The sequence below is a fragment of the Camellia sinensis genome, chromosome 2 (genome assembly GCF_055761805.1).
Source record: "Camellia sinensis isolate YWXY chromosome 2, ASM5576180v1, whole genome shotgun sequence".
Classification (NCBI taxonomy): Eukaryota; Viridiplantae; Streptophyta; class Magnoliopsida; order Ericales; family Theaceae; genus Camellia; species Camellia sinensis.
The window spans coordinates 54,861,969-54,934,057 of record NC_138962.1 but is presented as its reverse complement, the minus strand read 5'-3'; the positions used below and the strand labels follow the sequence as shown (position 1 = coordinate 54,934,057).

General features: G+C 35.3%; 3 protein-coding genes across 3 annotated transcripts; 1 reads left to right on the top strand and 2 right to left on the bottom strand.

The window, feature by feature from the left end:
- The first annotated feature begins 32,359 nt into the window (after positions 1 to 32,359).
- MLO4 (Seven transmembrane MLO family protein) lies at positions 32,360 to 48,459 on the top strand. The gene is made up of 15 exons (XM_028267737.2): positions 32,360 to 32,832; positions 32,925 to 32,982; positions 33,690 to 33,913; positions 33,997 to 34,113; positions 38,298 to 38,358; positions 39,387 to 39,478; positions 39,950 to 40,024; positions 44,360 to 44,445; positions 45,592 to 45,641; positions 45,731 to 45,771; positions 45,919 to 46,089; positions 46,179 to 46,214; positions 46,407 to 46,474; positions 47,277 to 47,337; positions 47,683 to 48,459. The coding sequence occupies exons 1-15, from the start codon at positions 32,707 to 32,709 to the stop codon at positions 48,103 to 48,105; spliced, it is 1,689 nt and encodes a 562-aa protein (XP_028123538.2). The 5' UTR covers positions 32,360 to 32,706; the 3' UTR covers positions 48,106 to 48,459.
- A 468-nt stretch (positions 48,460 to 48,927) lies between these two features.
- Positions 48,928 to 49,658, bottom strand: LOC114320676 (ferredoxin). Its single transcript, XM_028267738.2, has one exon. The coding sequence runs from the start codon at positions 49,576 to 49,578 to the stop codon at positions 49,138 to 49,140; it is 441 nt and encodes a 146-aa protein (XP_028123539.1). The 5' UTR covers positions 49,579 to 49,658; the 3' UTR covers positions 48,928 to 49,137.
- A 1,731-nt stretch (positions 49,659 to 51,389) lies between these two features.
- LOC114320673 (transmembrane 9 superfamily member 1) lies at positions 51,390 to 63,657 on the bottom strand. The gene is made up of 12 exons (XM_028267736.2): positions 63,208 to 63,657; positions 59,418 to 59,610; positions 59,228 to 59,332; positions 57,104 to 57,121; positions 56,869 to 56,966; positions 56,632 to 56,784; positions 56,165 to 56,299; positions 55,861 to 56,027; positions 54,490 to 54,584; positions 53,980 to 54,353; positions 52,235 to 52,508; positions 51,390 to 51,838 (listed from the first exon to the last, which is right to left on the bottom strand). Exons 1-12 carry the CDS (start codon positions 63,295 to 63,297, stop codon positions 51,771 to 51,773), a joined length of 1,770 nt encoding a protein of 589 aa, XP_028123537.1. The 5' UTR covers positions 63,298 to 63,657; the 3' UTR covers positions 51,390 to 51,770.
- Positions 63,658 to 72,089: the final 8,432 nt, after the last annotated feature.

Here is a 72,089-nt window from a genome sequence, read left to right as displayed (position 1 = left end):
TTCTTCTTCATCCCTTTTCTCATTGTTTTCTTTTTGCTCTTTAGATTCAGTGCCTTCATCTTCTTCTTCTTTCTGTTCATTTTCTTCTTTGTTTTATACTTCTTCATTTTCTTCTTTAGCTTCCACTTCTACACTACTTGTTTGATCTTCTTCTCCATTGCTTGCTTTTTGTTCTTCTGTGTTGCCTTCTCCTTCTTCATTCCCTCATTCTTTTTCAGATGAATCTTCTAATGTCTCCTTGAATTTGACCAATACCTTTTTTGATTCGTTCTTCTTCTTTTTACCAAGACAAAACTCCTCTGATGGGTTTTAACTAGCTTCTTGTTATCTATCTGTAACATAAGGCTCTTTTATTAGGGAATTGTTAAAAATTCACTGAGAGAGAAATTCAAATAAGGCAGATAAAACTCATCTAAATCATACTAATGCAAAACAAACTTCTGAGAAAATTGTATGGGCCAGAGAAAATTACACACAAGGAGACATAATTTTATGGGTCAGATAAAATTATGAAACAAGCAATATAATTTAGATATCAGAAAAAATCAATCAGGGCATCTAAATTAATGTTACTATAATTGTGGTCAGAGAAATTTGGATTCTAGAGAAAATTCATTACAAGGTCTGAAATAACAGTGGTAATCAAAGAAGCAACATAAATTGAAATTTCAGAGAAAATTGATCTCAATCAGTCAAGGCACATAAGTTATGGGCCAGATAAAATTCATCTAAATCATATTAATGAGATACAAACTTCAGAGAAAATTTTAATTACACATAAGGAGAAATAGTTTTATGGGCCAAAGAAAATTAGGAAACAAGCAACATAATTTAGCTATCAATGAAAATCAATCAAGGCAGATAAGTTAATGTCACTATAATTGTGGTTAGAGAAATTTGGATTCCAGAGAAAATTCATTACGAGGGTAGAAATAAACAATGTTAATCAAAGAAACCACATAAATTGAAATTTCAAAGAAAATTGATCTCTATCAGTCAAGGCACATAAGTTATGGGCCAAAGAAAATTACACACAAGGAGAAATAATTTTATGGGCCAGAGAAAATTATGAAATAACCAACATAATTCAGATATTAGAGAAAATCAATCAGGGCATATAAGTTAATGTGTTACAATTGTGGTCAGGGAAATTTGGATTCCAGAGAAAATTCATTACAAGGGCATAAATAAACCAGTGGTAATCAAAGAATAAACATAAATTGAAAGTTAAGAAAAAAAAAAATTGATGTTAATCAGTCAAGGCACATAAGTTATTCTATATAAGATATTGCATCGTAGAGAAAATTGATCTCAATCAATTAAGGTACAAGGAGGGAAACAAACCAGTGGTCAGAGAAATTTTGGAATTTCACTAAGACTTCAGTGGCGATAGAAATCTAACCTGTTGTAACAACCCCAACCTATGATTAGCTGATAAACCATGATTAATTATGTCTAATGAGTAATTAAGACCAAATTCTGAATTATTTGTGCATGTGTTGCATTATTTGTGTTTCTATCTGTTTATCGTAGGAATATTTGTTTGAGATTCTGTTAAATGTTGCGAATTGAAGGCTTTATCGACATCCGATCCCGAAATTGACTTGATTTTTGAGTTATTGGAAATATTTAGAAAATTGTGGTAGGTTTAATTGAAATTTAATTCAGAACGAATTAATTAGAATTAATGATACCCATTTGTTTTGTTTAAGCCAAATGTAATTAATCCTTCTTAATTGAGCCTATATAAGGCATACGAGACTTCAAGACTACACTTTACATTTTCATTTTCTTCCTTCTTGAGCTTCCAATGTGAGAGAGAGAGAGAGACTGTAGACACCCTATTTTTGACCACCCGCAAGGCTTGAGCGCTTAGTCCGGTACGCTCGATGATAAAAGTTGTGTTGTGCATGGTTCGAGGCCTCAACTAAGGGGCTATGTTTAAGCTCTGAAACAATCCCAAATATGCCATATTTCCACTGTTTGTACCCCAAAAATCCATTTTTACACATTGTGTCACCCTGTGCTGAGTCTGAAGCAAGGAGATAGTGGGTCATATTGAGGCTCGGTTCTGCCTCATTAGGAGCCGGCCGTGGCTATTTATGGTTGGTCATACCTTGGTAGCGAGAAATACTATTCTCGGTGGGAGCCAACCAGCTGTCCATTTTTGAAAATATTTATGACCTCTTTTGCTCAAATTCTATAAAAACGAAGTTGTATCTCCGTTTTGAGGGTTGAAGAATTTCTAAAAAACTTATACACCTTCTTAAGAGCTCCTTCTTCTTGTGTAAGCAACCTTTGAGCAAGCTGACCACCTTTTAACCTATATCCATACACCATATACATCTTCACACCTTAGCCTTGAAATCTTGGTTAAGCCTTAAGCGTCACAATTCAAGCTTGAGAGTGGGTTTGGACTTAGTTTGATTCACAAACAAAGAGCTTACCTTTTTCAAGAGGTATAAGCTTACTATTTTCTCTCTTGCTTTCATTTCTATCATTTACTATCAAGTTCTTGTATTTTTTTTTTTTTTTGTACTGTTTTGATCTTCTTTCAAGTGTCTAAGCTTGGGTTTGGATAACTACCAAAGGGTAGAGAGAGTTAACACTCTTTCTTACACCTTCACCTATAGCTCAAACTCTTGTTTTACATCCTTTTTCTTTGCTTTCCAAATTGATTTTTAGAGTTTAAAAGAGGCTAAAAATCATGCTTTGAGGTTTTAAAAGTGGAAGGGTTAGCCACCCCTCCTTGTTCTTGCTTACTAATCTTATTTTCTTTGTTTATTGTTTAGTTTTTTGGGCTCTTTTCGTGCACTTTGAGCCACTATCTTTTTTACCTATTAGGGGCTGTTTTAGGGCTGTCTTAGGTTGCTTCATTGGTTCAAGCTTTGATTAGTTCATTTATTATATCACTAGTCCTTATACATAGCTTGTTGCATGTTGTTCTAGCTTTTCTTTAATTAACTTTCATGTTAAGATGCCTCATTTTAGCAAGCAATCTATCATCCTTTCTTTTCATTGGAGAGTTATTTCAACCGGTTGATGGTTATTCAAAACATGAACTAGAGATCTATACTTAATGGCTTAATCTCTACGGAGGTTCATTGTCAACGGCATAGTTTTTTTTTTCATGTTGAGAATCACTTCCTGTTTAACATGTTTCTCACTTAGTGGATGTAATCATCACCTTGGACTAATGGATTAAAGAATGGCAAAGACTAATGAATTTGAATTAAAATGAACCAACCAACATAAAGAACATGGATTAGATTACTTGGGCTCGGCCGGACGTTATGCTAAGTCTATTGTGTCAAGAGTTGTCACACGTCAATTCATGGTGTTTTGATGACCCTTGAAGCGTCTTTACTTCCCCCTTTGAGCTTACTCCATGATAAATGGAAGGAATGGTTGTTATTCATTGCATTTATCGAATTTTGTCCCAACTGTATCAAACAAGCAAATTGCTCATTGATGGTTTTGGAAACGATTCCAACATTCTCTAGAGGCTTTCCCATGACAGAGAAGTGTGAGAGGGACAAATAGAGCTCAGAAAACTCTGTCTGTACTGTTTTCACCTCAGAGCACAAAAATAGGATTTTACGTAAAATTAAGGCACAGCCGGCCTTATTTGGGCTCGGTCGGGCTTCATTGGGGGGCGGTCGGCCATCAATGTTTGGTAAGGCAGCGTGCTTTGCAGAAGCAGAGGACAGTGACTGGGATGGAACAGAGTAACGTGGGCAGACAGAGGAACTTCTAGGCATCGCACATGCAATCGTCGTGCCTCATGGTTGTTTGAATTAGTATTATAATTAATTATTGATTGTCATAATTAATATTGTTGTAGCAATGTTTCATTAGATGGTTAGTTTATTTTGTTGTAATAGATTAGCTAGTTAGTTAATTATAGCTTAGCTGGTTAATTATTTATTCATTCATTTGGTTTTGTAATAGTCAGTTTAATTTGGACTCACAGACATGGATTCGCACCCTCCTGCTCGAGAGCAAAAATGTAATAATGTGTATGTCTTCCAACTCCACATCTTTCTCCATTTTATTGATCTGCTTATAATGGATAGAATAGAGCATCATGCTTCATTTAGCATATTCCATGATTTGCATCCATTTGTCTTGCATGCATCGAGGCTCAATTCATCATTCTAACAAGCATTGTTGTTTATTATTTCGTTGAATACGTGTTTAAACCGCATGCTATTAAATTGATCCACATATCATAATTAGTAGTTGAGCCTATTAAATTGTATCATTGCATGTGTTGCATTAGTCATTTGCATAATTAGACTATGCATTTTTTCTCTAACTCTTTTGTTCCTTTTGGTTTGCCTTGAAGTACGAGGTGAGCATTTTTGTGCTTTAGCATATCGCACGCATGTGAATGTTGCCATGTCAAGCATGCATTCCATGAGGCTAAGTGCTTAATTGATATATCTGCTTGAATGCTTGAGGATGAAGATTAATTGCGAAAATTGGGATAAATTGATTAATGTGCATACAAACTCACCTTTTTAAGTGACGCGTATTAAAACAAATTTTCAAATAAAACATGAAATCAAAGTGTTCCAACTTTTTCAAATTAGTCTATACTTGTGTGCAACACATGGTAAGAATAGCTAATAATCGGAACAAAAGCATATAATGTAAATAAGAATCACATCATGATTAGTAAAAACTGATCTTTGATTGGGTGAGTGGGGTGCTCAATTCATGACATTTCCCTCTCGTACCTAAGTTCCCAAGCTGAGACACTTTGGTGATGACGGATAAGTGGCCTTTGGCACGAGTCTCGGGTTTTCTAAATTTTTCAAAAATATTTAGGTGGCGACTCTGTAATCTGGCAAAACAGTCCATTTTTGGTATTTGATTCAAACATCGATTTTCCAAAAAGAATTGTCAAATTTGGACTCTTTTGAGTTTTCACTGTTTCACATTACACTTGTGAAATCAGATTCAGAACCACAGGAGTCCGAACTGTAGGGCTAGTCATATCTGAAGAGAGCACGAAAAGCAAGCTACGGAGATTTAGGAAATTAAGTTCAAACACTTGAATGTTGTAGAGACTTGGAAGTTTTGGCTTGGAGACTCAACAATTAGCCAACTAGAGCTCCACTAGACATCTAAGGTATGGAATCAAGCCTCTAAATTTGAAATTTAGTTGGTTAAGGCATGGAATCAACTGAGATAGGGAAATTAACTTGAGAATTGAGCTAGAAATGGAAAGATTGAGGCCATACCATGCGTGCATGCACATTATCTTGCATTTTGAGTTTAATTGCTAAGAATTCTCATATGCATGTCTCAATTCTCCCTTAGTTTTGAGAGTTTATCATGTTTTCCATCAATTGACCTCTTTAATCATGTTTGAAAAGCTTTGAAGTCAAGAATTGTATGCATGTCATGGTTTGAATATTTCAAGTTTGAGTTTGAGCAATTCACATGCTTTTGCGGCTTTGATTTTGTGAAATTGTTTTCAATTCATGAAGTTTTATGAGTTTATAAATGTTTTCTCAAGTTTTGGGCCCAAAAAGATGTGAATTGTAGCTTTGAATTTGAGTTTTTGGACTTGGGAGTGCAATCTGAAAATTTCATAATTCAACATATCTGCTCGAGCGACGGATCCTGCGCTCAAGCGACCACCTTTGTTTTTGCATCCCCGCTCGAGCGATCAAAAGTTGGCTCGAGCGTAAATTTCATGCTGCCAGAAGTTTACACATTTTGCAGACTGCTCGAGCGACAAGAGTTACGCTTAAGCGAGGACCTCAGTCTTATGCTCGAGCGACCGTTGAGTGAAAAAATTAAGCAACCAGTACTTTACAGAGTTTACAGACTGCTCGAGCGACTGAAGTTAGCTCGAACAGCCTCTTACATTTTGAACGTCCGCTCGAGCGAATGAAGTTGCGCTTAAGCAATACCCTTGTTTTCAACAAGTTTTATTAAGTGTTTTCAAGTGCATTTTAGCATCTTCATTGCATCCTAGGCATTCCTAGGCCAAGGTTAAGATATAAGAATGAGGACAAAGGCTAGAAAACACTAAGAAAAACGTGAAATAAGTTAAGCATTATCCGGGTGTGTTTCAAGTATGTATCTGTTATGTTTGTGTAGGTCACGCATCGTAAGCTATTTCATTGCCTGCTTTGTCTGACAACTCTGGAGCCATCTATGAGTAATAACGTAGTAAAGCTATGTTCAATTCTATTTATTTCTATATATGGAATAAGATCTGTTTTATAACATGTTATATATTATACAATAAATGATTGTCCAATTTCTAACAAGTATTCGTGGCAACAATTCTGTGGCTCAAGTAAGTTATCTGTTCCCGGTCCGGAGGTTTCGTTATGGAAATGACAAATTATTTGTACCCGACCAGAGGTTCCTGTAACAACCCCGACCCATGATTAACATTAATCCATGCTTAAGTATGCTTAACAAGTAATTAAGAAGAAATTCAGAGTTAATTACACGTACATTGCATTATTTTGTGTTTATATCTGTTTAACATAGAAAGATCTGTTCATGCTTTTATTTCAGTCTGCGAATTGAAGGCCTTATCGGCATCCAATCACGAAATTGACTTGATTTATGTGTTAATTAGAATTTTTAGAATTTTATGGTAGGTTCAATTGAAATTCGATTTAGAACAATTTAAATAGATTAATTTGATGCCCATGTGATTAGCCTTAATTATCTATCAATGGGCAAGCCTATATAAGGAACTTATTGCCTCCATCCATCCTTCTTTCCTTCATTCAACACACTCTTGAGCCTATACACACACAACCGTGAAAGAATGAGAGAAGGGAGCGATTGGAGTCAATTTGAAGCCAAGCTAGCAAGAATTAGAGGAATTGAAGAAAATTGAAGAAGTTACAACTTCAACACTTGCGAACTCAAGCCCCTAGGTAAGAATTTCATCCTTAAACCTTGAAATCTAGACTATAATGCATGAACTTAAGAGAATTATGTTGATTTATACAAGAACTGAGTTAGAACTTGGGAATTGTAAGTCATTTCATGCATGCATGTCCATATCATGAAGTTTTAAAGTTCTTTTCATGAGAAATCTCACATGCATGTTCATATTTTGATTGTAATCTAAGAATTCACCATGTTTTTGAGTTGAATATTTCGTTTGATCATGTTTTGAAACTATGAACTCAAATTATGCATGCATGTCATATTCATAGCATATTCCTACATTTCAAGTTGAATTTTGAACAATTAGCAAGCTATTGGGCCATGATTTCTTGAAATGATCTTTAATTCATGTTGTTTTAAGAGTGTTCATGTATTGTCTCAAGTTTTGGCCCAGAAAAATCAAGTTTTGGTGCTTAAAGATTAAGTTTTGAACTTGGAGATCAAATCTGGAAATTCTAGAATTTGCATCTACGCTCGAGCATAGGAATTCACGCTCGAGCAACCACTCTGACTACGTGCACTTCCGCTCGAGCAACCTGAAGTACGCTCGAGCGTGAAATGCAAGCCCTTGGAAGTTTTTGCGTTTTGCAGCACGCTCGAGCGAGGGTCTGAGTCTCAGGCTTGAGCGGGGATCAAGCGTCCGTCGGGCGTAAAAAATAAGCAACCAGTACTTTTTCAAAATTTACAGACCGCTCGAGCGAAGGAAGTTACGCTCGAGTGGGCCCTCACATTTTGCATGCCCGCTCGAGTAAGGAAAGCCACGCTCGAGCGTGGACCCTATTTTTAGCAAGTTTTAGAAAACGTTTCCAAGTGCAATTCTGCATCTTCATTTCATCCTAGGCATTCCTAGGCTGTGATTAAGACACCATAATGAGGTTAATGAAGTAGAAACACACCAAAACAAGAAGGGACTAAGTTACCTTTTCCGGGGGTGTAATTCAGTATACGTTCGTTCTGTAATTGTGTAGGTCACGCGCCACAAGGAAGTTGAATTGTCTATTTACAACATCTGTTATCTGTGAGTAATAACTTAGTAAAGCTATGTTCAAGTTAAATTATTTTTGGTATATGAAATAAGATCTATTGAATGGAATGTCATGTTTTATACTATGAATGATTGTCCAACAATAACAAGCATTTATGACATTATGCTATGATTCAAGTATGTTACAAGTAACATTATGATATGATTCAAGTATGTTACAAGTTCCCAGTATCGGAGGTTCCTTACGGAACTGACAAGCTATCTGTACCAAGCTGGAGGTTCCTAAGTGGAACTGACAAGTTTACAGGTTCCCAGTCCGGAGATTTCTTTATGGAACTGTCAAGTTATCCTTACCCGGCCGGAGGTTTTTCTATAGAACTGACAAGTATGATTTCAGATATTCTATATGTGATCTGTCAGCGCTAACGACTGCACTATGTACAATTAAGTATGAACTCTGATTTCTATATATGCTCAGAATGAGAATACGAATATGAACTTTGGTTTCAGAAATGGTTATGGGACATCATTCATTTACCCCTTTACTTTGTTATTATTCACTGGGCTCCAGCTCACTATTTATGTTATGTATGTAGGTGAACAGGCACGTGACCAGGCCTGGAGTTGACGGCCTATGTTTCTGTTTTGTCAGCCAACTACCATGCCTCCTAAGGAAGTTCCTTTTGAGAGGGTTACGCCAAGGCTTTAGTTGAGCTTGTTTTGTATATCTATACTTGGGCTAGGTACCCTTTAACCCTATCTATGTAAATGGGGTGACGTAAGTGTAACGCCCTTAAAATAATACATAAAATCCATCACTTTAGACATGCATTGATATAAAAGAAACTAACCATCTTCCCATTAATCAGAGTAGTTCTTACAAAAGTATTACATGTTAACAACGAAAACAAATGCCCTACGGGCTTACAGCTTTCCAAGTTAACACTTGGTTACAAAAAGAAGAGTGCTAACTCAATACATATTAAGCCCTTGGCTTGAATTTACATGTAATACATCAAAAGAAAGCAAACATCAAAAGCAGTCTGTCTGCCTCTAGCCTCCCAAGCTATGTCCTTGGAGGTGGCATGCTACCTGTACCTGAAAATGATGTCCCATAAAGGGTGAGCCAATGCCCAGTAGAGATATGCTAAACACAGTATGAGCAATAACTAAGACATTAGCAATTAATAAATGTTCAATTTTCATAAATCAATTCATAACCCATTTCCATTTCATGACCACTATGTTCATATTTCATTTCAGTTTCCATTTCTTAGCAATTTCACAATTTACGTCAACGGCTTAGAACCTGGCCAACCACTTATATGAGACAATGACTCATATTAAACGTTTCCCATTTCACAATAGATAAACATACTAGTTGTATCAACATCTCAACAGATAAGCATACAAGTTGTATCCACATTTCAACAGATATGCATATTAGCTATATCAACACTTCCAAAGATAAGCATATGGGTTGTATCAACACTTCCATAGATAAGCATATAAGTTGTATCAACACGTTAACTGACAAGCATATGAGCTGTATCAGTGGAGTCCATCCCCTATCTCCTCCCAAACAACATCCGGTTTAGAGGTCCATCCCCTATCTTCCCCTAAACCGTGGAGTACATCCCCTATCTCCTCTCACACACACAACGTATATACACATAGGTCATATACACAATCAATCAATACATAACGTTAATGTATTCTAACAACCGTCATACTCTATGACATATCCAATTGATTAGTTTTAGTTTGCCTAATCATCATGCATTGTCTACAACAATCAAAACTACCCTCCACCGGCAGCCCAAGCAATTATTTCTAAACAGATAATAAAAGCTCCAACAGATAAAATATCAATGTTTTCAAAAGTGAGCGATTAATAAATCCAACTCCACTATTCTACTATATAATGAGCCAATTTTATTATTTCCAACTCAATTCCATATAACCACAATTTTCCCAAATTAATCATACTAATTAATTTATACAACCAATTAGGGTTTTCTACCCCATTTCCCAATATTGACCCAATGGTCTATATATCAACAACCAACATCAATAACACCATTTTGAAACCCAAAATACATATTTAAGAATCAAAATGACAAAACCCTCATTTATACTTTTTGAAACCCTAAGTCCCAAAATCAACCATTTAACAAAATGCCCAAAAATCTAGGTTAAAACCCATAGTAGTGAGTAGGAATCCCTATCTCAAATTCGGAGCCCAAGAGAAGAGGATGAAGAAAACCAAAATGCTCCAAACCACAAGTTTCTCGGATCAAAATGTAGCCCTCGATGATCAACACAACTTTTACAAAGGCCAAAGGGGAGGGGAACACTCTAACTAGATCAAACCCTAGAGAGAAGAGAGTTTCTAGAAAGAGAAACTCTCAAATGGCGTTTTGGAAAAGTAAGAGAGAGAGAGGAAGTGTAGAAAATGATTCAAAAATGCCCAGCTGCCCTCTGTTATACGACATTCCCGCTCGAGCGGAAAACACAACGCTCGAGCATCAAGAACAAAAAACTAGGTCCGTTCGAGCGCAAGAAGGCCCGATTGAGCGCCAAGACACAAGAATAAAGTACATCCGCTCAAGCGCGAAAACCAGTCCGCTCGAGCATAGATTTTCATCTCCCAGAACTTTCACCAACGAGGTACTACCCGCTCGAGCGTAACCCGCTCGAGCGCAAGAAACCCGCTAGAGCGTAGAAAACACACCTGCAGAAGTTTTGCAGGGACTCGAAATGCTGGAAGGGTGTAAATCCTGCTCAAGCATAAAATGACTCGCTCGAGTGGACCACTCAAAAACTGGGCAACAGCAATGGGAGCCAAAGCTCTACCAACCTGTAACAACCAAGCCCAACACATCCTAAAACTCAAACAAATGGAATTAAAGGACGACAACAAGATAGACACAACTACCAATTCCACAGAACCGAGTCCGGAATGCAACAGAACAGTAAAGGGAATACCAGAATCGATATAGTAAGACTAATGTATTTTTGACGTCACATCTGTATGTATATAAGTTTGTTTTGAAAAGTTTTGTCCTATGTATGTCTGCATAGCTCTATGGACTATGTTAATTTTGTATGTTTGCTTTCGCAACCCCTAATTACAAGTCTAAATGTTAAGAGGACTTCGATAATCTAAGGATTACTGGTCGGTTACGATGCTAAACCTATAGAGGCGGGTTTGGGTCGTGACAGCTCCTATATGAAACTAACAAGTATGACCCTTGATGCTCTGTATGTGATCTGTTAGTGCTAACGGATGTACTATGTAAGGTTAAGCATGAACTCTGATTTCTGTTTATGACTCAAACAAGAACATGCATATGAATCTGTTTCTGTTTTACTGAATTAGTTAAGTGACATCATTTATTTCACCCTTTACTCTGTTACTATTGACTGGGCTTCCGCTCACTATTTATATTATGTATGTAGGTGAGCAGGCGCGTGGCTAGGCCTAAGCTGTTGCTTGGAAAGTTAGGTCAGCCAGCCACTATGCCTCCCGGGGAGGTTCCCTTTGAGATTTCAAGTTTTTGTGGTCCAAGCTTTTAAGACCTGTTTTCTTTTTGGTAGAATACATTGGGCTAAGTCCCACTTTTGTTTCATCTGTCTATGGGAATGATGTATGACTAATGTCTTTTTATGACTTCATAAGTGTGTTTATAAAGTTTAAAATTATCTGTCCCATGTATGTCTGCACAACTCGATGGACCATGTAAGTTTTATATATTTGCTTCCACAGCCCCTTATATTTTGTAATTCTGTTCGAAAGCCTTTGGTAATCCAAGGATTACTGGCCGGTTACGACGCTAAAACTTTAGGGACGGGTTTGGGTCGTGACACTTGTCGAGGTGCAAGAAAGTAGATTGGTGTCTTCTGCAATTGTTCAGTCAAGCTTTGCAAGTTCTACTTCGCATATCTTGGGAATTCAGTTGTGTTACTGTCTTTCGAGTCAATGATAGTCGCATGTTCGCATAGCCAATACTGTGATGGAAATTGATGTAATTAAATTTTTCTAAACACACAAATTTTTAAGTATCATAACTGTAAATTCTATTTACTGTAAATTTTACTTACCAACAATGCAATGACACACCCCGTAACTTTTTTTGGAGTTTTGTGCAATGCTGTAATAAAATCGATCAATGTTGTTGTGATTGCTTATGGCCAATCATATTGCTTCATTGATTCAAGAGGTTCCACGTACTTGATAAAAATCCACCCATTGAATTCCCACTTGTTGCAAAAAATAGGGTGAGACACAAGCACAAGGTAACAATGATTGCTATATCTTTGAAGTCAGTTGGTTGCTTGCCTTTTATTGCTTTGACCAAGGCATTCTTAAGAACAGGGCCAGTGAGCTTTATGTCCTTTAGGAAACTTCGCCTTAGGAATGCAGTGTTTAGCTTTTTTGAGTATCTTAATGACATGGCTTCTTTACTGCCTTGCAAACCAAAAATCAAGGTGTCATTGGTTGTAAAGGTCAAGTCCTTTTTACCAACTGTGAATGCTTTCATTTTTTCATTGTAGCGTTGGATTATTGCAACTATATCATCATCAGATTTCTTAGACTTCCTTGGATCCATCCTTCTAGTGGTTAGAGCTTGGATCAAATACCAGAATAGAGTCTTTTGAAGCTCTTTAAGTTGCTTTGAATTGAATTTAAGTTTTTGAAAAAAGGAGACAACAGATGAGAGGTTGGATCGGTATTGAATGCTGTTATGAGCTCCCTTTCTTTGGAGTTTAACAGGTTTTTTCCCTGTTGAGCTTGAATCTTTTGAAGTTAGGGTATTCATCTTAATGCTTGTTGCTTCATCACCTAGGACTTCTGTTTTTTGGCGAGGAGTTTATGGTGTTTTGTTGCTTTTTGATCTAAGATCATAAGAAGACTGAGAGAGTTTCTGTTTCTTTCTTGGTGTTTCTGGTATTTTGCTGCTTTTAGGTTTCTTCATTTCTAGACAACGAAAACATAAAGATGTCAACATTAAATCCTAGAGAAAATTGAACATGCTAGAGAAAATTACACATAAGAGAGAAAATTAAGGTGGCCAGAGAAAATTAGACACTAAAAATTAAATGACATAGTACTAATAAACATGGCAAGCCAGAGAAAATTCTCATTCCACAATTAGCAAGATAAAATAAACAAATCAACGTAAATATGCCATAGAAACTTAGAGAAAAGAGAAACCAAAAATTGAACAAAATAAACATGCTAGAGAAAATGAAACATGCCAGAGAAATTAAACATGGCAAGCCAAAGAAAATTTTCATTCCATAATATGAAAATACTAGAGAAATTTACAGACAACCAGAGAAAATTAAACATGACAGACACACACAAGGGAGAAAAGTGAAATGGCCAGAGAAAATTATAAATGCCAGAGAAACATAGACACAGACAAGAGAGTAAAATTACATATAGACGTAAAATATAGCCAGAGAAAATTCAAGAAAGAAACATAAATCTAGCAAGCACAAAAAATGAAAATAACATATAGCAGAGAAAATTAAACATGGAAAGCCAGAAAAAATTTCCATTCCATAATATGAAAATGCTAGAGAAATTTACAGACAACCAAAGAAAATTAAACATGACAGACAAACACAAGGGAGAAAAGTGATGTGGTCAAAGAAAATTATAAATACCAAAAAAACATAGACACAAACAAGAGAGTAAAATATAGCCAGCGAAAATTCAAGAATGAAACATAAATCTAGCAAGCACAGAAAATGAAAATGACACATGCGAGAGAAAATTAAACATGGGAAGCCAGAGAAATTTGTAGAGCAGAGAAATTTGAATGAATTGTATTTGAAAATTACATAGAGAAATACAGAGAAATTAACCATGCCAGAGAAAATTGGGGAATAAACAGAAACAAATGGGGAAATAAACATGCCAAAGAAAATTCAAAGAAGAAACATAGATCAAGCTAATACCAGAGAAATTCAAATGACAGAGAAATTTACAGACAAAATCACACAAACATCTTCAAGAATAAGTTCAAAACTTAGAGAAATAACATTTTTCAAATTCATGTAGTTTTTTATTACAAAATTGAAATCCTAATTAATGGAAGGCTAATATAATATGCAATTAACTGTGTTTCTAGAGAAAAACTCGTTGAATTGTAGAAAACTTACCAGAATGATGATGAGACCCTGATTACAAACTGATATGCCATGAGATGAAGATCCAATAAGATGAAGATGAACTGAGATGACGATGAACAGTGAAACAGGTCAGAGAAATTCATGAGGAAGGAATGGAAAAGATTTTGGTAGAAGATAATGAAATTGTAATGTCGATAGTGAAGATAATTGTGAAACCCTAATTCTCCTATTCTCTTGCCCGTGAAGATGGTTGGATGTTTGAAATGGAACTAAGTCGTCGGAATCCAGTGGAGTGTTCTCAGTTGATTTGTGAAGGGTATTTTGATCCAAGAAAGAATTAAAAATACTCGCGTTCTAGTTAAGAGAGCTAATGCATCATCCCCTTTTTTTGGTGTCCTTTATCCTCTAAATTACTATTATTAGGGACCTTAAAAAAAATTTCTCCAAATTTTACTACTGATTTGAAATTATTTTTTATAATTTACACTGAATAGTGTTCCTTCTTTAATTATTTTTTTTTATGATAATTTATTCTAGTCTCTTAAGTTTTGAACAAAATATAATAAATTTTATAATTTTAACATAATTATATTGATTTTCCTTACTACAAAGATTTAAATTAATGTAAATTGTATAGAGTATAAAAATAAACGAAGAAAAATATAAGTTTTAATGTAAAAGATATGATAATATTATTTTTTCAGTATTGTTACATCTATCAAAATTTCCTCTACCTGAATGATGTGGCGTCCCATTTGCCCCAAAAGTGGGTTTGTTTCACGCGTAAGCCAAAAGCGCAAGTTCTTTTTCTCACTTTGCCCTATTCTCTCTCATTTCTCATATGCTCCTCTCTCTCTCTCTCTCTCTCTCTCTTTCTTAGAGAGCATCATCGACACAAAACACAACCAAGATCACCATTTTTTTTGGCATTTCTCCACTTCTTTATCTTCTTCATATATACTCTCTTCATCATTTTCTTGTTTTTGTATTTCAAGAGCACAACCCATTGGCCTTGTTTGCACAAAGACTCATTCTTTTTCGCAATCTAAAGACCCAAGAGTGGGAGATTATTGAATCTTAGGTCTTCACAGTGGTGAAGAGTGGGAAGAAAAAGAAGATGAAGAAGTGGTAGGCATGGATTTCATATTTGGTTTTTTTTTGTTTTTGTTTTTTTTGTACAGGAGTGTAGAGAAAGGTTGCTAGAGTTGGTTCTTCCTCACTTTTCAACTTTGAAGAAATCGAGAGGTCGTGTCCATCATTGTTGTTATAAATCTCATTGTCACAGTGGTCGGTGGGTTTGAGTGAGAGAAGCGAAGAGGATAATAAGAGAGAGAGCAAAGGGTTTCAATAAAAATAAGGGCGTGATGAGAGATACAGAGAGAGAAAAAAGAAAGAGAGAAAAGGTTCAGCAAAATAGATAGAGATGAGAGTTTGAGGAGAGAGAAAGTATTTTGTAGCTTTCTATTTCTTCTACGTGTGGGCAGAATTTTACTTGGACTACTCCACGTGATTCAGGGGAAGTCGAGTGGCTGTTTTTGTGTGGATTAAACATTATTCTTATTTTTTTATGGCAAACTTCACTTTATTTCCTGTGGTTTTGGTCGCGTGCAATTTACCTCCTAATGTTTGGAAATCACCTCATAATCCCCCTGTGGTTACTGGATTGAATTGCACAGTTAACACCGTTAACATCAGAAGTAAAAAGACTATTTTGCCCTTATATATATAACCTTTGTTTAGAATTTCTCATTCAACAGTTGTGCATTTGAGAAGAGCAAGGGAGAGAACTTAGGGTTTCGATATATGAAATTAGGGTTTTGATTTAACAAATTAATTTAAACAACATAATTTCTATCAAAAAATAATTTAATTAATGTTCAATTTGCCTTCAAGTTTAAAGTTCAAACCAATTATTCACTTTTTTTCTTGGTTGGAATTTAGTGAGCATTACACAATAAATTGTGAAGATTATTTCTGCCAATATATATATATATATATATATATGTAGTGGTGTAATTTGAAACAAACCAATTAATTAATCAATTAATCAATCAAACAAACCAATTAAATCAACACACAAATATTACATACAAATCTGTGAACATTGCGATCGATTCAGATACAAATTCATCGATAAATCGATTCAGATTCGGATACCTGTAATTGAAATCACAGATGGATCTATGGAGTACCTTTTGTGCTCGCAACTCCTGCTGGAAGCGTGAACGACATTGTTGGAAGCATAGTCGGCGGTGACATCGGGATTGGAGTCCTGAGGTTGCTCATACTAAGCTAGATTGTTCATGCTAGTGCTTTCTTCCACCACATCTTTCATCTTCTTCTCAAACCCTAATTGCCTATACATATTATATTTTATATGTATATATATGTGAGAAACAAAGAATGAAGATCAAACCATATTCGTTGTCGTTGCAAGCTGTGACCTTAAACCCTAGCCATCTCCATCGTCGTCGCAACCTAAGATCTCAACCCTAGCCGCCGTCGCGATCTGTGACCTCAAACCCTAGCTGCCATCGCGATCTATGGCGTCAAACCCTAGTCGCCTCCATTGCCGTCACGATTTGAGTTGGGATGAGCAGCGACCGACGATGGTGGCTGGGTGATGGTAGCGAGGGAGAGAGAGAGAGAGAGAGAGAGATAGGGGCTTGCGATGGTGGCTTACGGCGGTGGCTCTGGATTGGGGTTCTCCGAAATTGCTGGAGGTGGTTGACTGTGGAGGTCATTGTGGAGTTGACTGGAGAGTGGCTCTAGACTGGGATTGACCGGAGAGTGGCACCAGCGGTGGAGGTTGTGACCGAAGTTGGCAATGGTTATAGTGTGTGTATATATATATATATATACTAGGGACAACCCGTGACTGAAAGCATTACGAACAATTTTTTTTTGATACAACTCGTGCTACGAAATTCAATTATAATAAATCAATTCAAAATGATAATATCACTCTAATTTAAAACTTCACATAGAAAGAGAAACAAAATATATAATGAAAACTAAAATAAATAACTAATAAATTTCAAATCTTTTATTTCCTAACGAATTTATCATGAATGTAAGCTTCCCACCTCATTCACATAATGGGGGTGGTGCTTGCAAGAGTTCCCACCTCATTCTTTAACATATTTCCAAAATCAGCCATGTTTAAGGAATAGTTCAAATTAGTTTACTAAAACATCAAATATCAAAAGGAATAGTTCAAATCCTCCTAACTTTTTCACAGTTTCAACTAACTACTTATAAATAAATAAAATAAAACTAACCCAAGTTGCTTTGAAGACTAACCTTATTGTTGATACCAGAATATTAGGGATGATACAACAAACCGAAGCTACTTTCACAACCAGCTATGTTGGAATCTCAGAGGTCTTGAAAAGAGAAATGAATTCAAAAACAAACCATGAAAATAATGCATCAAAATACATTGGTCTTTTTTAATCAAGAAACATAAAATTCATAACAATGATCAAATTTGGAGGGGGGAGGGAACTAAAGTCAAGTATATAAAAATTAAGAGGCAACAATACTATAACATCCTTCTCTTTCAACCCACTAATAAATTATTCTTTTTCAATGTAACTCTAACATCCTGCACGATAGGCATGTCAAGCATATGTGACTTCAAACAAAGTATGCAAAGATACTAAATTAAATTGTTGCACTTAAATTTAGTGAATTTTCAAGGGCACTTTGTAGTCCGCACTCAATAACCATCCATAAGGTCCAATCTTTTACATTAATAAGAGACTTTACAAAAATATTAGAAATCCATTAAAGTACATATCAGTAGGAAGCTTCACAAAAGTGGTTAACATCGAGGATACAAAAGTGGTTAACATCAAGCTTTACAAAAGTGCTTTACAAAAGTACTTTTTGTCAACTTTACAAAATGTATGCCATATAATGTCTTCAAACTTGGACGCCTCTAAAGTACGTGGATACCTCTACAACAAGTACTTGGACGTGTTTACAAAAACTTGGGCGCCTTTAGAAAAAGTACTTGGACGCCTCTAAAGTGCTTGGACGCCTTCAAACTTGTTCTCCATCACATTTTGAAATGTCCATGTATCAACTTTTGTGTACTTTTTGCAGTGAAGAGCATGCACAACAGTCTAATATTTAAAAAAAAAATTACATTAGCATATTGAAACAATACGAAAAATAGATATTGAAACAATATGGACTAAGGGTACCTTATTACAATTCCGTTGGAGTAATGTACTCTTATTTATCCTCTTAAGCTTCATAGCTTTTTCAACCCAATCCTACCAAAGTTTGACTTGATCATAATTTAAACAAAATTTTAATTAAAATACACTTTCAATTTATTTCCTTCTTTCATCATTTGTATTCTTTTTTAAACTTTAATTACTTCCCTCTTCTATTTGGAAATTTTATATATCTTTGTAAAAGATCCTTTATAATTTTTCTAGTGTATTTCTTTTTAAGGATGCATAATATAGTTTTGAAATTAGTAATATTACGGATTAAAAGCACCATGCCCATCTTCACAAACTTTACAGTAAGAAAAAATTAGTAGGCTTACCCCACGAACACAAAGGACATTGAAGTCCCGTTCATTATGGAGCACAACACTGACATTTCTGTTTTGAAGAAACTAAACCGGTGTATATATAGAAATGCATTTGAAAGGTAAAAGAAAAATTGTATTAAGGAATGTAGATTAAATAAAAAAATTAGTATGGAGATCTAATATTACTGTTTCCTCTAACATATCATCCACCTATAAAGAATAATACAAAAATATTTTATTATGAGAAAAATTATAAATAATAAGTAAGAAATTAAGCCTCAATTCATAAACTATAAACTAAACATACATAACCAAAAATATTAATGTTATCCATGATTTGAATTAAAATGAACTCCAAGGTTGTTGAAGAGGTTGAAACACCACAGACCTGCAGTGAAGAAATAACTCATTTAATAGTGCTATAAATAAAAGGGTTTAAATAACAATGGGCTGTACAATGACTACTTGATTACTTAATTGTGCCATAAGTTAAGTACAATCAAATAAAAGGAAACCCAATTCTAATTTTTAACAATCAAATAAAAACAAAAGATCACAGAACATTACTTTTCATGTTAAAAAATGAAACCCAATTCACACATTTATCAAATTTATCTGAACACTAATCATATTTGAAACAATTAATTCTCGTTAATGCTATCCAAGCCTATTGAAAGTTTATTTAGCAAAGTTGAGAACTCCATCCACTAAACAGCAAGTTCTAGACGATAGAGGATAACTCGTTTATATAAAACACATTATCAGGAACTAAAATCTCATTATATTTGAGACCCATTATCATACACATATTAAACACATTATATTTGAAACACATTATCATAAACTGAAATCCAGTTATATCTCATAAACTTCAATCTCATCCCATTTAGACTGTAAACTATATAAAAATAACAAATGGCTGGAAATTTTAGAGGTTGTTGCAGCTCAGTATTGCCAAAACCTGTAATACAAAAGTTAACTTCACTAAATACATATTAATCGAAGCAATAGAAAAGTTATTTTTGTTCGTGGAAAGGTTGTAATACATAGCAATCAATAGATACTTAACATATCGATGGTTCTTATATTATTGTTAGGAATCAAACATATCGATGGCTTAAGCTTTCTTGAATTTTATTAAACTAAAAGAGGTTTAAATGGAATTGTAAAAGTTATGAAGCTAATTCATATACCATGAATAAAATATCTCATTCAAGAAATTAATAAAAAAATCACATAGACATGCAGATGCCAAACTAATACCTACCAATCATTTTCCACCACCAAATTTTACTAAAATTAAACAATTTATCAAAATGAGTCGTGTTTCCAACGAAAACTATCAATGAAACACATCAATCACTTAGTACTTTACTTCTAAGAATCTATTTATTAAAATTAACAAATAACAAAGGATTTGCACATCTATACAGTTTTAAAATAATAATTTGACTCCAAACATTAAATAAAAATAATGAATCTGTCTAATATGAGGACATTTTCAAGTATTGGTAACAGAATCTGACTCCAAACAGCATGAAAAGAAAATATTAATGAATCTTACCAATTTTCTTACAAATTAATAAATCCTAAAATTTTTAGATATGCCACATTACCCCCAACTTAGCAAAGGGTGCAAATGAGTAGAAATATATGTAGTAGTGTAATAACCCCGATCCGTAATCAGCTACTAATCCGTATTTAAGGATGTTAATGAGAGGATTAAAATAAATTATGTGTTCATTCCGTATTTTGCATGATTTTGGCTCTCTATTTGTTACTTATAGAAATATCTGTTAGGAATTCCACTTTAGTATGTAAATTGAAAGCCTTATCGGCATCCAAAACCGAAATTGACTACACTGATATGTTATTTGGAATTTTTAGAGCACTATGGAAAATTTTATTAAAAATTGTTTCAGGCTGATTAATTAAGTCGTGTTTGGTTAGTCTAATATTCTAATTAGTGTATTTTTAGCATTATAGCTATACATATGAGCCTTAAGCTTATTTCTTTCATTTCCTTTAGAGCAAAAATCTGAGATTTCACCTTAGAGAGAGAGTGTGTGCAATTCTAGAGAGAGAAAGGTAGAGATTAAAGGAGAAATTGAAGGTTTTGTGTTGAATTCATCAATATTATGCTAGAACAAGAGTAGTTCAAGACTCTAGGTAAGGATTTAAGACTTAATTATGAGTTTTAACCACCAAGTAGGTCAATTCAAGAAGAAATTGTGACTATGTACAAGAATTGGACCAAAGATGATGAATTTAGAGTTAATTCATGCATGCATGCATAAGTTTCCTAGTTTTGAGTTTGAATTCTAAGATTTCTTCCATGCATGTGTTAATTTCACTCACATTATGGTCATTCAACTTGTTTTCCATCAAAATATCAAGTTTGATTATGTTTTGAAGGGTTTGAATTCAAAGAGGTTCTTGCATAATAGCATATTCATACAGTTCATGTTGATTTTGCACAAATTGGGTTGCTCTTGGGCCATGATTTCTTGAAATGATTCTTCAAACATGTTGTTCTATGAATTATTAAGTGTTTTCCAAAAATTTGGCCCAGAAAAATGAGTTTTGGATGGTTGAAGATCGAGTTTCATGCTTGGAGGTCAATCTGGATTTTCCAGAAATTTGACCCACGCTTGAGCAAGGACTTTCATGCTCGAGCGTGAAACCTAAGTACATGTACTTCCGCTCGAGTGGCGAGAGTCACGCTCGAGCGTGAAATGCATATACCCAGAAGTTCTTGTGTTTTGCAGTCCACTCGAGCGAGGGAATCTACGCTCGAGCGAGGGTCTGAGTCTCACACTCCAGCGGAGGTCGAGCGTCCGTCAAGCGTGAAAATCACACATCCAGCATTTTTGTCAAGGTTTATAGTCCGCTCAAGCGAGTAAGTCCACGCTCGAGCGAAGCTTCATTATCTGCATGTCCGCTCGAGCGAGGAAAGCCACGCTCGAGCGTGGACCTTATTTTCAGCAAATTTTGAGAAATGTTTTCCAATGCATTTTTGCATCCTTATTCCATCCTAGGCATTCCTAGGCCATGTTTAAGACCCCATAATGAGGATAAGAGAATAGAAATACACTAAGAAAAGAATGTACTAAGTTATAAGATTCAAGAGTGTGTTTTGAGCAATGTGTTAAGAAAGAATAGGAACCAATGTAATGTAAGCTAAGCCTTAATGACCACTTGAATGTGTAATGATAAAACATGCTTGTGTTATGTCCCTTTGTGTTTGTAGGTCAACGTCTGAAGATTGATTAACCGCTTATTGGAACCACTGTGAGTAACGTTATCGTAAAGATACGTTTATATAAAATTATGTTCCAAATGAAATGTGATAAACTATGATTTCTGATATGATATCTATTTTACGTGAACAAACATCCCAAGTTTGAAATCTATTATGGCATCCATAGATAGTCCCAAGTCATGGGGGACGGCATGAAAATGCGGGTCCATGACATACAAGTTTACGAGATCTCGTTAGCCACTTTATTGTGGTGATATGTGTTTAATCGGTATCCAGAACCGATTACTCTAGTCGGAAGACGTTCTGTGATGTGTTCTATGGGATGTACCATTATTATGTTCTGATATGAGGAGGATTATGCTATGATCTATTTTCCGCTTATGATATGTTCGGATTTCGTTCACTAACCCCTTTACCTTAATGTTATTCACTGGGCTTTAACTCACTGTTTGTATATATATGTATATAGGTGAACATTCTGGAGTGCAAGCTCGTAGGCTTTTGCCTGGTGCTGTGTTTTTGTTGTCAGCCAACCACTGCGCCTCTCGTGGAGGTTCCCGAAGTGTCCTAAGTCCTTAGGGTTCTGTATATGTATAAGACTTGATTTGATGTTGTTGGCTGTACTTAAAATACTGTAATGTGTATGGGTATAACGTATGGTTGACTATCGGATATGTATATAAAGCTTTAATTATTCTATTTCATATAAGTCAGCAAAGCTCATTGGACAATTATATTTATGTATTTACTTCCGCTAGCCCCTTATTATATGCTTATACGTTCAGAGGCCTTCAGTAATCCAAGGATTACTGGCCGGTTACGATACTAAACCTATGAGGGCGGGTTTGGATCGTGACAAGTAGTACAGTCAACAATATATACTTATGCACCTAAAGTGAACAAATAGATAGAAAAGCAACAAATATATATTTCTACTCCATACAACCAACAAATAATTTCATCAAAAATAATTCATCCACCGGGTAGTCAACCGCTAAAACGTTTCCAAGATATAATATAACTAAGCCAACCTTTTTTTGACAAAAGATAGATATGATAAAGAAATATTATGAAAATTGAATTATTAACATTAAAATATTTTTAAAATTTTGGGAAGGAAAAAAAAACAGAGAGGAGGAAAACATTAAAAAAAATGTGGTTGAAGAGTAAGTATTTATTTTAGGTGTATTATGTACAGACACTAAAAATTCTTGGCTCAAAAGATTGGTATTACTTAATTTATTTTTTTCTTCTATAAATTGGTTTTGCTCCCTCTTTTATCCCTAATATTCAAACTATCTGTCATTCAATTTAAGAAAAGTTATGATACACTGCTTTAGGCATTGATAAATTAAAAATAATGTCTTGCTCATTATGATCTCGTGTGAGAAACTAAACAGCAACAATTTAATTCTTTTAAACTTTATTTAGATCATGAACTTGAATATGGATTTGAAAAAGAAAATCAAAATAAAAATGAAGAAAAAATTTAAATTATATTGCATTTATATTTTACTCACTTTTTTTCTTTTATTTTTCTAAATCTCTACCTATAACCATGATTCAATACCCTTAATAGATTCATACAAAAGAACTATTGCACTAAACTTTAGATTACATTTTCAATACCCTTAATAGATCCACATAGATTACATTTTCTTAAACAAAACCAAGAAAATACAGAGTAGGGATAAGGTTGCCAATTAAAATATTATTGAAGTCTAAGCATATGAAAACAAACAAACAAACAAACAAACAAAAAGGAAGCTTATCATACTGCAAGGTTTTATCATGAGTTGAATTTTTTAATTTAAAAATTGTTGGTCAGTCATGCATTCAAATACTTTGATTAAGTCAATAAAGTGATGTCCTTAACTTTGATTATGTTCACAAATTAAACTTGCAAATCAGTTATTGTTCAATCACTCGTCTTGGACAATGATGGATAAACAAAAATGATGACAGGTTATCTAACAAAGATATACATAACAAAGAAAAACACAAAAATGATGATTCTTAAATTTTCTAAATTCATTTAGTTTGGTTTGTAACGGGCAATAAATTATAAATACCACCCCATTACACAGGTTATCTACTCAATGCTCTATCTAATCAGCCATATTTGCTCCTTTTTTTATTTGCCTTCTGGCCAAAGTAGAGGAGAAGAAGGTGTTATCTATCCAACAAACCTACTTTGCCATGTTCATACAATTTTATATAATGTTCCAGCTAACTAAAGCTAAAGGAAGACAAAGATGAGGCTAAAGGGAGCTTAAAAATATATAACTGAAGCTAAATGAAGACAAAGATGAGGCAATTGAAACCATATAAATCCCCAAAGATATCTTATATTTACCATAGGAAAACGTCTTAACCATGAACAACCATAAATAAAGCCATTCCCCAAAGATATCTTATCTTTAGCATAGGTATTAATGGCACTTCCAAACAAAATCAGACTCAAATCAAAATTGAGTGAATTCTTGTAACAAAGCTAATTAATTCTAGAACTTGACACATTTCAATCAAGCATCTTCTGAAAGCTAATTGAGATCCAACTCACATTATCTAAGACCTAGAACACATCAATAGAAACCAAACAGGATAGAAAAATTTTCAAACCAATACGATGGATGCAAACAATAGAAACCAATATGGTGGATACAAACTAAACTGTAAAAAAAAAAATGTAGTGAAATAATCCAATTTTCTGGGTTGATAAATAAAATATAAAATAAAAGATTTCCTGGGTTTCTTACCAAACAGGATAGAAAATTTTTCAAACCCTTAGAAACACAAACACAAACACCTATGAAGGCCATTATTGGCCAAAAATAGCCCTTTATTGGCCAAAACTGTCCGATTTCTTGATTAATCCCCAAAAACTGTATGACCCGAAATGTCTGATTTCTTGATTAATCCATTTCATAAGATGAGATAAAACAACAAAGAAAATCAATCTATTTATAAAGAAAATTTCCACAATGATTTAAAAAGCATGAAGAGAGTGAGAGTGTGGAGTTTCATGTGGGGTTAGGAAGATGGAGGGACTAAGACCTTGAGGGGAATAGAAAGGTGTTACCTGAAGGTGAACAATCTTGCTGCTACCGACAACAATTATCGAAGCAATGAAGAGCCGGTGAAGCAATGAAAAGCCACCGAAGCAATGATGATGAATGGGCTTGAATACAACCACTGTAGCAATGAAAGAGAGAGAAATGGTGATGATGAAATGGGTTTGAAATTTTGGGCGGTGAAGGGAGAGTACCACTGAAATAGGTTTGAAATGTTTTCAAGTTTTAAGCTTATATCCAATGGTGAAGATAAAAGGACACAAAATCTCAAAATAATCTCAGCCTTTAAATCTATTGCCACCTAAGACACCTGTCTCATCAAGATTCAAAAGCAGAGCTGTTTTGTTATGTAGATAGTTCATCAATTTTCATCTCTTTCTAACTCATTTTCGTCAAATCCATGAATTATGACCCACTTCAATTTAAAATATCAAATTTAGTAAACACATAAAGAAATACAGTTAAACTAACCTAGAACAATGAAACTCTCAACAACCAATTAGAGAATTCTAAGAAAATACAAAGACTTTTGCTAATGAGATAAAAGCTTGAATAGTATAGTACCACAAATTCAAACCAAAGTATGAATTTACAAATTCAAACAATATGACACGACAGTATGAATTTAAAAATCAATTAATTTAAAAAATTAACACATGAATTCTATAATTCTATTAAGAGCCTATTCGTTGCAATAGAAAAATGAAATGTGGTTTAGATTTAACTGAGACAAAATGTTTTTAAAAAAACAAAACAAAACAAAAAAAAACCATATAATATAGTTGATTTCTTAAATCATTCATTTTCTCTTGCCCCCCCCCCCTACCCCACCCACCCCAATTTGATTTTAATAAACTCAAATAATGATAATTGTAAGAAAAAATTTAAAAAACCATACTTATAAATTTTCTACACAACCAACCAAAGAAGTAATCACAGAATAACAATGATCAATCATTGCTTAAGTAAGAACACAAATAAAATTCTTACCACAATGTTTCGATATAAAAGGTCTTAAGGAAGTCCACAATGCTTCAGACACAATGTTTCAATCACAAACTGTAAACATCAATAAAGTAATTAAATTGGACAACTTGTTGTCAATATTATTGAGTAACAAACCTGCTGGAAATTAAAGATTATTGAAACAAAAGATATCCATAAATTAGAGTAAAGATTATTGAAACAAAAGATGCTGAAATAAGTGAGGTTTGAAGAGAGAGCAAGAGAGAAGTGGCATTACCTCGATGGTGGTCCGTTGAAGAGAGGGCAAGAGAGAAATGAGAAGAGTTGATGCTGTAGAGCCGCTGAAATGGATTTCAAATGGGATGAGCTGCAACTTTGAGCAGTGTAGTTCATAAATCTAATCATTCATTATTAAATTGAATTGTAAATTGAATCATCTATGCAAGGGACAAACGTCTCGTCAAAGCTATCTAAGCCAAAATCATCACCATCGAAAATGACATAGACAAATGTCTCTTCAAAATTAAAAAACGGAGCTTTAAATAATCAAACTCCTCAAAAAATGCCAATAAGATGTGGGTGTTTCACAAAAGAAACCAAAACTCAACATTTGAAACCAATACTCCACTGCCATAAAGAAGTTGAATCCACTTCCATAATCACATTGTTGAAATAAAAGCTCCAAACATGTCATGATCAATTCAAAAAAGGCAACACCCAACTCACAACAAAAATAAATAGAAGGATATAATTCTAAGGTTTGAAAAAGGTATTTTAGGAGAATAAATATTTTAGTAACTTTTTGATTTTTTGACTAAAATATGATGTAAAAAAACTAGTATGTTTGAGATGACTTTTTGATTTTTTTTATGAAAAGATGTGTAAAAAGTAGAGAGAAAAGAGAATCTTTGACTTTTTTGTATAGGTTGTTGGCTTTTTAGTTTTTTTAGTGACTTGTTGGCTAAAATCACCATTCGCCAAATGAGGCCTAAAATACCTATTTTGGATCTCCTCCCCTCTTAGCCTCCACTATGGGATCTCCTTACACAGAACACCCATGGGGCATTGTTCTCTGCCTCATTTTTTACTCGTTTCCTTCTTTGTCTTCTAGAAATGGTGAAAGCCCTAAAGCAGCTTATGCGGGGAGGAGATGGTTGACGCAATGAAGGGAGTCTTGCGAACGAGAGGCTGAGAAAATGGCTGAGAGGAAGAGAGAGTGAAAGTGAGATGAGAAGAGGCGTTGAGAGGCCGATGTAGATGGAGTTTCAAAATTTGAGACTCTTTCTATCTCTGAGGCATCTGAACCGTTGGATTAGAATATAAAATCTTCGCCTTTGATTCAATTTACATTTCTAGCCCTTTGGTCCACATTTTGACACATAAGACAAAACTCCCATCAAATTCAAAAAAAACCCTTCCTTGTTGGATTAGCACTTCATTTCAAAGCCAACTCACCATAGGAGGTGATTATTGAATTGTTCATGAATCAAAAGGATTGGACTGTATGATATGCTTCAACAATAGGATTTCAGTTTGAGATGGTTGCTGATTTTGCATATGAGACGAGAAAAACAAAAAATGGAGAAAGTAGAAGAATTATCCCTCTACAAAAAAAAATATACAAAATATAGACCTAAATTATACATATCCCGCTACTAGGAAAGTAGATGATAATGTTGGACCCAAAAACCAATCTCTACCTTTCTTTGACCGATTTACAAATGGATATGGTCATGGTTGTACAAAAAAATTACATAGTACATTTAAGTCAACAAAAACAAAACAAAAAAACAAAAAACAAAAAACACCCACGCACACAAAGGTAGCTCTATCAAGGCTTTAATGGTCTTAAAAATAAAAGAATCATGGAATTGTTGATAAAATGTTACTATTTGTCAATAAAAAAACAAAGTGTTAAATGAATCAATTTAGAATTAAATTGCTAAAAAAATAAATAAAATTAATGTAAACCTACCAAATTTTTAGGCAATGAGAACACATAAATATAATCAAATACCAACGACAATGTTTGGATGCAAAAGATTCTTAAGAAGTTTCACTTTTTTCTCAAGCAAATTGAAAGCAATGCTTTAGATACGAATGAAAAACAAAAGTTAGGTTTTCAAAAGTTAGGTTTGCGGATGAAAAACACTAAGATGTGAATCGCTTACCTATTATAGAATAAGAGGAGAGAGCAGAGGGGCCAATCCACCTAATTGTGCCATTGCAACCTAAAAAAGTTAATCAAAATCACACCACACCCATCAACATGAGAGCAAAAAGGAAAAATAAAATTTCCCCCCAAAATGACAGCAAAATAAGAAAGCAAAATAAGGAAAAAAGGAAAAGTAAACATGAGAGCAAAATAAGATCAAAATAAAGAAAACATTTACTATATACTATAATACATTAATCTAAGTTTCTTAATCATCATCCATCCTTCATGAGATGCAAAACAAGTTCACCTTGATTTATCAGTAGCTTGATTACCAACAAAAATAGAAAATAAACAAAAGGAATATTAAATTTGCATTGAGAACTACAAGTTTAATGTTGAATACCCTATCAAAAGACTCTGTTTTCCAAACTGAAAACTTACTATAAACGTTGATTTTTAAGAGTTACTATAAACTTACTACAAATCAATTAATTTTTAAGAGTTAATTAAAATAAATGTTGAAAAATTCTTTAATTTGTGGTCTTACTTACGAATTATGTGTACCATGCACCATAATTCTAATGATTTGTGATCATACTTAAGAATTATGTGGCATTTAGTTATAAGATTTTGTGATGGTCAAATTTATGATGAACTTGGTTATTAGATTTTTTATAGTGTTTATGGTTATAACCCATGATGGATTGGTTATAAAATTTTGTCATGTTTAATTATAAATTTAAGTGGCCTCAGTTATGAGGATTTATGATATTTTTTTTAAATTATGAACTATTGTGATTAAAACTTTGGATGCATATCGTTAAAAAACTTTTGGGGTACATATAGTGGCACTTCCCATGAACATTTATTTATGGTTGAACTGGAACAAATTTAATATGACTTATTGGGTTATTCTATCAAACACTTGCAATACATGACTTAATTGGGTCATTCTATCAAACACATGTGTCATGATCATAATTGATTTAAGTCCAGTAAAACTCATACCAAAAAAAAATAACCAAAACAAAACAAAACAAAACAAAAAGCATGACTGGTTCAACAATCCTATAAATTTTGAAAAAAATAATTAAAGCCAAAACGGTGCATTAATAGTTATAGTTGTGTACCTATATATATTCCCCAAAATCAAAATAAAGAAAACTTATCGAGTCATTCTATCAAAAACTTGCAATATATAACTTATTGGGTCATTCTATCAAATACGTGTGTAATGATCGTATAAACAACCAACTGAGCAATATCACTAATTGATTTGAATCCAATAAAACTCACACCAAAAAAAAAAAAAAAAAAAAAAAAAAAAACATGATTTGTTCAACAATCCTATAAATTTTGAAAAAAATAATTAAAGCCAAAACAGTGCATTGATAGTTGTAGTTGTGTGCCTATATATATAGATTGGGATGAAAAATCATATATATACATATACATCCATAATCATATATATACATACATATTGGAATCATATATATATAGATATTGGCTTAAGAGAAAGAGATAGCCAGTGCAGGGACAGGCTTGGGTCTGGTTCCGGTAGTGAGGACTTCTTTTTCAACTCCCATCTCTGAATCTCTCTGATCTGTTTTATTGTTTTATTTCAGCTCATTCAGTCTTCGTCGATATTGAAGAGGGGTTGGGGCTGCCACTATTGATAATGATTGGGACGGTGGAGAGAGGAAGAGAGAAGATGAAGAGAGTAATAGGGGGTTTAGAGTTTGGTCGTCAACAAGAGTTGGGCTCCAACAGGGAAGCACAGGAATGGGCTCCAATGGAGGTAGAGAGAGAGAGGAGTGTTCAAAATTTGGAATCAAAAAGAGATGAGAGGAGTAAGTATGAGAGAAACAGAGAGAGAGAGAGAGAGATGATGTGTGTTGAAAATGGTCTAGAGAGGGTGAGTGAGATATTTACAGCCTTTAGATTGAATCAATCTAATGGTCCAAATTTTGACAAAGGGACAAAAGTCTCATCTGAATTCAAAATCTAAGTTGTTTTGTTATATAGATGCATAAAAATTACAGTATCTATATAAATATAGATGTATGTATCTGTAAAATATAATTATATGAAAATTAAGTTGAAAAGATTATGTATTTTCTTTTCTATTTTTTATAGATCCAATAGTCTTTTCACCTTATTTTTCTTTTTTCTTTTTTTCTGGTAGAAATTTACAGATCTGGATATTGATGACGAAGATTAAGGCATTTTAGTCATTTAATTCCAAAAAAAAATCATCTTTCCATGCCCATTTGCATATTAGGCGCGTGTCATATACACACTGTTATGCTAGATGAAAATGCTGACTGTACAATTCAATCTAGTAACCACAGGGGGATTGTGTGGTGATTTCCAAACATCAGGGGGTAAACAGCACGCAACCCAAACCACACGGGGTAAAATGAAGTTTGCCTTATTTTTTATATATATAACTAATAAATTATTGATAAAAATAACATTAAGTATTATGTGAATTAATTTTTTTTTTAAAATCACAATGTAATTATACTAAATTTGTAAAACTTATTATATTTTATTTAAACTTCAAGAAATATTATTGCAATTTCTTCATTTTTTATATTTCATCCGTAAGCTATTAATTTTGTTTATTTAGTTCACAAATATTTTGTTTTATATTTCAGTCCTAACACAAATTTTTTGTCATTGGTATGTGTTTACCGCACATAAATAGTTGGGTTCTCTCTCTTTCTCATATACAAATATTTTGTTTCTCTGTCCCTCATATTTTTTCTAACAACTACCCTATCAACCAAAGTAGCAACCTTACCACCACCTACACCTCTGCCACTAACATGCTCTTATTACCAATCCCACCTAACACAAACTCCTTTGACATTACCCAAATCACCCATCAATGGATGCCTAAATCAACCATTTTTATGCTTAATTCTCTACCAAAACCAGAGAGCATTACCCTTACCCACAACAATGTAGTTGCCCTTTTCTACTGCCTAAATCAACCACCTATCTCGACCCTACTCTACCTTCACCAACAACTTTTCCTCACCAAAGTCCATATCGGCCTCTCATCCATGGCATTCGAAATAAAAAAATATTTCAGACCACTAATTCAACACTATTAATATACCATTAATCACATGACAGTATGTAAACCTCACCACTAATGTGATAGTTTAGCTTTTATTTTTATTTTTTTCTTACACTGCCAACTCATTAGAGCTGACATTAGTACTCCCATTTTAGAGCACTAAATCAATTCTCTTCGAAATATCGAACACCGGCATCTATAACCTCCAAATCACAGCCAAATCGCATCCCTATTTACCAATTACCCATCAACAACGTAAATCTCACCAATCCATGAACTAACCACCACTTAATTTGATCAATTGTATTCGAGGGTGTTAAAGAGAAAAGATGGGTGTTTGAGTGGAGGTGGTCGTGGTATTGAAAAAATGAGTAATTTGTCTAGTCTGTAGTATAGTGGCAATTAAAATTTGGTAGAATTTTTTTTTTAAATTAAAATTTAATAATTAGAAAATAAAAATTAAAAATATTCTTCTCCTAACTTTTAAATAATTAATTTTATTTCAGCTTATTTAAGCTATTTATGCCTAATAATATATAAATATAAAGTTACACCAAACAGTCTGATACAAACTCCCAAATCAAAATAAGTTATAACCACCTTTTATAATCTGTGGTGTTTTGGGAAGTTGTTAATAAGCTGATTTTTTGACTTTTTGACTTTTTTGACAAAAAACTAGGTTATTTTGGGTAAAAAGTTGGTTTTTTTGACAACTTCCCAAAACAACCTAGAGAAATGAGTAAACAGAAGAATAATTAAAAATTTATAATTTTTTATTTTATAAATGTTTGTCCATTTTTTATTTTAAGATATTAAATTTTTTTAGATTTCTAAAAATGCCCCTTATAAATTATTATAAACACATTTTAAAATTTAAAAAGAAGAGTAATGGTTGGAAAATCATTTCAAAATTTGAATTAAAATATAATGATTATATGTCTCTTTAATAAATTGAATTTTCTATATAGACAAATAAATTGGAACAGAGGGAGTAAGGGCATAATAGTAATTTTGTTTTTAATTGAAGGGATAAAGATATTTTGGAGATTAAAGGGGGGTGACAATGATATTTTAAATAAACAGAAGGATGTCAGTGTAATTTACCTTTAAAAAATTTGTAAAAATAAAATTTGCGCCAGGTGAACGAGACCGTTGGTAGTGTCATTGTTTATAACAGCCTAGAGCGAGAGAGAGAGAGAGGCAACAAACAAATAACTCTCCCATGTGGGAAGGTTGGACTTGGGAACCAAAAGGAGGGAGAGAGAGAGCAGCAGCAGCAATTCCAATAAATTCGAAGATGGGTTTCTTTAAAAAATCACAACGCAGACAAAACACAATCCATATAATACTCCAACAAAGACCAAATCTCATCAAGATTCCACGTTCAATTACTTTTTATATAAATCATATATTATATACACACATTCCTGGATCTTCCACCGTCTCTTCCTTTTCTCTGGAAAGAAAGTCCAAACTTTTCTCGGTAAAATCTTGGGTTTTTTGTGGGAAAAGTTCATGGGTGTTGTTGGATGTTGATGTGAGAAATGGCAAGTTTGATAAGCTTAGGGAGGTCTCTGGAGGAGACACCAACATGGGCAGTCGCATCAGTCACTACAGTTATGGTTTTCGTCTGCCTTCTAGTCGAACGATCCATCTACCGATTCGGAAAGGTGAGTCCACGAGTTGGGTTTTAGGGTTTTGATCTTTTTTGTTAATTTGAAGCTTCTTTTGATTTGTTGATTTTTTTGCCATTGGTGTATAGTGGTTGAAGAAGACTAGGAGGAAGGCTCTGTTTGCTTCTTTGGAGAAGATTAAGGAAGGTGAGTGAGTGTTTTCACTTTGCCAGTGTAAAAAAAATAAGGGCTTTCATATGATTTGTCTGTTTGCTTGCTGTCTCTCTCTTGGATTCTGATGTATATTAATAATTGGAGTAAGAAAAATTCCATGTACCATGATTTTTTTTTGCCGAAATTTAACCCCAAAACTTGGTGTATGGTGTAAATTTAAAGTTGTTGGGATGTGGGTCACCAAGTAGCATGATTTTGGAATATAGATGTACTTTTCTGAGTATGTAATATCGTAATTGGAGTAATGGTAGGTGGTTTGGATATTATGTGATTTGGCACTTGTTATAGACAAAACAAAATACTAGTGTTTACTGTTTTCTAGATAAAAAGTGTGACTCGTCATGTGATGTGATTAGTGTCATATTAGCAGTCATTCGATATGTATTAAATGTGATCATCACAATATTAGTTTAGAGGAATACTACACAAACTAATGAATCTTACAAATTGTTTTTACCAACTTATGTGGCACCGACGACATTATTAAAGTGAGTTGTAATTCTTGACACATTAGTTAGTAAGAAAAGTTTGTGAGATTTATTAGTTTGCATAGCGTTCCCCACTACTTTAATGAGTGAGGTATTGAAGTAGTATCTTTGATATGTTTTGTTTTATGTAATTTGGTTTTGTTGTTTTCATTCCCCCCTCCCAAATGTTCCAACCTTTTTTTTTTTTTGTAGAGTTGATGCTGCTTGGGCTTATATCTTTGATGTTAGGGCAGTGGGCAGGGTGGATTTCTCAGATATGTGTGAATTCATCTCTTTTCAGCAGTCGATTCTATCTTTGTTCTGAAGAGGATTTTGGCAAAAATGAGAATATTTTGCTCACCAAAACCTTCTCATCTTTAAATGAGAGTGATATTCCTCCAGGAGTCGACTATCCTTCATCTCATCAATGTGGTGAGGTAGACAGATTTGCTTGTGAGTGGTACTTCGTTTGTGGTTATGGTAGTTGAATCATTATACTAATGCCAATGGCTAATTGCAGGGACATGAACCTTTTGTTTCATATGAAGGTCTTGAACAGCTTCATCGCTTCTTGTTTGTTCTCGGTGTCACTCATGTGCTGTATAGTTGCGTTGTGGTTGGTTTGGCTATGAGCAAGGTGCATTCTCTGTTTCCATTGCAACTTTACTCTTATGGTTTTTTAATATGATAACGAAGGCATTCTAGTTATTAAGTGTAAAAATTTATGTATTATTGATTGATGTTTATTGATTTTTTTTGTCTATTACAAAATGGTTCCTTATATAGATGTAGGTGTAGTGGATGGTGTGTAGTGGATGGTGATAGTGGTGTAGTGGGTTAGGTTTAGTGGAGTAGGTGAGGTGGTAGTGGTGTAGTGGGTTAGGTTTAGTGGAGTAGGTGAGGTGGTAGTGGTGGTAGGTGATGGTAAATTCTAACAGCCCCCCGCAAACTCAAGGAGGATAGAAACTAACCAACTTGAGTTTGAAGAGAGGAACAAAACAAGAAAATACATAAAAAAAAGGATAGGAGACACTGTATGGTCGTGTCAGACCGTTGGTGAAGACACTGTATGGTGGTGTCATAACGTTGTAGAGGACACTGTATGGTGGTGTCAGACCGATTTAGAAGACAGTTTATGGGGTCATGTCGGACCGTTGTAGAAGACAGTTTATGGGGTCATGTCGGACCGTTGTAGAAGACAGTTTATGGGGTCATGTCGGACCGTTGTAACAGATAATTTTGTGACAGTTGTTGTGACAGTTTATGGAGTCTTGCTGGACCCTTGTAGAAACTAACCGGAATCAATGTCGGGACAGTTTACAGAGTCTTGTCGGACCCTTGTAGAAACTAACCGGAATCTATGTCGGGACAGTTTACAGAGTCTTGTCGGACCCTTGTAGAAACTAACCGGAATCTATGTCGGGACAGTTTACAGAGTCTTGTCGGACCCATAAAGGAGCTAACCGGAATCAATGTCGGGACAGTTTACAGAGTCTTGTCGGACCCATAAAAAGTCGCACCCTCAAAAGGTGTGCCCAATTCATAAAAAGGCGTGCCATCAAAAGACGTGCCATCAAAAGGCGTGTCCACTTTATCAAAAGATGTGCCATGAAAAGGCGTGCCAGTTTGTCGGGCGTCAAGAGGCGCGCGATGCGTGTGGCCGCCTTGGCTATATAACCAAGACGAAGGCAGAGGCTGAGGCAGAGAAAAACTGAGAGAAACCTCTGAAAAATCCTTCGTGTTGCTGAGAAAGAGAGTTCCTTGTGCTGAGAGAGATAGTCTGTAACACTTTGTTGCCCAGAAAATGGCCTCGTCTTCCCGTGGACTGCTCACCCTCTTTCCCGACCTCAACGAGTCAACAAGAGAGAGAACTGGAGCGGTGGCACTGGAACCTCAACCAAGCGCCCCGGAGTTTACTCCGTTGAACTTTCCGATGCGGTCTGTGGAGCAAAGAATGGCAGTGCAATCGGATGTGGAAGCCAATCAGTATACATTGAAGTCATGTGTGAAAACCATGACTGCGGTGACAAACTTGTCGAACCGGCTGCAGAGTAGGGCAAATGAGGTTCAGCAGTTAAACTCCCAGCTGGCTCTGCTCCAACGCATGTATAAGGATGCGCGAGCAGAGATAAGTGTGCTAAAGACAGAAAACAAGGAGCTGAAGCGGAAGGCCACCGTAATGTTCCGATTTGGAGGTCCACCATATGCTGTAGTGGAGGAGCAGGGAGGAGGCAACTTGCTTGGTGGTCTAGGAAGCACGGAGGCAACACCGGCAAGGACCACCCAGGACGGAAGCAAGAAGAAAAGACCGGCGGCTGAGTAGAGAAGAAAAATCCCACTGTGGGTGTGGTAGTTTTGTTTTTGTTTGTGTGGGTTTTTTTTTTTTTTTTTTTTTGATGTAAAAGTGTGATCGGGGTTGATCCCCTGATATGAATAAAATGACAAGGTTGTGGAATGTTGTTGGTGTTATTTTGTGGTGTTGTTTTGTTTAATAAGAAAAATAAAATAAAAGAAAATAATGGATAAAGAAAATAGAGAAAAATATTTGTGGATGGGTGATAAGGAAAAACAGTAGTGTGATTTTTTTTTTTTTTTTTTTTGGTGGAATATAAAAGAAATAATAATAAGAGAATGGAAAACGGGTGATGCTTACTAACAAGGGATAGGGAAAATATATTATAATAAAATATATATATATATATATATATTAAAATAAAAGAAAAGGGTGAAAGAACGTGGATGAAATAAATTAAGAGAAAGGAGAGATATGATTAAAGTGGGTTTGAAAGTGGGAAAAGATGAGAGAGAGGGAGATAGAGTGGGTGCATGATGATGATGTTGGGTCCATGGAGAGAGAGAGAGAGGGATGTCCAAGAAGCTTGTGCTTTTGACAGTTACACATTACCCAAGCTGTATGTGAAGATTAGGGGTGAGCAGCGGATATACCGATCCGCCAAAACCGACCGAACCAAACCGATCCGCCGCATTTTGGACGGATGCGTGATGACGAGCGGACGGTTGCGGATTGATTTTCTCAAATCCGCCAATTTGGCGGACGGATGGCGGATTTGAGATTTTTTGGCCGCAACCGAACCGCCAAACCGCCAAATTGCGAGCACCCCTAGTAATTTATAAGACTTTGTATTTTTAATTTATTTAAATATTATATTTGTGTTTTCAATTGAAAAAGAGTTTAAATATTCTGTTGAAAAAAAGTTTTCAACTTGAATATATTTTTTGAATTGAAAAAAATAAACGCATTATTCATATATATTTTTTAGTTTTTAAATGTAACTCTAAAAATAATAAATAGAAAATATGATATATGCTGGTTGGTTTTTGTTTTCAAAAACATATGTAGATGTAACAATACAGAGACATTCAATCTCTACTACTGCTCTGTTCATGGTTTTGGTGATTTGAATTGTTATTATATTTTAAGAATCACAGATTGTAATACTTTATGGGGATGAATCATACTGTGATTGTAATATGTGGATGAGGCATGCAGTGATCATGATATTCTAAAGTTTCAAACTTTTTTTCTTTAGATAAGGCATACAGTGATTGTAATATTTTTTTAAGTCATTGACTGTAATACTTTCTTTTTCTTTTTTTTCTTTTTTCGTTTGAGGAAGTGCACAAGTTGAATTATGTTGAAAATTTATAAAATTTTAAACCGCCAAACCGATTCGCATCCATCCGCCAAACCGCCAATCCGCTCAATCCACATCCGCCGGATTAGCGGACGGATGCGGATTGATTTTCTTCAATCCGCCAATCTGGCGGACGGATGGCGGATTGGAGGTTCCGTGGCCGCAACCGACCCGCGCCCACCCCTAGTGAAGATGCATGTTACTGTCTTACACTTCTGCAGGCTTGGTATTCTTTGTGGGGCACTTGCAACACGTGACATTGAAAATTGTATTCGAAAATGATGACATCTCCAACATGAAACGTCTTGGAAGCAGCCCAGGCCTTGTAATCAATATTCCCAATGATGGTTCAACCAGCGGAGTCCCCAACCTTGTACACTGCTGCCATTGAAACCTTCAAGCCAGCAAACATGGCTACCAACAACAGAGCCACAGCTCTACACCCCACACCCAAATCCATGGCTAAGAGAGAGATAGCAAATCGGGAAAAAAACAGCAGTGACGAGCAGAAAAGCAGCGCCAGAAACGCCAACGACGACGACGAGTAAGAGTACAACCACGGATATGTGAGAGGCGAGGTGAACGGCGATAGAGGCTAGACGATGATGCGGGTGCCGCCGCCGACATAGCAGAGGAGGGGTGTAAGAAAATGTTGAAGAAGTCAAGGTATGTGTAGAAAATAAGCGGAATAGGTTGAGGTCCGGCGGGCGGCCAAGGTGAGGTTGCCGCCCGCCGGTGAAGCGAAAAATACGAATTGCTTAACCTTGCTCTGATACCATGTAAAAATTTATGTATTATTGATTGATGTTTATTGATTTTTTTTGTCTATTACAAAATGGTTCCTTATATAGATGTAGGTGTAGTGGATGGTGTGTAGTGGATGGTGATAGTGGTGTAGTGGGTTAGGTTTAGTGGAGTAGGTGAGGTGGTAGTGGTGTAGTGGGTTAGGTTTAGTGGAGTAGGTGAGGTGGTAGTGGTGGTAGGTGATGGTAAATTCTAACATTAAGTTTGGTCTTTGGATATCCCAGAGAATTGGGATCGTACAAACTTGTTTTTGAAAACATTACGCATAACAAAATGGATTGATCCTACCCCATGTGATGTCCGATGCCCCCTAAATAGATACAGGATTTTATGTGCTTCTAAGTGCATCATAAATTTGCAGATTTACAGCTGGAGGAAATGGGAAAACGAAGCAAGCCTAGCGCTTGATGCAAACCTGCAAGGTATGTGGCAAAATAAGATAATTGATGGCATAGAAACTAACCTCAGGATTTCAAAAGTTCCTTTTTCTGATTCAATCAATATTTAGCAGATTCAACTGTTTGACATAAGACAGTCAGGAGTTATTGGCATGTAGGCTTTCCCTTTTCCTATGTATGTGAAGTAGTTTAACTTGTCAAAAATTTGCAGATGCCCGCTTGGAAGCCATGTGGCCACATTTTCCCCAATTTGTCTTTCGTGTGACATGTACAAGTGGCAGTTACTATCATTGGTTGTCATACTGGATATTGATCATTATAGGAATAGTTAACAGCATTTCAATGCATGTAAATTTAGCAATTGTGTGGGATATGCAGTCTGTTTAGTGACCCCCAAAATATTGCTGGTTATTCTTGTATGGCATATCCTAAAACTGCATCAATTAGACTTAATTTACAATAATTCTACACTTACCATATTTCTATATCATATTATGCTTACTTGTCAACACAAAATTGGGGTAATGGGTTCCACTACCTTATATATCTCAAATGTAGTGCTGACAACTAGACTGACAAATCAAATGGTAAGATAAAATGATAGAAATAGATGGTCATCGTAGCATTACTCTTAGACTTGAGCATAAAACACAAACGAGGTACTGATTTGCAGGTTGTGATGAGTCCTGCTGAGAGTTCTGAGCTTGAAGGGCTTCTTTGCTGTAAAAAGGTAGTGAGTGTAGTATTGCAGAGGGGTTCTCCCTTCATGGGAAGTTCATTATAAAATAGTACATGGTCTGGGATAACGTGTAGTCTTTTGTATGCTTAACATGCACGAAAAGTAAAATCTAAAACTACACAGAATGTATTTAAGAAACATTACAAATAGGAAGTTGCTCTCCCTTCCTAAGGTTTGTGCTGAAACTACACAAATGACCTTAGGAAGGTCATTTGTGCTTAAAAATTCTTTAGAATTAATAAATCCTTGGATGATTTTTCCTTTTATGGGTTGTTTTGTTACCCGTTACTGATAAATTGGTTTTGTTTAATAGCGAAGGTGAACAAGGTGATGAAGCGGCAATCCACTTTTGTTTTACATCATGCATCTCATCCTTGGAGCCGGAGCCGGGTTCTTATCTGGATGGTAAATATTCATGCTTTTGATATATACAAATATTGATTAGATACCCTTTTTGTTACTTTATTTGCATGTGCTTTCTTCTTGGATGAGACCATCAAACATGAAGCTTTTAGAAAAGATGCAAGCTTAAAAGTATGGGACTTGTGGCGTTATTTCAGTGTAAAATAAGTTATGAAGTAGCTTATGCATAAGGGTAGACAGTTTTTCTTAGATCTGAAGTACCTTTACCCCCTACTCGGTTCATGGTCCTTGCTTTGACTTGGGTAACATTTCGTGACCCTTGATTAAATTTTGTTTATTTCTCTTCACATCCTTTCCTATTTTTGCCAGCTCCCCTCCCCATTTTGGCGAGTACTTGCTTCTTTGATGACTAAAATTAATAAATCATATCATTATGTTTGCTTTTGTCAGTTTGTTAATTCATCTTTTTATTATGTTCCATCGTTAACTTAATTTTGTGATCTATTGATGCAGCTTTGCTTTCTACAACAGTTTAAGAGTTCAATACAGAAGTCAGATTACTTAGCATTGCGATTGGGTTTCATCACCGTGGGTATCTAATTTGTATTAATGCTTTCTTCTGTACATGCTACTTTATTAGGTAGATCTTTCCAATGTCACAATTTTTTTTCTTCTTCCACATTCTTTTGGATCAACTTACATGTCCTCATTTATATCCATCTTCATATTTTGATCTTTCTAGGATCTTTCCACACATTTCTATTGCCACTGGCTGAAAAAAATTTGATATTTTGGGTGACTTTCAGTAGGAAAATTTGTAAGAATTTATGTATTTATTGATTGATTGATTTTTGTTCTGTTACAATGGATTGATTATATAGATGTAGGTTAGGTGGTGGTAGGTGAGGAGTAGGTGAGTGTAGTAGGTGAGTGTGTGGTAGGTGATGGTAAGTGTGTGGTAGGTGATGATAAATTCTAACAGCCCCCCGCAAACTCAAGGAGGATAGACACAAACCAACTTGAGTTTGGAGAGAGTTACAAAACAGAAAAATAAACTGATAAATAAAATAAAACAGGATAGGAGACACGATATGGTCGTGTCAGACCGTTGTAGCAGACAGTTTACGGGGTCATGTCGGACCGTTGAAGTAGACACTGTGTGGTCGTGTCAGATGTAGAAGACAGTTTACGGGGTCATGTCGGACCGTTGTAGCAGGACAGTTTCCGGGGTCATGTCGGACCGTTGTAGCAGACACTGTGTGGTCGTGTCAGACCGTTGTAGAAGACAGTTTATGGGGTCATGTCGGACCGTTGTAGCAGGACAGTTTACGGGGTCATGTCGGACCGTTGTAGAAGACAGTTTACGGGGTCATGTCGGACCGATGTAGCAGGACAGTTTACGGGGTCATGTCGGACCGTTGTAGCAGGACAGTTTACGAGGTCATGTCGGACCGATGTAGCAGGACAGTTTACGAGGTCATGTCGGACCGTTGTAGCAGACAGTTGTGGTGGTGCACCAAGGGGGCGACTTAGGGAGTGCGCCATGAGCGACTTATACATGATACTGTGTATAACCCCCCCTCCTCAAACGCAAATAGGTGTGAAGATAGAAACCTATTTGAGGTTGAAAAGGGATTGATAAAGCTGACCGGTGGAGAAGACACTGTATGAGTGTGTATATAGGCTGCCCAAAAGATATACATGGATGTAGATATCGAGCCCTCAAAAGTCGTGCCCTCAAAAGGTGTGCCCGCACCCTCAAAAGGCGTGCCATCAAAAGGCGTACCCGATTCATCAAAAGGCGTGCCATGAAAAGGCGTGCCAGGTTGTCGGCGAGCGTCAAGAGGCGCGCGATGCGCGTGGCTGCCTCGGCTATAAGACGGAGGCTGAGACTGAGGCAGAGAAAAGCTGCGAAAAACCTCTGAAAAAAAAACTTCGTTGTGCTGAGAGAGAGAGTCTGTAACACTCTGTTGCGAGAGATATTCTGTAACACTCTGTTGCCCAGAAAATGGCCTCGTCCTCGTCTTCCCGTGGACTGCTCACCCTCTTTCCTGACCTCAACGAGTCAACAAGAGAGAGAACTGGTGCGGTGGCACTGGAACCTCAACCAAGCGCCCCGGAGTTTGCTCCGTTGAACTTTCCGATGCGGTCGGTGGAGCAAAGAATGGCAGTGCAGTCGGATGTGGAGGCCAATCAGTATACTCTGAAGGCATGTGTGGAAAGCATGACGGCGGTCACAAACTTGTCGAACCGGCTGCAGAGTAGGACAAATGAGGTGCAGCATTTAAACTCCCAGCTGGCTCTGCTCCAACGCATGTATAAGGATGCGCGAGCAGAGATAAGCGTGCTAAGGGCAGAAAACAAGGAGCTGAAGCGGAAAGCCACCGTGATGTTCCGATTTGGAGGTCCTCCATATGCTGCAGTGGAGGAGTATGGGGGAGTGAACGTGCTCGGCGGCGTGGAAAACACAGAGGCAGCACCGTCAAGGGCGGCTCAGGACGGAGGCAAGAAGAAGAGACCTGCAGTAGAGTAGAGAAGGGATGTCGGGGTGTGGCCGTCTGCAGGAAAGAAAACAGAGCCGTTGTGGTTTGTTGTTGTTGTTGTTGTTTTTTTTTTTTTTTTTTTTTTTTTTGTGTAAAATTATGATCGGGGTTGATCCTCGGCATGAAAGAAATGACAAGTTTGTGGAATGGTTTGTTTTTTTTTTGTTTTTGTTTTTGTTTTTTTTTTTTTTGTGTTTAATAATAATAATAAGAATAAAAAAATAGATAAAGAAAAGAGAGAATATTTTTGAGTGGAGGATGTTGGGGGCGATGGTGTAATGTGCAAAAAGAAAAGATAAAAAAATAAAATAAGGATTTAAAAAAAAAAACAGTGATAGTGTGTGAAGTTGTGAGTGGGTTGATATAAAAAATAAAAGAAGGATTTGAAATACCATGCCATTGTCTCCACACATGACATGTTTATGTATAATATATATATAAAACTCACATGGTTTGACCTTAGATGACAGCCTGCCCACAACAAACCAAGCCGAAAATTTTTTTTTTTTTTTTTAATTACGAAAAATAAAATAAAATAAAGAAAAGGAAAGTGGGGTGTGGATGAGTGGGGATAAGATTTGAGAAAGATTACGAAAAATAAAATAAAAAAAAAAGAAAAGGAAAGTGGGGTGGTGTGTTATTATAGTTTAGAATAACAGTGGAAGCTTTGTTGTGGTGTGTCTGGTGGAACACAGATGGAGACCCCGCGGTGTGTATTCAACACACACTGGTTGTGGTCTTTCTTCTCTCCCCCATCAGGGAGACAGAGAGAGATTGAGAGAGGGAGCGCCGGGTGAAGCCTCGGATGGCGATGGCAGCAGAGATGACGCCGGAGGAGAAGAAGCCGGCACCGGAGGAGCAACAGCTGGCGCGGTGGCCAGAGAAACAGCTGGTGTCGTCGGAGCCGTAGCTGGAGGAACTGAGATGGTGTCAATGCCAAGCTTCTTGGGTGCCATGGACCTTTGGCAAACCGTCAACCTGGAAGAGCATTTATTTAAAAAAATGCATCTGCTTAGGAGATTTTGTTGACTGCTGGGCATCGGTCTCATCAAGGTGGTGTGATGAAGATTTTATTGCGGAGGATTTACGCTCCGCGGCGGTAATTGTTCGGAGGGTGAAAAATGTTTACCCGGGAAGAGTGTCGGCGGCGATTCAACGGTGGACCCCAAGGAAGAGTTATCATGTGAAGAGAAAGAACAGTGCAGCCTAGTCTCAGTCCTCAATTTTCCATTTCAAGAAGATGAAGAATCAATCTCCTCTTTCCACCAAAGTCTTGCCAATCTGAACAGGAGAAAACACAAGCTCATGCAAAACATACAAGATTTTCAAGGTCTTGCCAGTTGATGGAGGTCTCAAATTGGTTGAGGTCCGGCGGGCGGCCAAGGCAAGGTTGCCGCCCGCCGGTGAAGCGAAAAATACTAAATTCTTAACCTGGCTCTGATACCATGTAAGAATTTATGTATTTATTGATTGATTGATTTTTGTTCTGTTACAATGGATTGATTATATAGATGTAGGTTAGGTGGTGGTAGGTGAGGAGTAGGTGAGTGTAGTAGGTGAGTGTGTGGTAGGTGATGGTAAGTGTGTGGTAGGTGATGATAAATTCTAACAAAATTTCATCGTATATGGTGAATAACAACTTGCATATATTAGAGGACTAGTCAACTAGTCAGGTAATTGTAGCAAATCTTATTCAGTGAACAAAGACACAAATGTCTGTATCTGCAGTGAATTTGTAGTGTCCAAAGAATAACCTTAAAAAAGAGAAAAGAAAAAGAAACATATTCAGCAATAGTGGCTGTCTCAGTCTGACACATATAATTGCAATACTTGTCAAAACAAATGAAATGTTAAAGTAGTTGTGTGCATCAGAATTCCTTATATGACTGCCTTAATTTCGGTGGTCTCTTTTAGAAGTTCGTAATGTTTTTTTAATGGGGTACTGGAACAGAAAAATGTGTGGTATGTTGGATCAGATATTATAAAATGAATTGATAGAACATATGTAAGCTTAAACTAGTCACTACACAGAAGAAATGCGGTACCTTTGCTTTTTCCATATGCATAAATACGGTTATTAATACCCATTTTGCAAGTACTATGCATTCGTCATATTTTCTTGGAGTATTCTCTCACCATTGGTTACCTTTCTTTCTTCCATTTAGCAAACTTAACTTCAGTGCACACAAATGTGATATTGATGCTCGACTACAATGCACATTTTCGGCATGTCTTGCTCATTTAGGTCATCACGGGAAACCTAACATCATTGGACTTCTGTTCTCTCCATTGGTCTTTGAAATTACCATCTGTATTGTTGGTCTAATGTCTTGTTATATATTGCTGTACTGGATATTGAAAGTGGTGCTGTGATTTGCAGAATCACAAACTACCACATTCTTATAATTTCCACAGATATGTGGTTCGGAGTATGGAAGATGAATTTTATGGAATCGTGGGGATCAGGTGGGTGCGCACTCATTGAATTGGATCATTGTATTTAGCTTAAAATTAGTATATAGGAATTTATTTACGACATCTCCATCAAATATTTAATCTGCTGAATTTGCTGAATGTTACATTTCTTGTGAAGAAGAAGCACATTGTCCTGTTTTGTCAATTCTTAAGAGGGTTCTTTTTTTGAAATTCACCTTAATTGATAATTATTAAATGAATGATGACAATTTCAGAAGTCCTTTAAGCAAATGGGACATGGTTTGTGTAACATCTTTTAGCAGACAATATCTAAAAGGCTAGGTCTATTGCAGTGCCAAATTCTAATTATTTTATCATCATATTAATGCAAATTCATGGAACTTTGAATTTCTTTGGTTATACACCAAAAAATTATCTGATACCTTGGGGGGCATGGGCAAGGAACAAAATTTCGTTTCGTTTCCATCCAAACGGCCAAAACATGTGCGTTTCCTAGGATGCTAATACAAAACATTAGTAGAATACCAAAATTTCAATGCTTCTACTATAATGTATCAAAACAATGAGGTGTTTCGATTCCTATTAGGAATATTCAACAACGGTTATTTCTATTTGTCTCTTTCTGTCAAAAGTGAAGAGTTGAGAAAAATTTTAAATTTACTAGAGATTCCGATAAACTAGAAAGGAGAAGAGGAGAAGAAAAAACAAACATGATTAAGACACTTCTCTTGTTCTTTGTTACCGCAATTGTCACCATATTTTTTTTTCCTTTTTATTTTTATTATCCCCACTACTGCCATATATATATATTCTTAAAATGACAAACTCCCTTCTCAATTAAGCCTTTGAACCTTTTGTTTATGAGCCTCTAACATTCATAAACTTCAATATGTTCAATTTTTTAACAATTAAGAATGTATTGACATTTATATAGGTTCTAGTTTTTGTTTCCGAACATTTTCATATGCTCCAAATTTTTTGATATTTCCCTCCTTATTATTAAAAGAAAGATAGTGTGTATTTTGTTGGCTCCTCTTAGAGGAAGCTTGGTTGCCTTACGGCTTTCTTTTCAGCTCCATTCTATATCTTTCTTTTGGGTAATAAAATTCTCAGTTACCCAAAAAAAAAAAGGGATAAAATAAAAAATTGAGACTAATCCATGGTTCAATTTTGCAGCTGGCCACTCTGGGGTTACGCCATACTGTGCATCTTCATAAATATTCATGGTAATTTGTGGGTTTATAAGAAATTAGATAAACATATTTTGTGTTTTTTGATAAAGAATTTGTAATATCAATTTGACCCAATGTCACAGGTTCAAATATTTACTTCTGGCTTTCTTTCATCGCTGCCATTGTAAGTTTGCTCCTACTCATGTTGTTAGTCCTATCCTACGATAAATTGTCTGCTCTGGATAATATTTCTAATGTTTATTGGTTTATGAATTATTTTGCATACCAATATATATATTTCTAATGTTCAAATTTTTCCCACGTGTCAAAGCTTGTCATGTTGGTTGGAACGAAACTCCAGCATGTTGTGTCATTGTTAGCACTTGAGACTCTGGAGCCGAGGGGACAACCTATTGGAACTCAAGTAAAGCCTCGTGATGAACTTTTTTGGTTTGGGAAACCAGAAATATTGTTATGGTTAATACAGTTCATCTCATTTCAGGTGATATTTTGTAATACATATATATTTTGTCTGGTTGACCGAGTGATTAGTTCATTTTATTTTCACCCACATTGTTCTTGTATGTGCAGAATGCTTTTGAGATGGCAACATTTATATGGTCATTGGTAAGATGAGATTCTCTCTCTCTCTATATATATATACATATGAGTTTGTGTGTGCAATGGAGGAAACCACCAATATTTTGCCTTTAAAAACTTACGATTACAATTGCATTTACTTAAAGCGGCAATCATGTGCTATATAGTTGCCAAATCATATAACTGAATTCTTCTTCTTCTTTTTTTCCTGTATGTTAGTGGGGATTTAAGCAGCGATCATGTTTCATGGATAATCATGCAATGATCATCATCCGGTTGATTTCTGGGTATGTTTCTCTTAAGAATTGGACTTCAATTATAGAAAGTAAAAAGTCAAGTCTTATGCAACGCCATACTCTTGCGAGCGAGTACATAAAGACAGAACAATTAGTTGCAGGTGACATGATCTAAATAAAACTCACATTTATTTGGATTATTCACAAGTATGATGGGAATGTTCATGTCAAAAACCACGTCTGATTAGATGTTCTTGTATTATTTTCTTTATTTTATGAAATCATATTTTATGCTTCTAATTTTATAGGAAAGCAAGACCTGATTCGTTCTATTGTAAAGTCTTTCCCCGATTTGATCTTCAGATGGAATCATTAATTTGCTTTCTTTCATCCTTCAACCTCTTCAACGTAGATTTATTGTCATATTCCTATCTCTACCTCCACCTTCTCTCTCCTATTTTCTCTATCCCAGTATATGTATAAATCCAATGAACCAGAATCACTTGTTTACTAGTGTAGTCTAATATCCAATGCTAATGCAACATGCATTTCCACATACTTTAAGGTAACATATACTAACTCTGTGTTCCTTCCAAACTTACAGACATTTGGGACAAATGAGAGAATCTTTGTTCGGTAACATATACCGATACGAGACAAATCTGTGTTAATGTAGCAATGAGATCCACATTTATTATTCTCGGATATTTGCGTCTCGCGCACCTAATTATATTGCATTATTCAATGAAATAGATTTAGTAAAACACTCAAATCTTTGTTCATTTTTTTTCTTCCTGATAATGATTTGTGGAATTATTCAGACTGCACCTGTAACGTGTTCTATTTGGTGCAGTGTTCTTGTTCAGTTCTGGTGTAGCTATAGCACTGTACCTCTGAATGTACTCATCACACAGGTTTGTCTGTAATTGAAATTTTTTTAAATTTAATATATGTTGATGTCATTTAACCAATATAGTAGATTTTACTTCATTGTTTGACATTACATACATATAGCCAATGCTGCAAACATCATATAAGCGCATGCATCTCCTTTCGAGCACTTCATTTGAGTGAAAGTGTATGTGTAATCATCTTTTCCCATATATTGTTTTGCTCGTCTTGCATCTTTTGATAAACTTCCCTGTGTTCTTGGCACTAACTTCTAAAGAACAATGAGTCATCCAAATAATGCTCATGATTGTGTTTAAGTAGGAACGTATACTTACATGTTTTTAATTAAAATGTTTTTACGTGTTCAGATGGGATCAAAGTGTAAGAAAGCCGTGATTGCTGAGAGTGTCCGAGAGTCACTCCATACTTGGTGTAAGAGAGTAAGAGCAAGGTCCAAGCGCGATGCTCTGCATTCACTTGCTACAAGGTCTACTTGTTCCCTCGAATCTATAATCGATGAGAGGGATGAGATCATCACTGTTGGATCCGGTACCTTATCAAGAAGCTCTTCTATAGGCACACTGGATCATGTCGAGTTAAATGTAACATCAGCAACTGAACAACTCGAGAAATTTTTTGAGACTTCAATTCCAACCCAACACGAATTATCATTCCAGATGCCAGAAAATCCATCAGAAACCGTAGCTGATGGTGCAGAAGATGATAACTACTTGCATGGTGGAGAAGGTGGCAATGATGAGACTCTTTTCGAGTTGTTTCAAAAAACATGATAGTGTTTTTCAAAAGTGGTATTTTCGTCGACAGTGTTGACAACTTGGGATGAGTTCAAGCTTCATTTCCAAAATGGAAGTTTCTTTATAGATTGACTGTGATATTTGTACAATACTGGTTTGTTTGCATAGAATTTTTTTTTTTTTTGCAAGCTTTGGTATATCACAATGGAGTACTAAAATAGAATTACATATGTACTGGATCATGAAACAAGTTTTCTTATCCAATCCATTGGAATGTATGATGATTTGTCATTCCATAGAGGTTGAACTCAATCACCAATTATTTTTGTATCTTCATGGGATTTGACTAAAATTAGTAATGTTACGTGCACAGAAAAATCTTGATCTCAACTAATATGAATTTGGATTACTTTTCTTCTTCTTTTTTTGGATACGCTTTTATTTAAACTTTTTTGTGCACGTAGGCCTAGTTTGGTTCGGGCTATTTTAGCCTAGAAAAAATCAGTTTATTTGTCTTATTAAGACATTTTAAAATTTTGATTAATTTTCTTTCCTTTTTTTTTTTTTTTTTTCTTTATCTTTTGTTTGAAGGGTCTACTAGTCTTGAAGAACCTTAAAAAATGATTAATTTGATGAAAACTTTGCTCAACCAAACTAGGCCATTCTATTACTGGAATTTTAAGAATCTTTTTTGTTTTACATTTGCATACTTTTCATGAGTGGAAAGAGAGTAAAAACTTTTCAACATCTATACTATTATATAAAAGCAGACAATTTAGAAGGTTTTAAAACTATGCCACTTTTTTCCTTTCAAAATTGTCAATATTGTTAATTATTTCAGAAAATAATTACGAACAATTATCAAAATCAACTTGTATTATACATTCATCAAATAAACAAAAAATTTAGACATAAATTGCAAATGTATTGCGTTTGCAACCACCAGTAAGTTATTGAAGCTTACAATCATTTCCCTTAAGGGGAATGTAAAAGAAACCAAGGCAAAATTAAATTACTCAAAGCATAACAATCATGAGAGAGACACAGAGTACATCGAGAAGAAGTAAACTAAGCAGTGAGCTCCTCTTCCTTGTGTGTCTCAATGACAACATCAGATTGAGGATAAGCAACACAAGTGAGAACCCACCCCCCATCCATCTGATCATCATCAAGAAAACTTCCATCCGACTGATCAACCTTCCCTCCCACCACCTTCCCAGCACACGACGAGCATGAACCGGCCCTGCACGAGTACGGCAAATCAATTCCGACCTCCTCGGCATGGTCCAGAATGTACACATCATCAGGGCACTCAAATTCTTGTGGTCCCTCCGGAGTTATGAGCTTCACTTTGTATGTAGCCATGGCTGTTATCCTGGCCCCACGCCCTGTCTTGACTCCAAACAGAGACTGACCCACATTAGGAAGCGACCGGAGGCTCGTCACCGGTCGGTTTCGGAGGAAGGATGTGCTGATCATGGTGCCTGAGATTGCAGCCGAGGTTGCCATTTTTTTGATGGGAGATGGAAGGTGGTGGTTTGGAGAGACTTGTGCTGATAATAGAGAGGCTTGTGGGAATAGTGTGGTTTGGGCAAGAGAGAAAAGGGCTTGGATGAGTTGGCATGGACTCCTATCCTCCACGTGTCAACTTGATGTGGATCACTTTATCATTTTATCTTCAGAAGGGGCTCATCAGTTTTTATGTGATTGTGGTTGCCACAATCCTCAATTAAAATTTTGGCCTTTCAATTTGATTGTAGTGAAGTAATCTAGTGATAAATCTGAATTATATTTATTAAAGTCCGGTTATTTATTTATATATTAGTGGTGTTTGGGAACCAGAAAGACAGACTATTTTAGCCCCAAATTGCGAAAAACCTTTTAGCCATAAATTGTCCCACCTAATCCATTTGATTTAAAATATATATATATATATATATATATATAGAAAAACACTGACTGTCCAGCAGCACAACAACCTACACTGTCAACAGTGTAGGCTTCAGACTGTTAAATGACACTTTTACCCTTAGAACATCTCCAACCCACTAGATATATCATACTTGTTAGTCAAAATGCCTAATATAACTCATTTTTTTCAACTCCAATGCACTAGGAGTATGATTAGGCATATTAGCTCAACTCACATTCACTAACTACATGTAACTAGCCTTCAAGGCTAGGCAAAATGTATTTAATCATTGGAATCATTTCCCTCCATCTTTGTTGCTGACGTGACATTTTATAAAATTAATAATATTTAGATAAATAGCTAAAATAAAGAGCATAATTGGAGTAAAAACATGAAATAATTGATAGGCAAAATAAAATATATACTTTATAGTAATACTTAGATAAGTAAAATGCCTATTACCGTTGGAGGTGCTCTTACAGATCAATTTTTAAAAAAAATAAAATTAGAGGCAAATTTGTCATTTTAACCTTAAACATCATTTCAAATACATTTTTTAATACATCAATCAATTCAAAAATTTAACCCAACTTCTCAAACACAAAAATTAAAATAGCCAAAAAGTCTTTAAGTCTAAAAACAAACCACTTCCTAAACACCCACATTATATAACTGATATTTTCAAATATAACAAGATTAAAACCTCGTAATAATACTTAAATACTCATTTTTACTTCCTTATCTATTTATCTTACAAGGAGAGGTTGGGCATTTAACTCTCCCAAGCTAATCTACCAACTTTAACCGATAATAATAATAGAAGAATGCTACGTACCTCGAAATATTAAAGGCGCGAATGGCTCGAAATCTCAAAACGACGTCGTTTTAAGGGTTTTTTTTATTCTCTTACCGGTAAGATAATATTTTCCGTACTATTCGCGCCATTCGCGCTCCACACATTCGAGGCCTCAATCTTTAATGATAATAATAATAATACCAAAATAGCAATCCTCTAAATCAAAATTTTGTCCATTCTCTATGATCAACTTTAGTCGCAAAACATCATCATCTGTTTTATTACATTCCATGATTTGCAGAGAAATGAGACAGACAGAACAGATTTTAACCCAAGGGTGAAAGTTTCCAAATTCAAATTTAAGCGCTAAATTAAAAGAAATTGGAAGGGTGTCGATTAATCAGTACCAGAAAATAAACGAAAGCTCTCAAGCATTGCCCAGTTCGCTCGTCTGAGTATGTCACCCATTGATCACGGTTTCACATACAGATAAGACATAAACTGGCATGAGAGATAGAGAGAGAGAGAGAAGCATCCCAATCTTTTAATGACTCAAAATGCATATATGCAATAATGCAAGTTATAGAACAACTTTTGATTGCACATGTTCACTACCACAAGATTCATTTCCTTGATATCCTTCCTTCCGTCAAAAGCATAATACATATAGCACAATAAAATTAAATTAAAGAAACAAAAACAAAAAGGGTAAAATCTTTTTTATATTTATAAAAACAATCTCTGCATATCCTAAATTAAAAGTAAAGAAGAAATCACTTACAGCCCAGGGAAAAAAGGGTAAAATCTCAGGGCTTCGTCATATATCTAGAAAAGTTACATGCCAATCCTCAAACTATATATGATTTCCATCTGTAAACATCGGTGGGTTCCCCCCACATACATGACCGGCGGCTTCCTCTCATTCATTCTCAACAATCAAGACGTAAAAAGCTCATGGAAGTACCATCCGATCCATTCCTTCTCAGGTGTGCCCTAATCACACTTGATGTTTCTGTAGATCCTCCTCACGAACAAATTGGAGCCCAAATAACCAACAGCTCCTGAAATTTTGCATGATATTGAACCCCAAAGTTATTAGCAAAATCTTTTCAAAATTAAAGTCAAATACAATATCAAAACAAATTTCTTAAGAGATGGCATATCATATGACATTTAAATCAGAGATCATTCATCAAGTATAGAACATGAAAGATCAAGTTTAAAATTTCAACAGGGTTACAGAAAGCCACTTCAACCGGTCCTTTATACTTCGCCACTAGTTCCACTAAAATTCAGGCAAAAAAATAGATATTCCAGTTCTGCTTAACAGATCAAATATCAAAAAACCCTAATACAAAAAGGAAAAGCTTCAGGACTGGAGAAAAAAGTTGCATATATGAATGAAGAAGCAACAATAACGAAGCACAGTAACACAATTTATAGCAGTTAAAACTCACCGCAAAGAATTCCTAATCCGAGGCAAAACATCAGAGTGTATCCAAAATAGAAGCTGGTCTGGAAGAAGCCAGACATCTTCGTCTTCACATAGTAGTAATATATTGAATACAAATACACATAGACAGCTGTTGAGGCAGCGGAGAAAAACGAAGTCCACCGCCAGTGATAGTTCTCGGCATTTAGCAAGAAATATGTCCCCACAATTGTAACACAAACCGTAACAATAATGAGAATCAGAAAAACCAGCAGCATAAAGCCATAAACATAGTACACCTGTCAAGTAAAAAAGATCAAAAACATATCATTAAGCTCTGACTAAACACTTGATTAAAAAGAATGGGTGGATCTTTTCTTCCAAAGCTTCTTTTTTTTTTTCTATTGGCAACAGACATTTAAATAATTCAAAGCAACATCAAAAATGGACTACTAGATGCAAACAATCGAACTGTGGTGAATAGGGCCAACCCGACTTAAGGGTTGAAGCTGTCAAATTGTGCAGCCACCATATGCTTTAAATTGGCCACAACAAAATCTATTCACCTCTTCCTAGTCATGGTTGTTAAAATCGCGATCCGGATCGTGGGATCGTACGATCCTACTTTGCCAAAACGATCCAGATCATTGTAGGATCGATGTTACAACAGGATCGCAAGTAGGATCGTGTAGGATCATATGGGATCGTATAGGATCGTAGGTAGGATCGCAAGTAGAATCGTAGATTTTATGATTTTTTGATTTTTCACCTTATTTTTAATATGTATCATTTTAATTTTAATTTTTATCTTTTTTTTTAATAGAAAGTAAGATCTTACGATCCTCAATCCAATCCTACGATCCGATCCATCAGATCCTCTCACCGATCCTACTTAAGATCCCAATTTTAACAACCTTGTTCCTAGTTAAAAATAAATTTTAAGATTCTTGCAAGTTGCAACAAAGTAATTTTAATTATCTACCGAAGGGTTCTAATGAACACTGGTTCCCAAGATGTCATATATCAGATGCTACTGGGAAAATTCAAGACGTCTTCTCCAAATTCGTTTCGATCACCAAAATCACATTCACTATGCCCCATATTACCTTTTCCATATCATTGAAATCCCCGCTTATAAATATCTTCTCACGTACACATTTCTCTAGCATTGGCTCATCCAATTGATTAAAAATTGTCAATTAAATATGCTTCTCCAATCCTATTTGGGGTGTAATGCTAGTTACATTAGTCATATTTTCTACAACACATTTTATTAAACATTATTTTGTCTCCTTTTCTTGTAACTCTTATTACTACATTAACTTTTCTGGTATAATAAATTTTGTATTGAGTATTTTCTATTTATTTCCTTCCTCGCCTACTCACGTAGTTTCTCGTAAAGCATACCTTCTAATCATAATACTTACTAATTTCATAATTTTATCAGTCAACGTTCTTACACTCCACAATCCTTAACTACCTTCCTTAGGCGCATTTGTCCAGGAAGATACAGGTACCCTTGCCTATTTTTCACCACCCGGGTGTCAAAAAATTTAGCATGCACCCCTTAAATAATTAGACTAAACTCAAGATTGTTGACATTATCCTTCACCAAACAAAAGTATAAACCAATATTGCAATCATCAGAAATTTAAATCTTATTGATCATAAAGGGTTGCTGGGCATTTCATTTATCTATTCCTAGATAAGAAAACCCAAGCAATTGTATTTAAGCCATTCAATGCATGAGTATGATGTTATCAGATTTACCTTGTAATTCCAGAAGGACGTGAAGACAAAATACATCTCAATGAATATGCTGCCAAAGGGTAGTAGTCCTCCCATCACAGAAACTACAGATGGTGTGAGGTACCATTTCTTCTCTGGGATTGGACGGGGAATGGTCTTCACACGGCATGGATTGTTAGGAGCACCACTCCAATTTCTTCCTACAACAGTACCAAGAAGTGCAAGGGGAAAAGAGATGAAGGCCCAAATGACAAAAACAACTACCATCGTGCCAAAAGGAATAGCTGCTAGGGATCCATAGAATATAGCAATTGTATTCAACATGAAACCAATCCCGAAACACATAAATGGGAAAAGTGATGCAGTGAGGATCATTGATTGTATCCAGTTTTTACCTGACAAAAAGACAAGGAATATATAATTCAAGAAAATATATACATATATATATCCATGCTTTGAAGACACCAATATAGCACACCAAATACATACAAATGAGAGCAAAATAAAGCACCAGTTGGATATAGAGATTACCCCCATTGCGTGAATACATTCCACCACTCACGTAACCCGAAATGAATGACGTTAAAGCATAGCATACAATGAAGGTTGTGACTATTGCTCCTCTCCTGAAGTAGATAATCAGAACTTAAGTAACAATTTGAAGCCTATACTTAGAAAAATTAGCACAAGGAGGAAAACTTTTGACAACATGAACGGATAGGGCAAAACGGTTTGTGCTGACAAGACCAAAAAATCAGATGACAATAGAAGCACGAGCGTAGAGATCAAGGGCCACCATTACCCAAGGGAAAAACCCTACCAAAATCAGATGAAAGCCAACATGGATGGAAGGATCAAATTTACAAGTTGTACTCTTACAATGAATAGATAAAAGGGCAAATTACCAATACCACTCGAGGTTTGCCTAAAACACATATTACCTTCTGTGATTTTGGAAATAACCATTACCCCCTGTCAGAGTTTATCTATTAACAGGGTTAAGAGAAATGAGAAAATTACCTTAATACCCTTAATTTTTATAGGACAATTACTTAATTACCCTTATTTTCCTTACCCACCCAAACCTGTGCCAACACTTATCTTCTCTTCTTCCTCCTCCACTACCATCGCCATGAAAGTCAACCACCAACATACATACACATACATATCACCATGGCCAGTCCCCCATCCCTTCCCCACCCGCCATACCCATTCCTCCCTCCACCGTCAGCCACCCACCCCCAACTCTCAACAACCATCCCAGCATCTCTTCCCCACCTCAACCGCTAGCCCGTACCACGTCCCTTAACCCAGTTGCCATTCCCACTCCATCTGTTAAGTAACTTTGTTTCACCTAATTCAAGGAAGATTGTAATTCATGTCATGTCCCCCAACAACAAACTGAAGATTGATTCGGGTGAGGGAATTGGTCAAAAATCTGTATACTGATGAAAGTGATCAATATAAGAATGATGATAAAGATTCCAAATTTCATCTTAAATCTGCCAGGTGGGTTTGTTATGAGAGGGAAGGTGGTGCAGTATTTGAAGGCTAAAAATGGCATTTTAATCACATATACTGCTAACATCATCAAAAATCGCTAGTTGACTAAACGGTTGACTAATGGAAGGGGTCCATTTATTATATGCTTGGAAACCTCAAGAGGTGAGATGTAATTTTTAGAACCACGAATAATCTGTATTTTAAGCAAACCCCAGGGTGTATTTGTAATTTTCCCTAGATAAAAAGCCATTCAAACAGCCACTTGAAACAAGAAACTATACTTTCATCATCCATACAAAAAATTGCAATTAATTATTACAATAATGCAACCAACAACAATGATCTGCTGCTTGACGACAAACATTTGGATTGAAGCTTCTTAATTAATTTTCAACATACCCGATATACAACATCCCAACAATTGCAAGCAAGATGACAAGGAGAACAAGCAATGCCAGCTGAGCCCCTGTCCCAACAACAGCTGAAAGTAGCACTAGATTGCGAGGAGGCCGAAAAACATCCCCATGGACAAGCTTCCAACCAGACTCCTCATTCACATCTCTTTCCTGAATATGAGGTCATATAGTCACCAAATTTTGGATTTCCGTAAAATAATGACATCTCTTATGTCAAGTTTAAAATATAGAATTAAAAAAAAACACCACACAGTGCTAAACACACAGAATTGTTTTGAGAGCATTACCAAAGTCTCTAGATCATCATCTTCCCGAGCATATTTTGCATAGTCATTTCTAAGAGTTCGCATTAGTATCATTGACACCAGCCCAGTGAGGAAGATAACCATCATGAATGAATTAAAAATTGAGAACCAGTGTATCTGCATTACACAAATGAGTCTCGTTGAAGTTGCAATAAAATATTCAAAAATACTATCAAATAGACTAAATCCATAAAAACTCAATTTAACCAGTGCATCTGCATTATACAAATGAGTCTCGTCGAAGCTGTAATAAAATATTCAAAAGTACTATCAAATAGACCAAATCCATAAAAACTCAATTTGTATTAACAAATCCCACAGTTATTAGCAAAAATGCAAATAAGCAGACATATAGAAGAGAAAAAAATTTAACAGGCAAATGCAGCACCCACTAATCCACCATTGAGAATGCATAGAGAGAAGAAAATTACATATAAAACAACATATACCTGATGCTCAAAGAAAGGGTAATCCAGGTAAACATCAAAGCGACGTGCAAAAGTGACATTAGTTTCAATCCACTTGACAGAATATGTCATGTCCAGTGTTCTCCCCACTTCCAATGGTTTAGGGCTCTCTTGAGTGAGATTTACATGAATGATCTGGGTGAAATAAAACAATAACAAATAATAAAACAGAAATCAAGAGGCCCATTACAAAATCTACGTAGTTCAGAATCCACGGACCTGATCCTTGTTGTATTTAATAATAATGCTCTTATGTGTGTGAAGCACATGCTTGTTGTTATCGCTACTCTTGTCAGGATGCAGTTCACCAATAAAACCTATAACATGGATAAGATGATGCATTAAAGCATTAGGTATATCTTAACCATCTGAACAGACTCCAAAACAAGAAATAAAGCTTAATAACACAAAAAAATTAATACAAAAAATACAAATAAAGTTTAATAATACATACCCCACAGAGGCAGATCGTCTGAACTTGTATTCAGCGCCCAGAGAACAAGGAAAACAAGATCAGAAAAAATGCAGTACAACTGAAGAATATAGCTCCAACAAAAAATATAAGCAAACCAAAACGTGTTAATCCAGCAATTAAAGATATACACCAAAACAGCAGCTCCATACTATTTTATTTTTTTGATAAATAAAAACAGCAGCTCCATACTGTGTTTCCCCAATCCTTATTTAGTGTGGAGCTATAGAATTGGAATGCAAGAATATCCACCATGCCCATTACAAGAAATCAAGGATCCTAATAGGTGGCCATGGCATTAAATGCAGAAGTTTACATGAATGCGGCCACTACTACATCTCAAAGAGCACAAAGAGTCAAAATCAGAAAGTTGAAAGAGTATGAAATTAAACGCTTATGTCTCAAGCATACCGGAACTCTATGAAATACTCCCTCCGTCCCAAAATATTAGTCCCTTATTCCATTTTTCATTGTCCCAAAATATTAGTCCCTCTTTATAAATCAAGTACAAAAATAATATAAATTCCTATTTTGCCCTTCTTTTAAATTAATAAACAATTTAAAAAGTACAATTATGACATTGATATTCTCAAAAAATGTACTATCAAAAGGGTAATTTTGGAAAACCAACTTTTTTCAAATGCAATAAGTGTACTACCAAAAAAAGTTGGATTCCCCAAAAGAGACCAATATTTTGGGACGGAGGGAGTACTAATGTTTAGTATAGTGTTTCAGCATTTTTAATCTCTGCACATATTTAGAATATGAATATACAATACTACAGGTGGTTGATAAACAAATGCATATTTACTTTTTATGCTAAATTTATGTTAAACAGCAATTTTGGTGGCAGCAATAATAAAGTACAATTATTTTATTTATTTTTTTTGTACAAAGACTGACTTAATTACACTCCAAAAAATAAGAGTAGCAGATTGCCGATAAGAATGCAACCTTATTTTTCCAAAATTATAACATAGCACTCACTGGCTTAAATATAAAGTGTAAAACCCATAAGTTGCAACACTCTCTACTCGACAGGAATGATGTAATCTCTTGCAAAGGAAGGCATTTTTCAAATCTTCTAAAATAAATTACCATGTTTGGTTCCATTTTTTTGAATTATTTTTCCAAAAAGTGATTTGAAAACTCTATTTTGAAAAAAGATCTCTGTTTGGTTTTCAAAAAAATGCATTATTGCAAGGAGAGAAACAATTTTGGAAAAAAAAAAATTTGTCACATCAAAAAATACTCCCATGTTAGTTTTATGTATATATATGTATATGCTATATATGTATAAAAACATAATTTGGTATGTAGTCATTTATGGGTATTTATCTCACCATTAACTATGTGACTTTGTCATAAAATTTCCACTCATTTCCACTACAGAAAACGTAAAAAAAAATTCAAATTGGCAATAAAAAAATTCTTACATAGAATTAAATTTTCATAATGTTATGCAGAAAATTTATTTCATCACACAATATCGTACCATTAACACAAACATGTGTAACATTGTCTAAAATTGGCATAACAAAATGTTCAAATTTTTTGTACTTCATTTTGCAAAAGTTTGTGAGTTAGTTACGATTTTTTTTAATGCCAATTTGTAAAAAAATTACGTTTTCTGTAGTTGAAATGAGTGCAAATTTTATGATAAAGTCACACATTTAATGGTAGAATATGTATCCATAAATGGCTACATACCAAATTATGTTTCTGTGCATATATAGCTAAGATGAGACTATTTTTTGATGTGACTATTTTTTAAAAAAAATTGTCTCTCCTTAAATTGGAAGGAAGCTTGAATTAAAAACTGTCTCTCTCCTTAAATTGTCTCTCTCCTCAGCATATCATTTTGAAAAGTGTGTTTAGTTTTCTAAATAACCAAACAAGTACTCTAAAATTTTCAAAAAACTGAGTTTGAAAAACAACCACCAAACGAAGTGAATACGGTCCGAATAGCCACGAGTTTCCAAAGGTTCAAATGTTTTACGGCATTTCAATTGCACCAATGTGTGTTGTGATTTTGAATTATATATAGCAAGCCATTCATTCATCATCAAACTAGCAATAAGTCGAACATTATAGTGCACAACATACCAATGAAGAATTCAAACCAATAACTACTCTCAACAGCATCCTTAAATTGTTTCACCTTCGCTTCATCAAGTTCGATTTCACAAATGGTGCTCCTATCCAAACTTTCTGCAAGACAAAATCAAAGTATGCCACCATTATCATTTAACCACAATAAACAAACCATACAGAAGATAAAAGAAGACATACATACTTCGGAATTTTATGTCAATATGACTATCAATAAGTTCATTTCCACCCAGGACCTCCCCGAGGCCACCCCATTTGTGAGTCACATTGCCAGATGGATGACAAAATGGTAGGCTGTAATAATTGTATGTTTCTTGTGGATTATTATAAGGCCCAACCTTATTTACCCAGAGGGTAATTGGGTCATCTGCTTGATACTACATGAAGAAACAAACTGGTGTCAGAAAGGTATATGTTACCATCGGATACGTCAATAAATAAATATAACACAAGTTCCAGTTAACTGGATTGAAAACAAGATTTGTACTTGAACTATTTGTGCAAAAATGAGATGGACTGCAGCACATACTACTTAGCTTATCCATAAAAGTATATACACATATATAAACACACCTTAGCTTACAATATTCATTAAAACATTAGCTCATAACATCCATAAAAACAAAATTGATTAAAGAACAAAATTGGTAGAAGGAATTGAGATTCAACGAAATATTTTTCCTTTGAAAGAAGTGGATATATACATTATCGCATTCATTAACGGATATAACATTTCTCAACCAAAGAAAAGAGAGAGAGAGAGAGAGAGAATATTCAAAGTAGCAGACAGAAAGAAAGAAAGAAAAAAAACATCGAATTTGCTCCACCAAGCAAAGGAAATATTCAATATGAATTTATGGAATGATGACAACAGCATTGAAATTAAATTTAAGTATGAATAAGACATATCAGTTAGATGCAAATTTATCTAAAAACTAAAAGCAAAATGAAGAACCTATAAATTACACTTAAGATTTATGAGACTCGAGAGCCAACATAGACATGGGATATCTAATAATTTGGTAAATTTTGATACGAAAGCTAGATTAATAGATTTTTCATAGTGACAATGTGGTAAAAATAAATAGTGACAAGAGGAAACAGGATGCTGACTTTATTCAGAAACTGGTAACTCTAAGATTTGTTTCCTACATCTTATTTATTCGACTATTTATATTTATGTTTATATTAGTCCCAATTCAATGCAAGGCCCTGTTTTTTTTTCTTAACATTGTAAATACAATATTTGTAGATAACTTTGTTGTTTATATACATAGCTCTCTAACCAGACAAGAGAACTAAGAACCTGTTTGATTCGGGTATGTAAGAGGGAGATTGAGGGTTTACAAGGTATAAAATCCGGTGAAGTGTACATGTTTTTTTGTCTCCCCTTTTCTCATGTTTGGTTCCCCCCCCCCCCCCCCAAAAAAAAAAAAACCAAAAAAAAACAACCACCACCAATGGATATAGACTCATACTTCATCCAATGGTCAAAAATAATCACTATTCTCTTATCCCGTGTAAAATCCTACCCCAGCCAAATATAATAAAAGTGATTTCACAATATATATAATCCATCTCATATTCTAAACATATTGGCCATGTTTGGTTTATATTTGTGAAACAATTTTGAAAAATAATTTTCTGGAAAGAGTTTACAAAATTTGTTTAGTTATATATTTTGAAAATAATTGTAAAGTTTAGAATGATTTTATTTATTTTTTTTAGTTGAATAGATAGGTGTGAGAAAAAAAAAGTAATTGATTAATTTGTAGGAGACAAACCAGACAAGACCATTATATTTCATCCAATAACCCTAAATATTATATGTCCTCACTCCAATCCAAAGAATCAAATAGAGCCTAAGTTTATTCTTTTTTACCTCATAAACTAGGATTCTGCAAAAAAATACTAAAATCGTTGACCTGACCTAACCCACACCGACATCACACATTTAGAGGATTGGCGATAACGGTTGAGTAGATATGGGCATTTTTTAAACGGTTCAAAATTTCATAATTCATCCTAATATTGTGCAGACATGTCATGCTATGAGTATAATATATTTTTGCACCTCAACAACAACCAATCACCCCTCAAAACTTCCATCAAAAACAACCCCTAATTTTTGTGAAGCGAAATCTCACATCACCTGGGTAATAAAGCGTGAGAGCACCCTCACCTCAATAGCAATGTTAACTGAGCATTTTGGGCGTGAGGGAGAGTGTGAAGCCAAGTCTCGCATCTCCTAGGTACTAAAGCATGAGGGCATCTTCATCTCAATAATTAGCTTTTGGAGTTAAATTATACCCAAGACTGTGTAACAATTTCATTGATCTTACTAGATCTAATGACCATTATGTCCCTTATGGATACGACCTCACAGTCATAAGTCAACTACGATGCTGCCACCCCCTACCTACGCAAGGCAACCTCCAACTGACCATAGCACTTTCTCTCTCTCCCTTTTCTTAGATTTGTAACTCTTGAAAACCCATTCCCCACTTGTACAAATGTTTTGGATCCTTTTGGTTAGGTTTATTATTTTGATTCTCTCAACTATCAATTTGTTTATGTTGACTTCAATATATTTTGTCACTCGTATGATATATTATTGTTATCAAATTCCATGATATAATTTGATTATGAGAATTTTCATCTAATAGCGTTTCATTGTTTGGTTTGTATATGAACTATAATAACCTTCTTTCCATGTTTTGCTATTATACTAAAACAATCTTTTTACATTTTTTTTGCTTTTTCAATTGATGACATGGCCGCATTTTAGTAAACTGACCAACCCGCCAAGCAATTGGTTCAAAACTATCCCAAATGTTCAACCTACCCGCCAGTTTTGAGCCCATGCAATTTGGCGGTGAGTGAACAAATAGTCAATAAATCAAGGGCAGTTTGGTTTAAAAAAAATCTCCCAAACCACCCAAACTGACACGTGCACACCCTATCTTAAACATTTAAATAGGATTAGATAAAGTCAGTCTTTTCCTCTTCTTTTATTACCCTTATCAATCCTATTTCTTCACCTTTCCTTCCTGCACTCCCAAGATCAGTGTTATGTGATTTGGAGTCATTGGCCTGTTAAAAAGGCAATCCAAACTACATTGCAAGCAAACTCTAATGAGCTAAAAAGTGAATTTAAGTTTCCATGCCACTTTTAACACAAATGCATGCAAACATAATGACGATAATAATACTAAATAAATAGATCTTTTGTCACTTTAGATGAGTCATAAACAAGTAATCAAGTCAAATCTAAGCAAAGTCACAATAAATAATTATAGCAACAACAGTAAACCCCGAATGATGAGCTCCAAAAGACCCATCCCCACTACATGGAAGTCATTGGGGAAACTTTCGTTTTGACAATTCACAAGAGTAAATACAAATAACTTTCTTTGAAGACCTAGTTCAAATGAGCTAATTTTACCATACCCCGACGGTATGCGAGTAGGAGTGTCTTAACAACACAGCTCACACAAACCCCCCTACACTAAACACCGGAAACTACCACGTTACCTACATTACCCTAGTCTCTACTATCATACTGCCACCATAACAGGCACCATTACAGTCATAACTCACCCAAGCCTACCCCCCACCCAACCCAACAACTAGCAAAATCGTCAGCTAATCTGATCGCCGCTCTTGCTTCAGTCGGCTAGAGATCTAAACCCTAAACCATGACCAAAAATAATTTCACACCAATTCAACGTTTATCAATATTCTTGAGCGGTAAATCAACAATTTCCATAACGAATAAACCGCTAATTATAACAATTTCAAACCATTATATACCAAAAATCACACAAATTCAACCTCTACAGTTACATAGATCTGAACAAAATGCGAATAGCAAAACGCAAAAAAACGAGATCTGAGAATTGAAACATTGAACTAGAACAAAAAAGGTATCTAAAATTAGGGTTTTGAGATGGAGATAAATTGCATATATATACCTTGTGATCGTACTCGGAAGCGAACGCCGGCGAGACGATGAGGAAGGCGAGGAAGGCGAATAAGGAGGAGGATCGGACGGTGGGCCGCATCGGGATCGCCGGCGTAGGATTGGATCTAAGCGGTGAAGACTGAGAGAGAGAGAGAGAGGGGTCACAGAGGCTTTGCGTTTTGATTTGCTTCGGTTTGGGCTGCCACGAACGTGCTAGAGAGAGAGTCTGCTTCTTCAGATTTGCGACTTTATGAACAAAATTTAATCGGACTTTAAATGACAAGTATACTATTTAATATATAACATGATCTCTATAGTAACGCCATTATGTTTTGTGCCCTTGTTTAATTGTGCCATCCATCATCACAGAATTGCTTATATAAAATAAAAAACTATTCGGCTATAAATTTAATTTTGAATATTTGTTATTCAAAGATTCACATTTTAAAATAATTTGTCCCGTAAATTGATCAAACTATCTAAATATATATACATATATTGTTTCCAAACCCTAACCAAGCCAAATCAAAACATTTCACTCTCTCTGCTCACCTTCTCTCTTTCTCTTTGGGTTGGTTTGTCTTCAGAGATAGAATGAAAATGATTGAAAAAATTGTTACTGAGGGAATTAAGTATAATTGTTTTTTTTTTTTAATAATAGTTATTGGTGTATGGATTGTTAACTTATTTTTATATAAAATAAATTCAAAATAATAAAACAAATACCCATTGCCACGTATTGATGACTTATTTGATCAGTTACAGGGTGCTCAAGTGTTCTCTAAGATCGACCTCAGATCAGGATACCATCAGTTGAAAGTTAAACCAGAAGACATTGACAAAACTGCTTTTCGAACGAGGTATGGACATTATGAATTTTTAGTTATGCCTTTCGGAGTTACCAATGCACCTGCTGCATTTATGGACCTCATGAACAGAATCTTTAAACCATACCTTGATGACTTTATTGTTGTATTCATTGATGACATACTGATTTACTTCAAAAGTATAGAAGAACATGAACATCATCTGAGACTTGCCCTACAGACCCTAAGAGAACATAAACTTTATGCTAAACTGTCTAAATGTGAATTTTGGCTTGATCATGTTATGTTTTGGGGGCATGTTGTTAGCAAAGATGGAATTTCAATTGATCCACAGAAAGTTGAAGCAATAGTAAACTGGCCTAGACCAACAAATGTGATAGAAGTCCGAAGCTTTTTGGGTTTGGCTGGATATTACAGAAGATTTGTCAAGGATTTCTCCAAAATTGCCTTACCGTTGACTCAGTTAACTTAGAAGGGGATGTCATTTGACTGGACTGACCAAAGGGAATCAGCATTCCAAGAGTTGAAAACTCGACTTGTAACTACACCGATTCTTACCCTACCTTTAGGTACGAATGATTTTACTGTATTTAGTGATACTTCTCATAAGGGTTTGGGATGTGTTTTAATGCAGAGTGGGAGAGTTATTGCTTATGCTTCCCGACAACTGAGACCGCACGAAAAGAATTACCCAACCCATGACTTAGAACTTGCCGCAGTGGTATTTGCATTGAAAATCTGGCGTCACTATCTATATGGGGCGACATGTGAGGTGTATACAGATCACAAGAATCTGAAATACTTCTTCACACAGAAAGAACTGAACATGAGACAGCGGAGATGGCTATAACTGATTAAAGACTATGGCCTACAGATTTTGTACCATCCGGGAAAAGCCAACACCATTGCCGATGCACTGAGTCGAAGATCGATTGGAAATTTAGCATGTTTGCTCACCGGACTGAAAGAATTGCTTTGTGACCTTGAAAAATTTGAAATTGAAATTGTTTTGCAAGAACAAGGTAGAACAATAGCTGTTATTTCTGCTCAACCGGCACTGATTGAAGAAATTAAAGAGAAATAACGATCGGATGACTTCTTGAAGAAGATCATCGAAGAAAGGGAAACTAAACTAAGACCAGGTTTCAAATTTGAAAATAATGTACTGAAATTTCAAGAAAGACTGTGTGTACCGAATGATACTGAACTGAAAATAAGAGTTCTGCAAGAAGGCCACAATTCAAAACTGTTTATCCATCCAGGGAGCACGAAAATGTACCAAGATTTGAAATTGAATTTCTGGTGGCCGGGAATGAAGAAAGAAATTGCTGATTTTGTATCGAAATGTCCTCATTGCCAACAAGTTAAAGCCGAACATCAACGACCCGCGGGGTTATTGCAACCCTTACCCATACCAGAGTGGAAATGGGAACATATCACCATGGATTTTATTGTGGGATTGCCTCGCTCCAGTAAATGTATGGACTCAATTTGGGTTATTGTTGATAGACTGACTAAATCTGCTCACTTCTTACCTGTTAAGACAATTTATAATGCGGACAAATTGGCTATACTCTATATTGATGAAATTGCTAGACTGCATGGAGTGCCTGTGTCCATTGTTTCTGACAGGGATTCGAAGTTTACATCGAGATTTTGGCAAAGCTTACAGATTGCATTGGGTACTAAATTGAGACTGAGTAGTGCTTATCATCCTCAGACAGATGGCCAGTCAGAAAGGACCATCCAAACTCTGGAGGATTTACTGAGAATGTGTGTCCTTGATTTTCAGAGAAATTGGGAAAGCCATTTGCCATTAGCCGAATTCGCCTACAACAACAGTTATCATTCAAGTATTGGTATGGCGCATTTTGAGGTATTGTATGGCAGAAAATGTAGGTCTCCGATTTACTGGGCAGAAGTTGTGGATGGGCCTTTGCTTGGACCCGAGATTGTATATGAAACGACTGAGAAAGTGAAACTGATACAACAGAGACTGAAAACTGCACAGAGCAAGCAGAAAAGTTAGCAGATGTCAGAAGACGAGACAGAGAATATGAAATAGGTGATCACGTGTTTGTGAAAGTGACACTGATGAAAGGCCAGACTCGTTTTGGAGTCAAAGGTAAGTTAGCGCCAAGATATGTCGGACCGTATGAGATTATTGAGAAAATCAATCCGGTGGCGTATCAAGTTACACTTCCTTCTGAAATGGAGCATATGCACAACGTCTTCCACATTTCTATGTTGAGGGATTACCTCTGGGATCCTTTCCATGTGATAGAGCCTAAACGTGTAGTGCTGAGTGATGACTACACTTACGAGGAACGGCCTATTCAGATTGTAAACAGATGGATCAAGAAGTTGAGAAACAAATAGATCCCGTTAGTGAAAGTCGACTGGCAAAACCATGGTGGCGTGTATGCCACTTGGGAAATGGAAAATGACATGGCTAAAAGATATCCTGAACTGTTTCCACTGAATCCTGTTTTCTTCCAAAACGAAGGTAACTCGAGTTTACAGGACTAAACTCTTTTTAAGAATGGGAGACTGTAACAACCCTCACCACTATTTACCGATAAACTACCGATTACTGCTAAACTGAGACTGATTATGAAAAGCAACTGAACTGATTGAAATACTGAACTGACTGACTGAAATCTGAAACTGACTGTACCTGTTTAAATGCATTATCTATCTGTTTGACTGTTTTATTATCTGTTCATATTTTATGTTTAAATTGCGATTTGAAGGCCTTATCGGCGGCCGAACCGGTGATCGATTAGTGTTTTATGATTATCATAATTTATGTGATTTTATGGTGTAATTATCTGAAAACTGATTTGGTATGATTAAATTAGATTAAAATGAGCTAAATTACATAAGTTACTCTGTTTACCATATTGCCATCCTAGTGGCCCACTACCTAACACATTTGAGCCTTGCACTTGATCACATAACACTTCTCCCTCAGCTATTTCAGAGGCCACAACCTACTATAGTGAGAGAGTGAGAGAATATAAGTGATTTCAACTTATTTTTGTGATTTGGCTTGAAGAATTGAAGTGTAGATTGCAAATTGAGTTTGTGTATCTTGCATTGAAGACCTAAGGTAGATCTTTGACCTTCTTCATTGTGCATTTGAGTTTATTCTTGCATGATTGATGGGTCTTTAGTGATCTAAGGCTTGAGTTGGTTCAATAGTGTTGAATTAGAGCTCAATTGTTGCATGCATGCCTATATTATTGAATTTTGAGTTGATTCCATGGAATTTGGTACATGCATGCTCATATTTATGTTAAGTCCATGAATTCATCTTGTCTTTGAAGATATTAGCTTAATAGAGCTTGTATTTGAGGCTTGTAAGTTGTTTAACTTCACGCATGTTGCATGTTCATATTGTTCATGAAAATTGGTTTGAAATTGGGTTTAATTCCCTCACCTTTGGGCCTTGACTTTACAAATTGAGATTTGAATCATGTTAAACTATGAGTTTTGAAGTGTTTTTCCAGGAAATGGGCCCGAAGGAATCAAATTTGATACATTTGAAGCTGAATTTGAGCTTGAGGTTCGAATCTGGAATTTACAGATTTTGGACTCACGCTCGAGCGAAGTGACTGGTGCTCGAGCGTGAAATTCGTGCTTCAAACACTTTGCACTGTTTTACAGTCCACTCGAGCGGAACAATTAACGCTTGAGTGGGACATTGTGTCTTACACTCGAGCGGGTGTCGAGCGCCCAATCGAGCGTGATTTTCACTCATCCAACACTTTTAACTGTTTTGCATTACACTCGAGCGGGTAAGTATACGCTTGAGCGGAAACCTTTGTCTGCATGTCCGCTGGAGCGGAGTAACCTACGCTCGAGCGTGAACCCTGTTTTCTGAAAATTCTAAAATGCTTTTCAAGTGCATCTTTGTATCCTCATTTCATCCTAGGCATTCCTAGGCCTAGTTTAAGGTATCTTAATGAGGATATAAATATAGAACCATACCGAGTCAAGATAAGGATTAAGTCATTATCTTTCCTAACTGTGTAGCTTAGTGTGTGTTCATCTGTAAACTATGTAGGGTTGGCGACTGGGGACGTGCTCTAGCCTAACTATAGCCCAGAACTCTGTGAGTAACAACTGTGTAAAGATATGTTCAAAAAACGATTATCTTCTGAACAATTGAACTGTACTGTTTCTGAATTGATACTGTTAATAGAATGAATGTATGTCCTCTATTCTGAACTGTATTGTGGCATCCTTAACAACTACTGTTACTGACTGTTACTGTTATAGAGATCTCTGTCTGTTCCCTTGTTGGAACTACTACTGTTTACTGATTGATGGCCACCATTGACTATTCGGTCTTTCAAGACCTACTGTTTACTGTACTGTTATGGTAATGGATGTACCACATATGGCTGTACTGACTGAACGACTGAAATACTGATTTAATGAACTGTTTTTATCACTGTAAGGACATTCATTCTAAAACTCTTTACGCATTATGTTATTCGTTGGGTTTTAGCTCACTGCTCATATATATATATGTAGGTATACAGGCACCAGACCGCGGCTAGAAGCGTCGGGATAAGCTCCAGTTTTGTCAAGCCAACCACTGTGCCTCACTACGAGGTTCCGAGCCTGTCAAGCTATGGCTTAGGGGTGTTTTAATTTCCCCCGTCTGTCTATGTAACTGTTTTGTTAACTGTATAGACTGTTACTATACTGTTTAATAGGGATTAGGTCCATGATCTGAATGATTATAAATGTTGTACATATTGTTCTGCACTGTGTATATATATATATATATATATAAAGTCTTTTTGGCATAGACTGTCATAGCTCATTGGACATTGTTTATTTACTGTATTGGCTTCCGCCAGGCCCCTGTACTCTGTTTTACTGTATTACTGTTAAGCAGGCCTTCGGTAATCTCGGATTACTGGCCGGTTACGGTGCTAAATCCATAGGGACGGGTTTGGGTCGTAACAAAAACTATGAACTTAACAAAAAATACAAAAAAAAAAAAAAAAACATTAATGTTTAAAAAAAAAATGCCCAACATATAAAAAATAATAAAATTAAAAAAAGTCCAGAGGACTATTTTCTAACACCAAGTCTCAAGTCTCCATCCTAATCCCCTCACCAAGGCACATCCTAAGCCGGAGGGGATTACGAATCCCATTTTCATCTTTCAAAACAAACATAATATTAGTGAGTCTCACATCAATCCTAATCCTAATCCTAATCCTTCATTTATCTCCTAAAACAAATGGGACCTTTGTTCTATGTCGCTACCGTTCCTCCATTATCGCCTCATAGCCTTTAATCTCCTTCTATCATCGCCACGGCTCTTCAGATCTAGCCGACAGAAAGGATTCCGACGCCAACTTCATTATGTCACTTCTACACTGGCTTCACTAGCTTGGCTCACCACAATTGTCCTCCGAGAGCTTTCATACCATCGCCGAGCTCCCGTCTCAAGCCAACACACATCCCGACGAGCTCAGATTGACTACCTACCAACCATCATCACCATCAATATAAGCCTCTGAATCGTCTATATCTGTAAAACTCTCCCTTACTGTTCGTCGTCACCCATCAGCGGTGGCTCTTATGACAATTCCACTATCCTCTACTCCTTCTCTATCGGAAGTACGCTCTCGAGATCTGTCTTGAGTAACCAACCGCAGATTTGTTAGGTTTTCGTAACCCTAGCTTTGTTCTTAGTCTCATCGACAACAAATTTGTGTGTATGAGGTCTAACTCTTAAATTCACTTCAAAAGCTTGTCGATCTTACTCCGTTCTACTGATGTGTATATATCTATACATTTTCTTGGATGGGAGAAAATTGAGTTGTTTTGTTTGGTTGTTTAGGGTTTTGAAGTCAAACCAGTGTTGGTTGCTCATTCTTTTTGTCTTTTTTTTTTTTTTTTTCCATTCATATAGATAAAGTGAGAAAAATAGATGGAGATAAGGAGTGAAAGAGAGATGGTGTTGTCATTGTTGATGGTTATGATTACAACAGATAGAATTTTTTGTTTTTCTTTTTCAACAGATAGATTTTCAATAGGGATTTTTTCAATAGATAACGAAAAAAGAAAAGTAGAGAGAGAAAATATGAGTAGATAAATAGAGAAAAGTTTGAAAATGGTATGAATTTGAACAGATATAAATAATAGGTTATAAAAATTCAACAAATAAAAAAAAATTGAACAGGTTGATACAAATTTGAACATATAGTAAAAATAAATAAAAAACAAGTAAATTAATGGGTAAAATTAGGAAAAAATGTTCTCCAAAGCAAACAAAAGGATTTCTCACAAAATTATTTCACAAAAAGTGGACTTTTCATCAACAAAAAATATCAATTGGACCTAATACCTTATACCCTCTTTACCTTGGACTTTTTAACAAATTTTCTCTAAAATAAATGGGCTGGACTTCTCGTATGTTTAGATATCAATATGAAAGAAATTGAGGGGTTTGTAAAGCCTTTTACGGGTCTCGATATGATGATCTGAATCGTTTATTTTATATGGCTCTCAATGTATATCATCTATGAAAAAAAATTTAGGTCAATTCGATAATAGCAACCTTTTTAATCTTATCACATTTGTTTTTTAAAAAAAATAAATGGTCTATTTAAAAAATATAATTGTCGTCATTTTTTTCAACGACAAATGCAACAAAATGAAAAACTTACGATTATTTGATTAAACTAATTTTTTTATGAATAATATACACTGAAAGTCTTACAAAATGAACGATTTTGATCATGAAATGAAACTCACGGTGGGCTGTATAAGCCCCTCAAGTTCTCATATGTTGAGAACACGAGAGAAGCCTAATTCAAAATAAATATAGAGCAAGTTGAGTGAATTTATATATTTTATGAGGAGTAATTTTTAAATAGGATATGACTAATTTTAGCACGTAATATGTATATGAATGGTTAAAATTATTTTATGCGATTGATTTTGCATTTATGATTAATTCGTGCTCAAATTGATGGTTTCAATGCAGCAAATGAGCGGATGCAAGTATAGTAAAAAAATTTAAAAATTGAATTTTTCTTGCCGAGCGACGAATATACATATTTCACTTGTGAAACTTGACCAACTACAAAAAAAAAAATTGACTTCAATTAAAAAATGACTTTCAATTAAAATTTTGATATATTTATATATTATAAATTTGTTGAAATATTGGAAGAGGACTTCTTATTCTTTTATTTTTTTTTGATATATTTATATATTATAAATTTGTTGAAATATTGGAAGAGGACTTCTTATTCTTTTATTTTTTTCTTAACAAAAAAAAAAAAAAAAATTATGTCTAAACATAAACACTTATTTTTTTGGATACTTGGGTCATAAGTTCAGCTACAAAATATTTAGGTAATAGCCCCGAACTATATTATTTTAGAGTAAAAAAGATAATAATAATTTAAAATATTGTTACTCTTATATATTTGTCTATTTGTCCATCTCACTTATTTATCCAAGTATCATATATTTATCAATGTGTCATTTCTTATTTGTCAATATATGACCTATATGTCTGGCCAATCTACCTATCTATCAAAATTAGCACCACCACCACCGTCATCGACAACTACCACTTACCACCGCAGCGGGCAACCACAAATGACGATGATTTTCGCGATAAACTTTTCGCTGACCGTCCGACGGTGTTGTAGTGGCATTAGAATAAATTTGGAGGAAAAAAAATCTTCAAATAATAAATTGTCATTCTCACCAAACGGTTTATTAAACATGCCCTTGTAACAAAAATAAATAAATAAATAAATAAAGCATTTGACCAAATAAAATATGGCCCCTCAAGTACAAAACTTTTCACCAATTATCTCGTCTTTTAAACAAACAAATATAAGTAAATTACCCACACTTCCTTGAAATTTGAAAAAAAATACAATTAGTCAAATAATTTTAACATAATTATATTGATCTCTCTTAGAGTTTCAATTCCCAAAACTCTTAGACAAATTTTCATTAGTAATTCTTTAATCGCATGAATAAAAATATTATATTATCATATATTTACTAGTAA

Coding starts and splice junctions, on each gene's coding strand:
- LOC114320673 (XM_028267736.2), bottom strand. CDS start 63,297: ATGCGGCCCACCGTCCGATCCTCCTCCTTATTCGCCTTCCTCGCCTTC. Junction 54,585..55,860: donor GTTGGGATGTTGTATATCGG/GTATGTTGAAAA, acceptor TATCTACTTCAG/GAGAGGAGCAATAGTCACAA. Junction 52,509..53,979: donor CGTCCTTCTGGAATTACAAG/GTAAATCTGATA, acceptor TTTACTTGACAG/GTGTACTATGTTTATGGCTT.
- MLO4 (XM_028267737.2), top strand. CDS start 32,707: ATGGCAAGTTTGATAAGCTTAGGGAGGTCTCTGGAGGAGACACCAACA. Junction 32,983..33,689: donor TTTGGAGAAGATTAAGGAAG/GTGAGTGAGTGT, acceptor TTTTTTTTGTAG/AGTTGATGCTGCTTGGGCTT. Junction 33,914..33,996: donor CATCTCATCAATGTGGTGAG/GTAGACAGATTT, acceptor GGCTAATTGCAG/GGACATGAACCTTTTGTTTC.
- LOC114320676 (XM_028267738.2), bottom strand. CDS start 49,578: ATGGCAACCTCGGCTGCAATCTCAGGCACCATGATCAGCACATCCTTC.